Here is a 72,089-nt window from a genome sequence, read left to right as displayed (position 1 = left end):
TATGTTGATTATAATGTTCAAGAATAGCTGTAAGTTGATGATCTTTGGTGCTATTATTGTTTTTATTTTTAAATCTTTTGATATGAGATCTATGGTTATTAATTCTGAGGTTGAGAGGGTTTTTTGTTTGACCTATATATGTGAGAGAACATTCTTTACAGGTGATTTGGTAGATGCAATTGTATGTCTTTCAAAGTGATTGTGTTTTACTTGCAGTAGAAGGAAGCGGAGTAGCATTAGCCTTACAGGTTTTTCAAAGCTGGTTGCTTCATTTAATTACTTTTATGTTATTTATCTGAGCCAGTAATTGAAAGTAAAGAGGGAGCTAGCCTGCTTTACAGTGTTTTTTGGGAGGAAGACTAACCTATCGTGAAAGTGGAACTGTTAATAGTTCCCGGCAACTTACAAGCTAAAGCTCAAAAACCTGAAAAACTGAATACATCAGAACTTACTGACACTTTTTTGCGCTAATAGCTGCGAAAAAGAAATAATTTATCAAGCAAAGCAGTAATAACAATTTTAGAAAAACCAATTTTGGTCTAGAAAACATCTTGCGCAATATGCTGCAAAATAAGTAAAATATAAAAATTGTAGAAAGCTCGCCTAAAAGTTACCAAGAGCTGCTGCTCCAAAACGTTTAAAACGTTTTCAAAAATTAATACACATGAAAAGCAAATCATTAGACATGTAAAACATAAAATTAAAAAACAGAAAAAGTTAAAAAGTAAGCGGAAAATGGTAAATTAGCCCAATTCGATTTCCAAACAGGCTTTTCAAGGGAAATTTTATTTATTTGAACGTCGAATCAAGCTAACCCCATTACGCGTTTCGCCGAAAGAGACAATTGAAACTTTTTCGCTAAAAAAATTTTTTTGACAAAGTGTCTTGGAAATTTTAATAGTCTCAATTCTCTGTTCCAATTTCCCGACGCGTCCGCTCAGAATGACACATTAAGGTGTTAAAATATGTTAATCAAAATCAAAAATTCCTAAATCTAGTCTAAAATTAAAATCAAAACGAAAATAAATAGCGATGAGCTATTAGTCCTAAAAATACAAAAACTTACGGGCTGGGCCTGCAAGCTAAAAGATTAACAATTTAATTTTAAAATAATAGATTTTAGAAAACTGTAAGAAAACATGTAATTAATATAAAATAAAAAATAATTAAGAAAAGAACAAACTCAGTGGGTCTTGCTAAGACCAAGAAAAAGTTTTAACAAAAGAAACAAAAAACTGACCTTTGGCGATGCAAAGCTGTCCCTCTGAAAAACTTGTTGAAAAATGGCTGCTAGCGTCTTATTTTGGATGACGTACGTAGGGGGGAGCAAAGTGCTGTGGGCGTTTAGCCAATGCGAAGTGATTTTCGTTATCTGCAACTCGTCTCCTATTATCGAAGGGGGCCGGAAACCTCGGAAACCGTGTAAAGATCTCAAAAAATGGCGCTTGGCTTGAAGTAGGATGGAAAAAATTTTTTCGAAGTGAAAATGGCAAATTCAGCTAAAACTATATAAACTTGGCCATTAAAGCATGAGAAAAAGGAAAAAACAGTCATTTTTTAAAAAAGTCGTAATTCTTCAAGCTAGCGGGCGATCAAGCTACTATGAAAAATTAAAAAAGCCCGATTTGTTAATAAAAGCAGTAAAATTGGCCATTATAGAAATTTAAAAATTTAAAAATATGTACACAATAGTATTTAAGGTTAAAGTGCCAAAAATTTTTTGGAGGTAAGAGAATGAATAAACAAGAATTTCCTGTACATTTTTACAATAGATTCTCTGAATTAGCCATCCTTCTTAAACCGTCCGTAGCTTTAGGTATAAAAAATCATTATCTAACTCAAAAAATCTATAAATAGGTAAGGCTAATGCCAGCTTTGGTAAAGGAATTTTTAATTATTTTATGTGGTATTTGGTTACTTTTTAAAATGGTTACGAAGTATAGTATTTCTTCTTGTAAGTGTTCCGCAGTATTGCAAATTCTTTTCATTCTAAGTAGCTATGAATAAATTGTGTTAATTATGACTCTTTTGGAAATATTTGAATTCCAGTTAGTGAGTTTAAGTGTGGAAAAATTAAATTCTCTTCTTTTATCGTAAACTTTAATAAAATGGAAATCTATAATATGTAAATCAAGGTAGACTACATTATGCTGTTCTCTATTTATTTTATTAAGTTTTAAGCAAGCAGGGTAGATATTAGCGATCTCTATTTTGTTGTAGTTATTAAATGCTATGATATCATCGATATATCTATAGATGTGCTGGAAAAAGAGACTTTCTTCCGTACTGAGTGAACTTACATAAGTCAGTTCTTTAGTGAACAGGAATAATTCACAAACTGAAGTTGAAAAATTCCCGCCCATAGGTATTCCCTGAACTTGTTTATATATGTAATTGTCAAATTGAATAAAATTATTGAAGAGTACGCTGGTTAGGAATAGCTGCCATTTTTCGTTGCTGAGAATGGTAGAAATTTGTGGAAATAAATCTGGAAGAGCAAGTAAACTTGTAAAAATTTCTTCGAGTGGTAGAGAAGTATAAAGGTTTTCAAAGTCGTAGCATTGGATATGTTCTATTTGAAGTGAATTCAGAGTTTTAAGAACTAGTTCATTACTAGAGATCATCCAGTTGCAATGCAAACCCTTAAAATCATAGTTATTGATTAGTTCACGAATCATACGAAGTTTTTGCGCAAAGAGATAATCTATTTCTTTGAGATAACTTTTTGTACTATTAGCTATGAACCTGAATTTAATTGGAGACTTATGAAATTTCGGTAAGGCATAGAGATTTGCAAACCTGTTGTTATATTTCTGGGGTTGTATTTTAAGTCTTTTATGTAGTGCTTTAAATTTATTTAGAAGAATCTGAGTACTGGAAGTTATTTTTTGGTAAGTGCAAGTGTTATTTAACTCTTTATGCAGAAGGTTGTAGTAGAAGTGTTGTCAAATAATACTAAAATTGTTGCTTGCTTTGTCAATCTTTGTGATGATAAAGTTATTGCAATTTTTGAATGAGATCCTCCAGGCGTTTTTTATTGTGTAAAGATTTGAAATTAGGCGTCTTGAACAGCAAACATTGAAATTATATTATAAGTGCAGCTTTCCATTCAAGAAAAGTTGTAGTGGGTAAATTGGATCTTGTACTAGCAATAATAATAAATTTATCAAGATCATTATTGAATTGTTTGAGACAGACGTGTCTATTAAGACTGAAAGTGGGACGAAATTTGGTGCCAAGTTGCATAAGGTTACGTAATTCAATATTTTCTACAATATTAAGATCTCCTGCGACAATATGTTGGTGGAAAGGATCGACATATTTTTTGTAGATAGGCATATGGCAGTTACATGTGCTATGATCTTTTATAACGTGGTGGTTAATAACTAGTTGACCCAAGGTTTTTTCAAATTTAAAACAGGGTTTAATCTGGAGTGGTTGGTTAGGAAGCAAGTGCTGATATTTTTTAAAAATGCTAGGAATTTTGAACTTATCGTAAGATGGGTGTTTGAACTGAATAGTACAAAAAAGTTTTTTGTGAAAAAAATTACTGTTTTTTAGTTTAAAATTGCAGAAGTCTAAAATAAGATCCTTGACTATTTTGAAGCAATGAGACGGTTGATTTACTGTTTTAATCAGATTCCACAAGGTAGTATTCTTAAAGGTATGAAGAAGTTTAATGGCATTTTTTGCGAAGTCTTGATGTCCAAGGTAGGAATTAAGATTGTGAATAATTAATTTCAGATCTTGTGACGAAAAAAAATTTTTGTTTTTAGCATCACCTCCTCTAGTTCCTCTGTAAGTAGTAGTGCTAAAAAATCTGAATTGTCCATATATAGAGATCTCGTGCTGCCTATTAGTGGTATTACTGAGATATGCATTGAGTCCGTAAGGATAAAGTGACTTATTTTGAAGTATGTAAATCGATTCCTTAAACAGTCGAAGTTTGGTGTTTGGAACAATATCAAGCACGTTAATTTCTATGTGATCAAAATTATGTTGATTATAATGTTCAAGAATAGCTGTAAGTTGATGATCTTTGGTGCTATTATTGTTTTTATTTTTAAATCTTTTGATATGAGATCTATGGTTATTAATTCTGAGGTTGAGAGGGTTTTTTGTTTGACCTATATATGTGAGAGAACATTCTTTACAGGTGATTTGGTAGATGCAATTGTATGTCTTTCAAAGTGATTGTGTTTTACTTGCAGTAGAAGGAAGCGGAGTAGCATTAGCCTTACAGGTTTTTCAAAGCTGGTTGCTTCATTTAATTACTTTTATGTTATTTATCTGAGCCAGTAATTGAAAGTAAAGAGGGAGCTAGCCTGCTTTACAGTGTTTTTTGGGAGGAAGACTAACCTATCGTGAAAGTGGAACTGTTAATAGTTCCCGGCAACTTACAAGCTAAAGCTCAAAAACCTGAAAAACTGAATACATCAGAACTTACTGACACTTTTTTGCGCTAATAGCTGCGAAAAAGAAATAATTTATCAAGCAAAGCAGTAATAACAATTTTAGAAAAACCAATTTTGGTCTAGAAAACATCTTGCGCAATATGCTGCAAAATAAGTAAAATATAAAAATTGTAGAAAGCTCGCCTAAAAGTTACCAAGAGCTGCTGCTCCAAAACGTTTAAAACGTTTTCAAAAATTAATACACATGAAAAGCAAATCATTAGACATGTAAAACATAAAATTAAAAAACAGAAAAAGTTAAAAAGTAAGCGGAAAATGGTAAATTAGCCCAATTCGATTTCCAAACAGGCTTTTCAAGGGAAATTTTATTTATTTGAACGTCGAATCAAGCTAACCCCATTACGCGTTTCGCCGAAAGAGACAATTGAAACTTTTTCGCTAAAAAAATTTTTTTGACAAAGTGTCTTGGAAATTTTAATAGTCTCAATTCTCTGTTCCAATTTCCCGACGCGTCCGCTCAGAATGACACATTAAGGTGTTAAAATATGTTAATCAAAATCAAAAATTCCTAAATCTAGTCTAAAATTAAAATCAAAACGAAAATAAATAGCGATGAGCTATTAGTCCTAAAAATACAAAAACTTACGGGCTGGGCCTGCAAGCTAAAAGATTAACAATTTAATTTTAAAATAATAGATTTTAGAAAACTGTAAGAAAACATGTAATTAATATAAAATAAAAAATAATTAAGAAAAGAACAAACTCAGTGGGTCTTGCTAAGACCAAGAAAAAGTTTTAACAAAAGAAACAAAAAACTGACCTTTGGCGATGCAAAGCTGTCCCTCTGAAAAACTTGTTGAAAAATGGCTGCTAGCGTCTTATTTTGGATGACGTACGTAGGGGGGAGCAAAGTGCTGTGGGCGTTTAGCCAATGCGAAGTGATTTTCGTTATCTGCAACTCGTCTCCTATTATCGAAGGGGGCCGGAAACCTCGGAAACCGTGTAAAGATCTCAAAAAATGGCGCTTGGCTTGTAGTAGGATGGAAAAAATTTTTTCGAAGTGAAAATGGCAAATTCAGCTAAAACTATAAAAACTTGGCCATTAAAGCATGAGAAAAAGGAAAAAACAGTCATTTGTTAAAAAAGTCGTAATTCTTCAAGCTAGCGGGCGATCAAGCTACTATGAAAAATTAAAAAAGCCCGATTTGTTAATAAAAGCAGTAAAATTGGCCATTATAGAAATTTAAAAATTTAAAAATATGTACACAATAGTATTTAAGGTTAAAGTGCCAAAAATTTTTTGGAGGAAAGAGAATGAATAAACAAGAATTTCCTGTACATTTTTACAATAGATTCTCTGAATTAGCCATCCTTCTTAAACCGTCCGTAGCTTTAGGTATAAAAAATCATTATCTAACTCAAAAAATCTATAAATAGGTAAGGCTAATGCCAGCTTTGGTAAAGGAATTTTTAATTATTTTATGTGGTATTTGGTTACTTTTTAAAATGGTTACGAAGTATAGTATTTCTTTACGTAAGTGTTCCGCAGTATTGCAAATTCTTTTCATTCTAAGTAGCTGTGAATAAATTGTGTTAATTATGACTCTTTTGGAAATATTTGAATTCCAGTTAGTGAGTTTAAGTGTGGAAAAATTAAATTCTCTTCTTTTATCGTAAAATTTAATAAAATGGAAATCTATAATATGTAAATCAAGGTAGACTACATTATGCTGTTCTCTATTTATTTTATTAAGTTTTAAGCAAGCAGGGTAGATATTAGCGATCTCTATTTTGTTGTAGTTATTAAATGCTATGATATCATCGATATATCTATAGATGTGCTGGAAAAAGAGACTTTCTTCCGTACTGAGTGAACTTACATAAGTCAGTTCTTTAGTGAACAGGAATAATTCACAAACTGAAGTTGAAAAATTCCCGCCCATAGGTATTCCCTGAACTTGTTTATATATGTAATTGTCAAATTGAATAAAATTATTGAAGAGTACGCTGGTTAGGAATAGCTGCCATTTTTCGTTGCTGAGAATGGTAGAAATTTGTGGAAATAAATCTGGCAGAGCAAGTAAACTTGTAAAAATTTCTTCGAGTGGTAGAGAAGTATAAAGGTTTTCAAAGTCGTAGCATTGGATATGTTCTATTTGAAGTGAATTCAGAGTTTTAAGAACTAGTTCATTACTAGAGATCATCCAGTTGCAATGCAAACCCTTAAAATCATAGTTATTGATTAGTTCACGAATCATACGAAGTTTTTGCGCAAAGAGATAATCTATTTCTTTGAGATAACTTTTTGTACTATTAGCTATGAACCTGAATTTAATTGGAGACTTATGAAATTTCGGTAAGGCATAGAGATTTGCAAACCTGTTGTTATATTTATGGGGTTGTATTTTAAGTCTTTTATGTAGTGCTTTAAATTTATTTAGAAGAATCTGAGTACTGGAAGTTATTTTTTGGTAAGTGCAAGTGTTATTTAACTCTTTATGCAGAAGGTTGTAGTAGAAGTGTTGTCAAATAATACTAAAATTGTTGCTTGCTTTGTCAATCTTTGTGATGATAAAGTTATTGCAATTTTTGAATGAGATCCTCCAGGCGTTTTTTATTGTGTAAAGATTTGAAATTAGGCGTCTTGAACAGCAAACATTGAAATTCTTTTATAAGTGCAGCTTTCCATTCAAGAAAAGTTGTAGTGGGTAAATTGGATCTTGTACTAGCAATAATAATAAATTTATCAAGATCATTATTGAATTGTTTGAGGCAGACGTGTCTATTAAGACTGAAAGTGGGACGAAATTTGGTGCCAAGTTGCATAAGGTTACGTAATTCAATATTTTCTACAATATTAAGATCTCCTGCGACAATATGTTGGTGGAAAGGATCGACATATTTTTTGTAGATAGGCATATGGCAGTTACATGTGCTATGATCTTTTATAACGTGGTGGTTAATAACTAGTTGACCCAAGGTTTTTTCAAATTTAGAACAGGGTTTAATCTGGAGTGGTTGGTTAGGAAGCAAGTGCTGATATTTTTTAAAAATGCTAGGAATTTTGAACTTATCGTAAGAGGGGTGTTTGAACTGAATAGTACAAAAAAGTTTTTTGTGAAAAAAATTACTGTTTTTTAGTTTAAAATTGCAGAAGTCTAAAATAAGATCCTTGACTATTTTGAAGCAATGAGACGGTTGATTTACTGTTTTAATCAGATTCCACAAGGTAGTATTCTTAAAGGTATGAAGAAGTTTAATGGCATTTTTTGCGAAGTCTTGATGTCCAAGGTAGGAATTAAGATTGTGAATAATTAATTTCAGATCTTGTGACGAAAAAAAATTTTTGTTTTTAGCATCACCTCCTCTAGTTCCTCTGTAAGTAGTAGTGCTAAAAAATCTGAATTGTCCATATATAGAGATCTCGTGCTGCCTATTAGTGGTATTACTGAGATATGCATTGAGTCCGTAAGGATAAAGTGACTTATTTTGAAGTATGTAAATCGATTCCTTAAACAGTCGAAGTTTGGTGTTTGGAACAATATCAAGCACGTTAATTTCTATGTGATCAAAATTATGTTGATTATAATGTTCAAGAATAGCTGTAAGTTGATGATCTTTGGTGCTATTATTGTTTTTATTTTTAAATCTTTTGATATGAGATCTATGGTTATTAATTCTGAGGTTGAGAGGGTTTTTTGTTTGACCTATATATGTGAGAGAACATTCTTTACAGGTGATTTGGTAGATGCAATTGTATGTCTTTCAAAGTGATTGTGTTTTACTTGCAGTAGAAGGAAGCGGAGTAGCATTAGCCTTACAGGTTTTTCAAAGCTGGTTGCTTCATTTAATTATTTTTATGTTATTTATCTGAGCCAGTAATTGAAAGTAAAGAGGGAGCTAGCCTGCTTTACAGTGTTTTTTGGGAGGAAGACTAACCTATCGTGAAAGTGGAACTGTTAACAGTTCCCGGCAACTTACAAGCTAAAGCTCAAAAACCTGAAAAACTGAATACATCAGAACTTACTGACACTTTTTTGCGCTAATAGCTGCGAAAAAGAAATAATTTATCAAGCAAAGCAGTAATAACAATTTTAGAAAAACCAATTTTGGTCTAGAAAACATCTTGCGCAATATGCTGCAAAATAAGTAAAATATAAAAATTGTAGAAAGCTCGCCTAAAAGTTACCAAGAGCTGCTGCTCCAAAACGTTTAAAACGTTTTCAAAAATTAATACACATGAAAAGCAAATCATTAGACATGTAAAACATAAAATTAAAAAACAGAAAAAGTTAAAAAGTAAGCGGAAAATGGTAAATTAGCCCAATTCGATTTCCAAACAGGCTTTTCAAGGGAAATTTTATTTATTTGAACGTCGAATCAAGCTAACCCCATTACGCGTTTCGCCGAAAGAGACAATTGAAACTTTTTCGCTAAAAAAATTTTTTTGACAAAGTGTCTTGGAAATTTTAATAGTCTCAATTCTCTGTTCCAATTTCCCGACGCGTCCGCTCAGAATGACACATTAAGGTGTTAAAATATGTTAATCAAAATCAAAAATTCCTAAATCTAGTCTAAAATTAAAATCAAAACGAAAATAAATAGCGATGAGCTATTAGTCCTAAAAATACAAAAACTTACGGGCTGGGCCTGCAAGCTAAAAGATTAACAATTTAATTTTAAAATAATAGATTTTAGAAAACTGTAAGAAAACATGTAATTAATATAAAATAAAAAATAATTAAGAAAAGAACAAACTCAGTGGGTCTTGCTAAGACCAAGAAAAAGTTTTAACAAAAGAAACAAAAAACTGACCTTTGGCGATGCAAAGCTGTCCCTCTGAAAAACTTGTTGAAAAATGGCTGCTAGCGTCTTATTTTGGATGACGTACGTAGGGGGGAGCAAAGTGCTGTGGGCGTTTAGCCAATGCGAAGTGATTTTCGTTATCTGCAACTCGTCTCCTATTATCGAAGGGGGCCGGAAACCTCGGAAACCGTGTAAAGATCTCAAAAAATGGCGCTTGGCTTGTAGTAGGATGGAAAAAATTTTTTCGAAGTGAAAATGGCAAATTCAGCTAAAACTATAAAAACTTGGCCATTAAAGCATGAGAAAAAGGAAAAAACAGTCATTTGTTAAAAAAGTCGTAATTCTTCAAGCTAGCGGGCGATCAAGCTACTATGAAAAATTAAAAAAGCCCGATTTGTTAATAAAAGCAGTAAAATTGGCCATTATAGAAATTTAAAAATTTAAAAATATGTACACAATAGTATTTAAGGTTAAAGTGCCAAAAATTTTTTGGAGGAAAGAGAATGAATAAACAAGAATTTCCTGTACATTTTTACAATAGATTCTCTGAATTAGCCATCCTTCTTAAACCGTCCGTAGCTTTAGGTATAAAAAATCATTATCTAACTCAAAAAATCTATAAATAGGTAAGGCTAATGCCAGCTTTGGTAAAGGAATTTTTAATTATTTTATGTGGTATTTGGTTACTTTTTAAAATGGTTACGAAGTATAGTATTTCTTTACGTAAGTGCTCCGCAGTATTGCAAATTCTTTTCATTCTAAGTAGCTGTGAATAAATTGTGTTAATTATGACTCTTTTGGAAATATTTGAATTCCAGTTAGTGAGTTTAAGTGTGGAAAAATTAAATTCTCTTCTTTTATCGTAAAATTTAATAAAATGGAAATCTATAATATGTAAATCAAGGTAGACTACATTATGCTGTTCTCTATTTATTTTATTAAGTTTTAAGCAAGCAGGGTAGATATTAGCGATCTCTATTTTGTTGTAGTTATTAAATGCTATGATATCATCGATATATCTATAGATGTGCTGGAAAAAGAGACTTTCTTCCGTACTGAGTGAACTTACATAAGTCAGTTCTTTAGTGAACAGGAATAATTCACAAACTGAAGTTGAAAAATTCCCGCCCATAGGTATTCCCTGAACTTGTTTATATATGTAATTGTCAAATTGAATAAAATTATTGAAGAGTACGCTGGTTAGGAATAGCTGCCATTTTTCGTTGCTGAGAATGGTAGAAATTTGTGGAAATAAATCTGGAAGAGCAAGTAAACTTGTAAAAATTTCTTCGAGTGGTAGAGAAGTATAAAGGTTTTCAAAGTCGTAGCATTGGATATGTTCTATTTGAAGTGAATTCAGAGTTTTAAGAACTAGTTCATTACTAGAGATCATCCAGTTGCAATGCAAACCCTTAAAATCATAGTTATTGATTAGTTCACGAATCATACGAAGTTTTTGCGCAAAGAGATAATCTATTTCTTTGAGATAACTTTTTGTACTATTAGCTATGAACCTGAATTTAATTGGAGACTTATGAAATTTCGGTAAGGCATAGAGATTTGCAAACCTGTTGTTATATTTATGGGGTTGTATTTTAAGTCTTTTATGTAGTGCTTTAAATTTATTTAGAAGAATCTGAGTACTGGAAGTTATTTTTTGGTAAGTGCAAGTGTTATTTAACTCTTTATGCAGAAGGTTGTAGTAGAAGTGTTGTCAAATAATACTAAAATTGTTGCTTGCTTTGTCAATCTTTGTGATGATAAAGTTATTGCAATTTTTGAATGAGATCCTCCAGGCGTTTTTTATTGTGTAAAGATTTGAAATTAGGCGTCTTGAACAGCAAACATTGAAATTCTTTTATAAGTGCAGCTTTCCATTCAAGAAAAGTTGTAGTGGGTAAATTGGATCTTGTACTAGCAATAATAATAAATTTATCAAGATCATTATTGAATTGTTTGAGGCAGACGTGTCTATTAAGACTGAAAGTGGGACGAAATTTGGTGCCAAGTTGCATAAGGTTACGTAATTCAATATTTTCTACAATATTAAGATCTCCTGCGACAATATGTTGGTGGAAAGGATCGACATATTTTTTGTAGATAGGCATATGGCAGTTACATGTGCTATGATCTTTTATAACGTGGTGGTTAATAACTAGTTGACCCAAGGTTTTTTCAAATTTAGAACAGGGTTTAATCTGGAGTGGTTGGTTAGGAAGCAAGTGCTGATATTTTTTAAAAATGCTAGGAATTTTGAACTTATCGTAAGATGGGTGTTTGAACTGAATAGTACAAAAAAGTTTTTTGTGAAAAAAATTACTGTTTTTTAGTTTAAAATTGCAGAAGTCTAAAATAAGATCCTTGACTATTTTGAAGCAATGAGACGGTTGATTTACTGTTTTAATCAGATTCCACAAGGTAGTATTCTTAAAGGTATGAAGAAGTTTAATGGCATTTTTTGCGAAGTCTTGATGTCCAAGGTAGGAATTAAGATTGTGAATAATTAATTTCAGATCTTGTGACGAAAAAAAAAATTTTGTTTTTAGCATCACCTCCTCTAGTTCCTCTGTAAGTAGTAGTGCTAAAAAATCTGAATTGTCCATATATAGAGATCTCGTGCTGCCTATTAGTGGTATTACTGAGATATGCATTGAGTCCGTAAGGATAAAGTGACTTATTTTGAAGTATGTAAATCGATTCCTTAAACAGTCGAAGTTTGGTGTTTGGAACAATATCAAGCACGTTAATTTCTATGTGATCAAAATTATGTTGATTATAATGTTCAAGAATAGCTGTAAGTTGATGATCTTTGGTGCTATTATTGTTTTTATTTTTAAATCTTTTGATATGAGATCTATGGTTATTAATTCTGAGGTTGAGAGGGTTTTTTGTTTGACCTATATATGTGAGAGAACATTCTTTACAGGTGATTTGGTAGATGCAATTGTATGTCTTTCAAAGTGATTGTGTTTTACTTGCAGTAGAAGGAAGCGGAGTAGCATTACCCTTACAGGTTTTTCAAAGCTGGTTGCTTCATTTAATTATTTTTATGTTATTTATCTGAGCCAGTAATTGAAAGTAAAGAGGGAGCTAGCCTGCTTTACAGTGTTTTTTGGGAGGAAGACTAACCTATCGTGAAAGTGGAACTGTTAACAGTTCCCGGCAACTTACAAACTAAAGCTCAAAAACCTGAAAAACTGAATACATCAGAACTTACTGACACTTTTTTGCGCTAATAGCTGCGAAAAAGAAATAATTTATCAAGCAAAGCAGTAATAACAATTTTAGAAAAACCAATTTTGGTCTAGAAAACATCTTGCGCAATATGCTGCAAAATAAGTAAAATATAAAAATTGTAGAAAGCTCGCCTAAAAGTTACCAAGAGCTGCTGCTCCAAAACGTTTAAAACGTTTTCAAAAATTAATACACATGAAAAGCAAATCATTAGACATGTAAAACATAAAATTAAAAAACAGAAAAAGTTCAAAAGTAAGCGGAAAATGGTAAATTAGCCCAATTCGACTTCCAAACAGGCTTTTCAAGGGAAATTTCATTTATTTGAACGTCGAATCAAGCTAACCCCATTACGCGTTTCGCCGAAACAGACAATTGAAACTTTTTCGCTAAAAAAATTTTTTTGACAAAGTGTCTTGGAAATTTTAATAGTCTCAATTCTCTGTTCCAATTTCCCGACGCGTCCGCTCAGAATGACACATTAAGGTGTTAAAATATGTTAATCAAAATCAAAAATTCCTAAATCTAGTCTAAAATTAAAATCAAAACGAAAATAAATAGCGATGAGCTATTAGTCCTAAAAATACAAAAACTTACTGCCTGGGCCTGCAAGCTAAAAGATAAACAATTTAATTTTAAAATAATAGATTTTAGAAAACTGTAAGAAAACATGTAATTAATATAAAATAAAAAATAATTAAGAAAAGAACAAACTCAGTGGGTCTTGCTAAGACCAAGAAAAAGTTTTAACAAAAGAAACAAAAAACTGACCTTTGGCGATGCAAAGCTGTCCCTCTGAAAAACTTGTTGAAAAATGGCTGCTAGCGTCTTATTTTGGATGACGTACGTAGGGGGGAGCAAAGTGCTGTGGGCGTTTAGCCAATGCGAAGTGATTTTCGTTATCTGCAACTCGTCTCCTATTATCGAAGGGGGCCGGAAACCTCGGAAACCGTGTAAAGATCTCAAAAAATGGCGCTTGGCTTGTAGTAGGATGGAAAAAATTTTTTCGAAGTGAAAATGGCAAATTCAGCTAAAACTATAAAAACTTGGCCATTAAAGCATGAGAAAAAGGAAAAAATAGTCATTTGTTAACAAAGTCGTAATTCTTCAAGCTAGCGGGCGATCAAGCTACTATGAAAAATTAAAAAAGCCCGATTTGTTAATAAAAGCAGTAAAATTGGCCATTATAGAAATTTAAAAATTTAAAAATATGTACACAATAGTATTTAAGGTTAAAGTGCCAAAAATTTTTTGGAGGAAAGAGAATGAATAAACAAGAATTTCCTGTACATTTTTACAATAGATTCTCTGAATTAGCCATCCTTCTTAAACCGTCCGTAGCTTTAGGTATAAAAAATCATTATCTAACTCAAAAAATCTATAAATAGGTAAGGCTAATGCCAGCTTTGGTAAAGGAATTTTTAATTATTTTATGTGGTATTTGGTTACTTTTTAAAATGGTTACGAAGTATAGTATTTCTTCTTGTAAGTGTTCCGCAGTATTGCAAATTCTTTTCATTCTAAGTAGCTGTGAATAAATTGTGTTAATTATGACTCTTTTGGAAATATTTGAATTCCAGTTAGTGAGTTTAAGTGTGGAAAAATTAAATTCTCTTCTTTTATCGTAAACTTTAATAAAATGGAAATCTATAATATGTAAATCAAGGTAGACTACATTATGCTGTTCTCTATTTATTTTATTAAGTTTTAAGCAAGCAGGGTAGATATTAGCGATCTCTATTTTGTTGTAGTTATTAAATGCTATGATATCATCGATATATCTATAGATGTGCTGGAAAAAGAGACTTTCTTCCGTACTGAGTGAACTTACATAAGTCAGTTCTTTAGTGAACAGGAATAATTCACAAACTGAAGTTGAAAAATTCCCGCCCATAGGTATTCCCTGAACTTGTTTATATATGTAATTGTCAAATTGAATAAAATTATTGAAGAGTACGCTGGTTAGGAATAGCTGCCATTTTTCGTTGCTGAGAATGGTAGAAATTTGTGGAAATAAATCTGGAAGAGCAAGTAAACTTGTAAAAATTTCTTCGAGTGGTAGAGAAGTATAAAGGTTTTCAAAGTCGTAGCATTGGATATGTTCTATTTGAAGTGAATTCAGAGTTTTAAGAACTAGTTCATTACTAGAGATCATCCAGTTGCAATGCAAACCCTTAAAATCATAGTTATTGATTAGTTCACGAATCATACGAAGTTTTTGCGCAAAGAGATAATCTATTTCTTTGAGATAACTTTTTGTACTATTAGCTATGAACCTGAATTTAATTGGAGACTTATGAAATTTCGGTAAGGCATAGAGATTTGCAAACCTGTTGTTATATTTCTGGGGTTGTATTTTAAGTCTTTTATGTAGTGCTTTAAATTTATTTAGAAGAATCTGAGTACTGGAAGTTATTTTTTGGTAAGTGCAAGTGTTATTTAACTCTTTATGCAGAAGGTTGTAGTAGAAGTGTTGTCAAATAATACTAAAATTGTTGCTTGCTTTGTCAATCTTTGTGATGATAAAGTTATTGCAATTTTTGAATGAGATCCTCCAGGCGTTTTTTATTGTGTAAAGATTTGAAAGTAGGCGTCTTGAACAGCAAACATTGAAATTCTTTTATAAGTGCAGCTTTCCATTCAAGAAAAGTTGTAGTGGGTAAATTGGATCTTGTACTAGCAATAATAATAAATTTATCAAGTCATTATTGAATTGTTTGAGGCAGACGTGTCTATTAAGACTGAAAGTGGGACGAAATTTGGTGCCAAGTTGCATAAGGTTACGTAATTCAATATTTTCTACAATATTAAGATCTCCTGCGACAATATGTTGGTGGAAAGGATCGACATATTTTTTGTAGATAGGCATATGGCAGTTACATGTGCTATGATCTTTTATAACGTGGTGGTTAATAACTAGTTGACCCAAGGTTTTTTCAAATTTAAAACAGGGTTTAATCTGGAGTGGTTGGTTAGGAAGCAAGTGCTGATATTTTTTAAAAATGCTAGGAATTTTGAACTTATCGTAAGATGGGTGTTTGAACTGAATAGTACAAAAACGTTTTTTGTGAAAAAAATTACTGTTTTTTAGTTTAAAATTGCAGAAGTCTAAAATAAGATCCTTGACTATTTTGAAGCAATGAGACGGTTGATTTACTGTTTTAATCAGATTCCACAAGGTAGTATTCTTAAAGGTATGAAGAAGTTTAATGGCATTTTTTGCGAAGTCTTGATGTCCAAGGTAGGAATTAAGATTGTGAATAATTAATTTCAGATCTTGTGACGAAAAAAAATTTTTGTTTTTAGCATCACCTCCTCTAGTTCCTCTGTAAGTAGTAGTGCTAAAAAATCTGAATTGTCCATATATAGAGATCTCGTGCTGCCTATTAGTGGTATTACTGAGATATGCATTGAGTCCGTAAGGATAAAGTGACTTATTTTGAAGTATGTAAATCGATTCCTTAAACAGTCGAAGTTTGGTGTTTGGAACAATATCAAGCACGTTAATTTCTATGTGATCAAAATTATGTTGATTATAATGTTCAAGAATAGCTGTAAGTTGATGATCTTTGGTGCTATTATTGTTTTTATTTTTAAATCTTTTGATATGAGATCTATGGTTATTAATTCTGAGGTTGAGAGGGTTTTTTGTTTGACCTATATATGTGAGATAACATTCTTTACAGGTGATTTGGTAGATGCAATTGTATGTCTTTCAAAGTGATTGTGTTTTACTTGCAGTAGAAGGAAGCGGAGTAGCATTAGCCTTACAGGTTTTTCAAAGCTGGTTGCTTCATTTAATTATTTTTATGTTATTTATCTGAGCCAGTAATTGAAAGTAAAGAGGGAGCTAGCCTGCTTTACAGTGTTTTTTGGGAGGAAGACTAACCTATCGTGAAAGTGGAACTGTTAACAGTTCCCGGCAACTTACAAGCTAAAGCTCAAAAACCTGAAAAACTGAATACATCAGAACTTACTGACACTTTTTTGCGCTAATAGCTGCGAAAAAGAAATAATTTATCAAGCAAAGCAGTAATAACAATTTTAGAAAAACCAATTTTGGTCTAGAAAACATCTTGCGCAATATGCTGCAAAATAAGTAAAATATAAAAATTGTAGAAAGCTCGCCTAAAAGTTACCAAGAGCTGCTGCTCCAAAACGTTTAAAACGTTTTCAAAAATTAATACACATGAAAAGCAAATCATTAGACATGTAAAACATAAAATTAAAAAACAGAAAAAGTTAAAAAGTAAGCGGAAAATGGTAAATTAGCCCAATTCGACTTCCAAACAGGCTTTTCAAGGGAAATTTCATTTATTTGAACGTCGAATCAAGCTAACCCCATTACGCGTTTCGCCGAAACAGACAATTGAAACTTTTTCGCTAAAAAAATTTTTTTGACAAAGTGTCTTGGAAATTTTAATAGTCTCAATTCTCTGTTCCAATTTCCCGACGCGTCCGCTTAGAATGACACATTAAGGTGTTAAAATATGTTAATCAAAATCAAAAATTCCTAAATCTAGTCTAAAATTAAAATCAAAACGAAAATAAATAGCGATGAGCTATTAGTCCTAAAAATACAAAAACTTACGGGCTGGGCCTGCAAGCTAAAAGATTAACAATTTAATTTTAAAATAATAGATTTTAGAAAACTGTAAGAAAACATGTAATTAATATAAAATAAAAAATAATTAAGAAAAGAACAAACTCAGTGGGTCTTGCTAAAACCAAGAAAAAGTTTTAACAAAAGAAACAAAAAACTGACCTTTGGCGATGCAAAGCTTTCCCTCTGAAAATCTTGTTGAAAAATGGCTGCTAGCGTCTTATTTTGGATGACGTACGTAGGGGGGAGCAAAGTGCTGTGGGCGTTTAGCCAATGCGAAGTGATTTTCGTTATCTGCAACTCGTCTCCTCTTATCGAAGGGGGCCGGAAACCTCGGAAACCGTGTAAAGATCTCAAAAAATAGCGCTTGGCTTGTAGTAGGATGGAAAAAATTTTTTCGAAGTGAAAATGGCAAATTCAGCTAAAACTATAAAAACTTGACCATTAAAGCATGAGAAAAAGGAAAAAACAGTCATTTGTTAAAAAAGTCGTAATTCTTCAAGCTAGCGGGCGATCAAGCTACTATGAAAAATTAAAAGAGCCCGATTTGTTAATAAAAGCAGTAAAATTGGCCATTCTAGAAATTTAAAAATTTAAAAATATGTACACAATAGTATTTAAGATTAAAGTGCCAACAATTTTTTGGAGGAAAGAGAATGAATAAACAAGAATTTCCTGTACATTTTTACAATAGATTCTCTGAATTAGCCATCCTTCTTAAACCGTCCGTAGCTTTAGGTATAAAAAATCATTATCTAACTCAAAAAATCTATAAATAGGTAAGGCTAATGCCAGCTTTGGTAAGGGAATTTTCAATTATTTTATGTGGTATTTGGTTACCTTTTAAAATGGTTACGAAGTATAGTATTTCTTCTTGTAAGTGTTCCGCAGTATTGCAAATTCTTTTCATTCTAAGTAGCTATGAATAAATTGTGTTAATTATGACTCTTTTGGAAATATTTGAATTCCAGTTAGTGAGTTTAAGTGTGGAAAAATTAAATTCTCTTCTTTTATCGTAAATTTTAATAAAATGGAAATCTATAATATGTAAATCAAGGTAGACTACATTATGCTGTTCTTTATTGGTTTTATTAAGTTTTAAGCAAGCAGGGTAGATATTAGCGATCTCTATTTTGTTGTAGTTATTAAATGCTATGATATCATCGATATATCTATAGATGTGCTGGAAAAAGAGACTTTCTTCCGTACTGAGTGAACTTACATAAGTCAGTTCTTTAGTGAACAGGAATAATTCACAAACTGAAGTTGAAAAATTCCCGCCCATAGGTATTCCCTGAACTTGTTTATATATGTAATTGTCAAATTGAATAAAATTATTGAAGAGTACGCTGGTTAGGAATAGCTGCCATTTTTCGTTGCTGAGAATGGTAGAAATTTGTGGAAATAAATCTGGAAGAGCAAGTAAACTTGTAAAAATTTCTTCGAGTGGTAGAGAAGTATAAAGGTTTTCAAAGTCGTAGCATTGGATATGTTCTATTTGAAGTGAATTCAGAGTTTTAAGAACTAGTTCATTACTAGAGATCATCCATTTGCAATGAGACGTAAGACCTATTTGGTCTTAAAAATGTTTGCGCATAATGCTGCAAAAAGATATGAAATAATAGTAGGTAGAAACATTGCAGCGATCTTGCTAAAAAGTTACCAGGAGCTGTAGCTCCACGAAATAGTTCAACGCTGTATTACTAAAATATGAACTAAGAACTAGTAAACTATGAACTCCTGGTAACGTTTTAGCAAGATCGCTGCAATGCTTCTACCTACTATTATTTTATATATATATACATGTGTGTATATATATATATGCAACTTGGCACTAAATTTCGCCCTACTTTCAGTACTAATAAGCACTTTAGCCTTAAACAATTCAATAATGATCTTGATAAATTTATCATTTTAGGTAGTAATAGATCCAATTTACCTACTACTACTTTTCTTGAATGGAAGGGAGCCCACCAGCGGCCGAGCGGTAAAGTCGCTAAACACTGGTAGTTCGGTCTGAGGTTCGAATCCCGCGAACGGGCTGGCTGCATGGGTGTTTTCGTGGTTTTCCCCATGTGTAACGTGTATACGAGCCAGTTTCCCTTAGAAAGTCCTCCACGAAGGCATTCCCCCTTAGGCAGATAGCCCTAGTGTGCTTTGCCGTTATTAAATACACACACCAACACCTTGAATGGATGGCTGCACTAATTAAAGAATTTTAGCTTATCCTTTTCAAGTTACCCAATTTCAATTATTTACACAATAAAAAGCATCTAGAAATTCTTATTCAGAAACAGTAAGATAACTTTATCATCAAAAAGTTTGACAAAGCTAGCAATAATTTTAGTGTGATTTGAAAAATAGTTTTATTTGGACCTTTTGAATAATGAATTGAATAACACTTGCACCTACCAAAAGATTACTACCAACACTAAGATTCTTCTCAAATTTAATGCACTACATAAAAAACTTAAAATCCTTCCCCGGAAATATAATAACAGATTTGCAACTCTATACGCACTACCAAAATTTCATAAGACTGATCAAATTTAGGTTCATTGCCAATAGTACAAAAAGTTATCTTAAAGAAATAGATTATCTCTTTGAGCAAAAACTACGAATAGTAAGTGACTTCATTAATAATTATGATTTTAAAGATCTACATTGCAACTGGATGATTTCAAGTAACGAACAGGTTCTAAATACTTTAAATACACTTAAATAGAACATATCCAATGCTACGACTTTGAAAACCTTTATACTACTTTACCATTTGCAGAAATTCATAAAAGTTTACTTGCTTTTCCCGAATTATTTCCACAAATTTCTACAATATTTATCAGGTTCAATGTTTCTTCTAATCTTCTTCGGGAACATACAAGGACCTGACTAGGAACAGAGAGCTTACTAAAGCTATGTTCACTAATTGTAGTAAGTAGACAGGATACAGACGAAGGGTATGCAAACCCCTTTATTTTTCTTTATATACAATGACTTCCGTACTTCGGAATACAATGACCCTCCACTCGGAATCTAACGCAAAAGATATCAAAATAAAACTAAACTCTAATTTAACTTACCTAAATTTATATACACGTGGAATAATACACGTGGAAGATTGGCATTATAATAACAGGAAGCGTATGTAGCACAGAGACTGTGAACACTACAATACGTTTAATTTATCAAGAGGATTAAAACCTCTGCCCTGGAAGGCAAATAGCAACTGCGTAACTTCTAAGGTAAGCGGCCTGCTTCGAACTCACTGCTTCCTCTCCCTCTTGCTTGGCAAAAAGCCACAACTTAAGTACTTGGCGTTCGCCAGACAAACTTTGCATAAAAACCTTCACGCTTATAATTCTGGCCGGAAGTAGAAAATAAGAAGTGATAGTAAAGATTTAAAATAAAATAAACGTTAGTAAAACTTAAGATCCTTACATACTTCCCGCCAGAGTTAATTAGTTTGAAACTGAGGTCTAAAACGACCTTGTTGAAAACTTTTAGCTCTAGAATCTAACGCGAGGCCAACCTTTTACAAACACAACTTCCCTAGAAACTAGAAATTTAAAAGAAAGAAATTTGATACAATATCAGCTCCCAGGATATACAACAATCTTTTTTTCATCTGTACTGCATCTAACCAGGAGCTTTATTCAATTCTGGTTCCTTCCAGAGATCTGGAAGGAAAACTAGTTTAATGAAATGTTACACAATGACATTGCAAATAACATATAGAATATACTTCTCTTAACATTCTTATTTCATTCATGACTATTTTAATTATCTCTCCCCGTGCTCTCTGACATGTGTTGTAAAAGAACACCAAACACGAATGTGTTTCTGTCTACGTGTGCCACACTTCCTCCTATAATCAAAACACTAACGTGTTAAAATTCAACATAACGAGACCTCTTAACACACCCTACTTTCAACTCTAAACCCTGAGGTACTATTCTAAAAGTGGCTAACTCTAAAGTGTAGCGTCAGAGAGCCTAACTACATCATTCAACCTTTACCACATATTCGCCATGATTTAATCTTTACAGTCACACGAATAACAAATTTTTAACATTACTTTCACTTTTACCATATCACGGTATTTCTTAACATTTAAAATAACAGTTCACATGTATATAAGAACATATCAACATGCCGTTAATTTTACACATTTGAAAACATACATTAGTAGTACATTGTTAACTTCTGTTCTTTTCAAAGCAAGTGCCAATTCTTTCTACATTGAAATAATACTACATTTCAAAAAGTCTTTCAGACTAAAACTTCTTTCTTGCTAGAATGTTTTAAATAAAATTTATACAATAACTTTTTACAATATTTAAGTCTTTACACAACGCTATTATACATCAACTTTAGTTTTACGCGCGAGTAATTGAAAAACATAATAAGAAAATCGGTCACAACTCATTTCTCGCCCTTTTGGCGATAAAGGTAGACCTCGCATGAGGTAAAACTTCTTGAAATCTGCCACTTGCAGTAAGAATGAAAGATTAACTTAAGTTTGCAAAGTAACATAAAATTTTACTTATCTTTGTAATATTCGGACATCCTTTTCTGGGCCCAGTCTTTAAAGGTATAGCAGATAGTAGCTTGGTTTATCCTCCTTCTTGTACGGGCTCGCCCTTCAGTGCTTTCCTCTGGAAGCTTCCTTTTCTCACCAGTACGGCCACCCTTGAATACTTTCCTTTTCTCCTCTGCTTGTGGTCTTTGCCGTTTGATGGCAGCTGGTCTGGGCGGAACCGGGAAACTTCTGTCGTGATCCTGCTTGGACCTCGTTGTTGGCCGTTCAAATTTTTCTTGTACTTTTTCCTCCGCCGCTGATGGCCCTTCCGCAGTTCGGCGACTTTTGCTGCGGAGAGTTCTGTCGGATGAGTAGATCTTCCGTTTTAAAGCCGGGTTATAGTTGCCGTCATTTCTCCTGGTCCTCTTCACATACATCGTCCTTCTCCCTTCTTCATTCTGGGGGTGTTCGTGAACTCTGTTTTCTGGACGGTGGAACGGCTTCTTTTTCTTGCTACCTTCCATTTTTCCGCGGGGCAATTTTCTTTTCACTTGCTTCTGTCTCTCATTGGCTTGCCCTTGTACTTGTCGTTTTTTCACCTCTGGAACTTGTACCTGCGGTGTCTGCCGTGCCGGATCCTGCAAAAGATCTGAAAAGATTTGCATTTTATTACGATCGAAGTAGGGCTTGATTTGATCAATGTTTGCGGAACAGGTTTCACCGTTTCTGGCTTTTAACACTACAACAGCGTGAGTTATTTTTTCTATAACATATGGTCCTTCAAATCGTGGAAAAAATTTGGCAGTTTTATCTTCTGGTGCTGAAGAAAGTGAATGCTTAATTTTTAAAACTTCATCCCTTACTTTATAAGTTACTCCCCGTCGTTTCAAATCATAATATAATGTCTGTTTTCTTTGTGCTACTTCCGTATTCTTTTTTGCTTCTTTTATTAGTTTTTCTATATCACCCATTTTAAATTCTGGGGCTCTTTGTTGCACATAAAATAGTTTATCTAACGGTGTTATAATCTTTCTGCCTAGAAATAACTCAGCAGGAGTTTTGCCCGTTGTATCATGTTTTGCGGTCCTAAAGGCGAAGCAAATTCATTGACATAGTTATCCCAGCTTTTATGAAAATTTTTAACATAACTACGGATAATTTTCACTATATTTCTGTTGACCCGTTCCGCTATATTTGATTGCGGCCGATACGGGACCATTTTTAAATGACGTATGCCCAGTTTTTGGCACATGTCTTCAAATATATTATTTACAAATTGAGGACCATTATCCGATATAACTTTTAGGGGCGCCCCGTATTTTAAAATATATTTATTTAAAATAGAATCGGTAACCAATTTCGCGGAGGCTCGTTTTAAGGGAACAATTTCGGTCCATTTACTAAAATGATCAACCATAACAAGGAGATAGCGACTTTTATTTAACTAACTTTTTGGGAAAGGGCCCAATAAATCGATGCCAATTATTTCATTTGGAAATTCGGATTTAATACTATTTAGAAACCCGGCCGGGCGGAAATTAATATAATTAACGGCTTGACATGTTGGGCAGGACTGGACATACGCCCTTGTTAACTTTTGCAGTTCAGGAAAGTAGACTGCCTCGCGTACGCGTTGGATAGTTTTTCGAATACCAGCATGAGAAGCTAAAGGGCTGTCATGGAGCTCATGAAGGATATTTAATCTAAGACTAGCTGGGATAACAGGTCGAAATTCGTTGTTGGAATTCGTAGTTTTTGTGTAGAATAATAGACCATCTATTAGTTCGTAATGGGCCGCCCTATTTCTTATCGCCACAATATCCTGGTGGCTAAAATTTTCAGGATCCTTCAAATACTCATAAATACTTCCAAACTCAAGATCCTTACCCAGTTCTGTTATTACAGTTTCTCGGGAATTTATTGTACACGCTGTAAGCATTGCAACTTTTACGGTATTACCCTGTTCGTCTAATTTAATTCGTGATAGGGCATCTGCTACGATATTTTCCTTTCCGGGGGTATGCTTGATTACCAGATTATATTCTTGCAGCTTGAGTGCCCATCTTATTAACCTTGATAAATTTTTTCCTGAGTACAATCTAGTTACCGCCGCATGATCAGAGTATACCGTTATCGGCGCCTTTCCAAAATAGACTCGGAACTTTTGCACTGCTAACAGAACTGCAAGTGCCTCTCTCTCGGTCGCGGAATAGTTTCTTTGTGTTTGATTTAAAGTTCGGCTAAAAAATGCCACGGGCTGCTGATTTTGCGAAAGTACCGCTCCTACCGCATAATCCGAAGCATCCGCTGAAATTTCTAAATTTTTATCCTTTTCAGGAAATTTTAACACAGGGGCTTGCGTTAATGCTTGTTTTAATTTTTCGAAAGCACTATTGGCTTCGGCCGTCCACGAGAATCTTGCCTTTTTCCTTTTTAATTTTAACAATGGCTCAGCGATAGCCGCAAAATCTTTTATAAAGGACCTATAATATGAACAAAGTCCTAGAAAAGAAGAGAGCTTCTTTGCCGTGTTTGGAGTCGGATACTTTTGTACAGCGATTATTTTTGATTCATCTGTCTCGATCCCTTTTTGCGATATTTTGTAACCTAAATATTTTAATTCAGGGGCTGCAAATTTGCACTTTTCGACATTAACTTTTAGACCGGCCTCATTTAATAAAGAAAACACCTGTCTTAAATCCTGTACATGTTGGTCTAGATTATCACTAGTAATAATGATATCGTCTAAATAGATAAATGTGGACTTTCCAAGAACAGGTCTTAACACAATGTCCATGCATCGCTGAAATGTTGCTGGGGCCCCTGAAAGGCCAAACGGCATACGCAAAAATGCATAAGTGCCAGACTTGGTTATAAAAGCAGTCTTAGGCACGTCCTCAGGCCTCACCCCTATTTGAAAATAACCAGTCGTTAAGTCTAAAGTCGTCATAAATTTGGTTGATTTTATGTTCCTTAAAATTTCTTCTATGATCGGCAACGGATATACCGGATATTTCGTTATGGAATTTAATTTACGGTAATCAATAGCGAATCTCCACCTTTTTGGATGCTCCAAAGGATAATCATTATTTTTCTTACATAAAACCACCGGGCTAGCATAACTACTTGAGATGGGCGTTATGATCTTTTTGCGTAGCATATCGGTAATATGCCATTCTATAATTTTTTCCTTATTCTTATCATACCGGTATGGTTTTTGACGAACTGGCAATGCATCTCCGGTATCAATACTATGGTTAGTAACCTGAGTAAATCCTGGAATATCACTAAATAACGAAGCAAATTCACTTACCACTTGTCGGGTTCTATCTTGCTCGTCATTAGGCAGGTGGTCAAGATTTAACCTTGGCGGTTCAACCTTTTCTACACGCACTGGTTTCATTGTCAGCTTAAGGGACGCTTCATTGAAATCCAGTGTAGCTTGTGCGCCTGAAAGAAAGTCTATTCCTAAGATCAAATGTGCTTGCAAATTCTTTACTATAAAAAACATCACCTTTACTTGTTCGTCCTTGATACGGATATACAAAGGTACTTTACCTACGCACTTACATTGTTCTCCTTGCGCCGCTAATACTGTCGTATTATCCGCATTATATATGCGGTATTTGCGAAAATACTTTCTAAAAAAATCTTCTGCCACACAGGAACACTGCGCGCCTGTATCCAGGAGTGCGGTGGCTGGGATGTTATTCACCAACACTTCAATCTTCGGAAGAGTCAAATTTTTCACCATTACTGTATTTAACTTGTAGGAAGAGGGGTTTTCGTGGCCTTCGGATTTCCGCACCCTCTCGTCAGCAGAAATCCGTTTTAGTTTAAATTATTTTTCCTTTCCGTGCTTTCCTTATTTTTCCCCTGGCCTTGAGACTTTTTTCCTGGGTTGCTATTGAACTGTCGACGTTTGCCGGCTGTTTTTGAATGCTCGGGTTTCCTTGCCCACTGATTCGCTTTTTCTCCGTAGCCGTATGCTTGAGTTTGCTGTAGTCTTGGCGTACCAAATTGGTTTCGCTGTTGATATTGGCGTCTTCTTTCGACGTCCGCCGTTCTTCTACTTTCAAACTGGATTGCTAGCTCAAATAATTTTTCCAGTGTAGTCGGATTTCTCAATTCAATAAAGTCTTGCACTTGGGGTAGTAACCTCGGCAAAATCACTTGAATTATTTCAGGATCCGGACGGTTTCCATACAAGAGCTTGAAAACGTGATTTTTTCTTAAAATAAAGCTCGAGAGGTTTTCGATTCTTTGTTGATATATACTAAAAAGTTCCGTTTCTAATTTCGCACGATCCCTTACAACAGGGAAGGCTTTTAGTAGGGCAGTCTTGAAATTTTCATAAGTATAGGTGGGACTTCCTGCTTGACCCAAGAGACTTCTGCCGATACATTTGAACCAGTTAAGCGCTTGGCCCCTCAAAGCGCTGGTAGCTAAGGTAACGTTTTGAAACTCGTGCACGGGGTAGAGCATGAAGTGGTCATCCAATTTTTCCAAAAAACTGGTTACCGGTGAGTTTCCATTAAATGTTGCTTCTGGTTTCATCGAAGCGCGCATGGTCTGGACGATGTACCCAAATCCTTCCAGGGCGGCAGCTGGCATTTCTGGATTCTGAGCCGTTTCTTCAGGCAGCACAGGTTCTTCTTGAAACTCGGCCATGGTTATTCTTCTTCGTTGGGCGCCACTATCAGGTTCAATGTTTCTTCTAATCTTCTTCGGGAACATACAAGGACCTGACTAGGAACAGAGAGCTTACTAAAGCTATGTTCACTAATTGTAGTAAGTAGACAGGATACATACGAAGGGTATGCAAACCCCTTTATTTTTCTTTATATACAATGACTTCCGTACTTCGGAATACAATGACCCTCCACTCGGGGTCTAACGCAAAAGATATCAAAATAAAACTAAACTCTAATTTAACTTTAGAATAATACACGTGGAAGATTGGCCTTATAATAACAGGAAGCGTATGTAGCACAGAGACTGTGAACACTACAATACGTTTAATTTATCAAGAGGATTAAAACCTCTGGCCTGGAAGGCAAATAGCAACTGCGTAACTTCTAAGGTAAGCGGCCTGCTTCGAACACACTGCTTCCTCTCCCTCTTGCTTGGCAAAAAGCCACAACTTAAGTACTTGGCGTTCGCCAGACAAACTTTGCATAAAAACCTTCACGCTTATAATTCTGGCCGGAAGTAGAAAATAAGAAGTGATAGTAAAGATTTAAAATAAAATAAACGTTAGTAAAACTTAAGATCCTTACATATTAAATACTGAAAAATGGCAACTTTTTCTTTCATGCGTACTTTTCCATAATTTTGTTCAATTTAACAACAACATCTTTAAACAAATACAGGGAATTCCAATGGAAGGTAACTTTTGAAGTTCTGTCTGTGAATTATTCCTTTTTACAAAAGAATTAACTTTAATAAATTCACTCGGTAAGGAAGATCATAAATTTTACCAACACATCTTTCGATATATTGATGATGTAATAGCCTTCAACAACTTCAACAAGATAGAAAATGCTAATATCTACCCTTCATGCCTAAAACTTAATACTACAAATACCATGCAACATAATATAATCTACCTTGATTTGCATATTATAGATTACAATTTTTTAAAAGTCTATGACAAACGAAGAGAATTCAACTTTTCAACACTTAAATTAACTAACTGGAATTCCAATATTTCTAAAAGAGTCATCCTCAACACAATTTACTCACAGCTGCTTAGAATTAAAAGAATCTGCAATGCAGCAAAACACCTTCAAGGAGAAGTACTATACTTCGTGATAACTTTGAAAAATAACCTCATTTCTCAAAAAATAATTTAAAATACTCTAAAAAAGCTGGCATTATCCTTACCAATTTTTATATTGTTTGAGTTAGATAATGAAATATTATACTTAAAGCCCAATGGACGGTATAAAGTGGATGGCTGATTCTGAAGATATAATGTATAAATGCACAGGTAATTCTTGTCACAACGTCTTTTTTCCTCCTTAAACTACTACGACAAGACACCATTTTGAACTTTTTCCACATTTTTCAACGCCTTTCGCTCCCTTTTTGCTATGAGGTTGGTTGCCGCCAACGGACAGTCATTTGACATTGGCTATTGCCCAGTGACATTGTTTTCCCCCCTTTCTACCTCATCCAACAAGTTGGAGGGCAATGGAAGCGCTAGGGGGTTTGCAAGCCCTTATCGAGTTTCCTCGTCACCAAAGAAGACAGCTTTGTTTCAGGTCTATTTTTTATAATTTTTTATCTTAAAGTTTTTCTAGGTCTTAGCAAGACCCATGCTGCTTGTCGTCTTATTTATTATTTTTTTCCTTTTTGATTTAAATATAATTTACGGTTCCTTTGCAAAGTTTTAATTCTTAAAGCTCGCAGGTCCAACCCATAAGTTCTTGTATATTTTAACTAATAACATACCGCTATTTATTTTTTTCTTTCTGTACATCGGAATTGCCTTTCCATTTTTTACACCTTAATGTATCAATATATGCGGACGCGTTGGGAAATTGGAACATAGAATTGAGATTGAAGTTTTTGACATAGTTTATTTAATTCATTAAAAATTTGTCGCTCAAAGTTTCAATTGTCTGTTTCGGCGAAACGCGTAATGGAGTTGGCTTGGTTCGAAATTCATTTTAAAAAATTTCCCTTGAAAAGCCAAAATGAACTTCGAACTCGGCTAATTAACCATTTACCGCTTCTAAATTTCAATATTTTGTATATTTTACCTTGATCAATTGATTAGTATTTTACTGTGTTTTATAATCTACTTTTTTCGTTTAGCATATAGGCTACTATCTTTATTTTATCTCGTTCAATTGATTTGTTTTTTTACTGTGTTAAAAATTTCCTAATTTGTTTAGCATATAGCTTTTTTATTAATTTAACTTGTAAATATTCAAATATTTTTTCTCCTCTTTCACACATTTCATAGCAACTAAATATGCTTATGTTGGAGTTTTCACGAAGCCACAGTTTTTGGTAAAATTTTGGCTTTCGTACTAAAATTTATCTTCTAATTTCCTTAATTTTGCAGCACAATGCGCAAAATTTTGACCAAAATTGGTCTTTTTTCGTTTTTGCTTACAACCTTACTTATAATTATATATATATATAGATAGATAGATAGATAGATATGCATACACCTGTACACGGTGGTCGTAGAATACCTTTCCTGATATATGAACCCCTAGCGGCCTATCCCCTGAGCCAATCGAAATGAAATTTTGGTTATTGTTATATGAAGGTGTGTGCTGGAGACTGTAATGTATTAAAACAATACAGCTTTTATGGTTACAGTGAAAAAATTCCGAAATTTTCAAGGGACAACAGCCATTTTTTTTTCCTGTGCAAATTGATCAATGCATTGAAAATTCATAAATGGAATTGCAACGATGCACGTATGACGAAAATCACCAAATACCAAAATACCAGTCAATACCAAACTCATTTGAAACAAAGAGCAGCGTAATGGACAAACGATAACACAAGACAGGACAGGAAAAATCCTTTTATTGAAGTTACAAGTTTTCAACGTGATTAGCGTTTCATGATAAAGTCATCTCTCATACTTTTGCAGCTTCGTAGCCACCGCTATCCCTCGCCGCACTTCGATGGATTTCTGGTTCGCGAGTTATCTGAAATCTAAGGTGCAAATCCACGATATTTGATAGAGTTGAAAGATAGCATACAACGTGATGTTATAACATTCTTCCTGCGATGTTATTGTCATTGTTATCAACAATCTCCCGCGTGCAATGCGTTAACATCCGCGAAGGTAGGCACAATGAAAACTTGTAATTCCAATAAAAGGCTTCTTTTTCCTCTAATCTTTCATGTTGCCATTGGTCTTTTACAATGGTGGTCTTTGCAAATATTTTACGTCACAGTTTTCGTCATAAATGTATCGTTCCACCGCTATTTATCGTTTTTAATGCGCTGATCAATTTGCATAGTCAAAAAATAGATTTTTCCATTAACACATTTTGAAATGTCTTTACAGTCTCCGTAACCATGACTGTCACGTTAACTCTTCTGTTTTAAATTGCCACAGTACCGAACGTATATCTTCAAGTAAAGATATCTGAAATTTTATTTCGATTGGCTGAACCGAAATGCCGTTAATTATTCATTTCTCAGCAAATTTGCGTTATAACCAACTCAATACCAATAGTGTTATTGTTTTTTAAATGGAATGGGAATGAGAAAAAATATTCTTTCAATAATTTTACTAAAATATTAAGGAGAAATTTGTGAAGATATCAAAGGATAAATAGTGAAACATTTGCAAACATTTCTTAAAATGGGAACTGAAATAACACTTTCTTGAAAAAATTTGAGAGCTAAGAATTTTGTAAAATCATCAGAAAAGAGAAATTGCATTTAAAACTATTAGCATGAAGTAGGAATGCAAATATCTAGAACCTAATTAAGAAGTATTACATCATTTGTTTCTCGAACTTATACTAAACCATTCAAATGTCAAGCACTTTTTTTCTAAGCTACTACATGAAATCGAAATTTTCATTTAAGTGAACAGCTTTAATATAGTCAAATCATAAATATTTTACAGTAGGTAAACCAAAAACCTTCCTGCGTTACAAAACGAATGCTGTTAGATCTAGTTTTAGATAAATTGATGTAACATAACATTGTTCAAAATTAGGCGAAGCTATAGATAGTAGACTGCAGTGAATAATTTGCAGAAATACTGCACTTTACAAGAAACCAGGCATGGTGTTCTTCAAGGTACGAAAATAATCTGTAAGTAGACGAGAATTGCCTGTTATAATTATGATTTAAAAAGTAAATAAAGCAAGTATAATCACCTGCGAAATGATAAATTATTAAACATTATTTTAATAGATAATTATTTGTGCATCAAAAGTATTCTTTAATTTTTGGTGCTGTAAAATATCCCCAAACTTTTTTTAACAAATATATAACATTTGCTTGAATTCCTAAAATCTATTTTTTAGTGTTTGTGACTAATTTAAATTTTTATCAAAAACTGGCAATACTTTTTCAAGTCTTATCAAAAGTTGTTCAATTTTTGGATTAATCGATAGATGGTAATATCACTATTGAGACATTTTTTACTTTAGTTTATTTGCTTATATATCATATTTCCGATTGATTGACCAATATAATTTTTGTCGTTGGAAAACAAATAACCAGTGCCAGTCTTTTATGTGACTGACTAACGCTTTTGTCAGTTCGAGCATGAACTTCGTCTTAGCTTTATACTGACCTGTTTTTCTTATACATAACATACAGTTAAAAATGAGATAAAAATTTCCATTTTTTGGTCGTAACGGGTAAGCAGTAGTAGGAATAACGCATTGCTAGCACCATAACAAAAGAAGTTACCTTTTCGAAACTACAATCCATGAATCTGCTAACGACTGAAGTTTCATAATAAAATTCCTAACAATTCCATGTATTCAAACACAATCCATCTCATTTACTAGGCATATCTTGTGTGTACAAGAGAAGATCGCTTTTAATTTGGCAGCAATGGCCACGATGACTTCATTAAAGGATCAGTATCGTTCCCTTTTCGTGTAACGTTTAATCTCCGTCAATTAGAGTATTTCGCAAGCCTATCGGGGATTATAGATATGAGACAAGAGGAGAGACACGACATTCTCAGACACCGTGGACTTGCATATCCAATTCGCTTCTAATACCGATTTAATTTGTTGCAAATAATTCTCAATAAATTTTGAATGCATGGAATAGTCACGCTAATGATGTTGTACTGAGAACTTATCTTGCAATTATTCAGTTATTTCAGGTAAGCAGAATTTCTGTTATACGTTAACTTTAACGAAATAGCCAGGGGAGGAAATGAAAAACTTATTTCGATAGTTACACAAGGTTATTACTCAGTTTGAATTTACATTTTGCAAAATTTTGTCAGTTCATATGCTTTTAATTAGTAATACTGGAAAAAGAAATATTATATTCCCTCTTACTTTATAAACGTTTTGAACCACAATACATACCCGAAAAATTTAAACTGGAAGCTGATATTGGAGTTCTGATTGTCATTTCAATTTCCAATTACTAGTAATTAGTTCACATTCTAATAAAAAGTATCTGAATAGTTTTACAATGCCGTATTCCTAATCCGAAAATATTAATGAAATAAGTAGGACTGTTAACATGACAGCTACAGACAAAAGTCTTTAATCTGGACTCGTCGGGACTTCGGCGATTCCGGATTTTCGGTTTTTCCGGATTACAGATCATCAATTTAAATCTGGTAAGATGGCATGCAGAAATTATAAAATTAAAAATATGAAACCGTAATTTATGAAATAAAGACCAATTATGATCTAAAGGGTATCAAAATTTACAAAAAAAGAGCTTAATATTTATGTGTTTACTTTATTAAACATTTCTTTCAACGCCCGCATGCGTAAAGCATACATTATGCATAGTCGAAATTAGAAAATTGCAACCAGAAAACTATTTGATGTGTATTCGTGATATTTACAATGATGAGGAATTTGATTTAAATCATATCAAAGACGGAGTACCTCGAGATGAAATATTACATTCAGTAAGGAATTATAAGCCGAATAAAATAAAAACATCTGTCCTGAACGTAAGCATAGTAATGACAGATCAACTTCCAGTTCATTGCGCGCCGCGACGTCCCCCCCAGAGGAGCGTGAAATTGATAAACAGATTTCGGAATGGTTAGAGAAACAAAGGATATGCCTTTATCCATTTTTTTCAGGAATTCCACTTTTTGTTTGATGGACATCGAAACATGCTTTCGCTTTGTAGATCCTTTGGCAGCTCCATAATCGGAAGTTCTTTTTGACATAATCGAAAGTTCAAGCTTACTTTTATAAAATTGCTCTAACAGTCTCCAAAAGATAATAAGCCGGATCCAATTCGAAGATTAAGGCACAACACAATCTGCAACATTAACTGAAATAGATAATTTTAGCTTAGCTTATACCGTCCGTTATACATTAAACGCGCATGCGTAAAGGTATTATGTGCATGCGTAAACGCATTGTGCGTTTACACATGCGCAGAAGGTTTGTAGCTTTGAGGTCCGGATTATAGATCATTCCGGACTATGGACGTCCAGATTGAAGACTTTTGACTGTAATAGATTTTACAATATGCTTCTAGTCAATCACGGATTTAACTAAAAATTTTACTCTGTCAATCAGAAGAAAACAAATTAATTGATGTAAATATCATTGATTTATTAAAGTGAAGTAGGTCCAAATTTTTATGCTCTGAAAATCGTTAAGCAAAAATACATGTCTTGTTATGTTAATTAATTACTGCGCCTTAGAACATTTTTCTTAAAGAAGCAGGCAAATGTGGTTTTTATTGAATATCAATGACATTTTATTTTTAAAATTGACTTTATGAAAGGTGTAGTTCTAATATGAAAAAGATGGGAAAATCCCTTTTTGAAGTATTACTAAACACATTTTCGATGCAAAGATTAATGGAAATTCACCGTTTTCTGAGTTAAAAAAGCAAAATCATAAGAAAAAAAGACATAGAAAAAAGACAAAAGGGCATAGAAAAAAATATATATATTCGAATCAAAGGTAAATTTGGATCCAACATTATAAAATTTTAAGAGAAAATTTTTAAAACTTAATCAAATCTCCATAAGAGATTGTAGCCGGCATTGCCCCCGCTTTACATAGAGCTTTATTTAATGAGATGGTTAATTTTTTTTGGAAATCTCAGATAGGTAGCAATTTTCCTCATAATTTGTTTCAATGTGATTTGTGCAAGATTTTACCACCCTTTACTAATCTTTACGTATTCACATTAGGATTTGCACTGTCCAAATTTGCCGTTATTGAGAATATTTTCCTTTGAATCATTGGTTCTCAATGGGGTAGGTATCTCCTCCCGGGAGATGGTGGGATGTTTTAAACGGTAGGGGGCAATGAGCGATGAGCGAACTTAATTTTAAAAATCCAAAAAAATTCTTAAATCGATTTTCGGATTTACATTATTTGCACCAAAAATAAAACGAACTTAAGCGACGGCTTCCCTAATGCAATTCTTAGAATGGTAAGATGAATTTATATTCTTAGCGCGATGCCTTGAAATCGCCACCACGAGACTTCTCGGATCCCAAACAACACAACGCATGCGTGAACTCTCTTCACTCGCGATTAATCGCAACGTTGAGCGTCCTTTTTCGATATGAATATTTGATTTCACTCTCTTTATTGTATTGCTTTTGCTTCGTTTCGTTTCTTTTTTTCCCGCTCATCTTCGATTTGCTTTCATTGTTTATTTCGCCCTTCGGCTAGGTAAGCGCGCTTTTCTTTGTCGTGATCGTGAATTATTAAATTTGATAATTTGTTATTTTTCCCTCATCATATTTCTCTGCAGCCAACAATGTCGGTTAATGAAAAGAAGTGTCGTCTGTACAGTTCACGTAATCCAAGTTCAGATTTGTTCCTTCGCAATCGAATTCGCAATTACCCATGTGTTTGCTTTGCAACAAAGTTCTATCTAATAATGCAATGAAACCGGCTCGTTTGCAGAGGCATTTGCAAAAAAATTCCTTCTGTCAAAGTAAAGATTTGTCGTTTTTCACGAATATCAAAGACAAATATCTAAAGGCACCGTCTGTCTCAGGCTTACTAGAAACCTCATCAAAAAATGCGACGATGGTATGATGGCCTCTCATAATATATCAAAATAAGTTGCTAAATTGGGAAAACCTCACACCATCGGCAAAGAGTTGACACTTCCGGCTGTCAAGAAAGGTTTACAAACGGCTTTACGACATCCAGCCTCATCCAACGTTATTAAAATTATCCTGTTAAGCAATGATACAGCGCGACGACGAATTGATGATATGGGTGAAGGTGCCGAAGCTTTCTAATGCAAACTTTTGATACCCACCGAATTTCCTCTTCAAGTTGAAGAATCAGCCTTTCCAAGGTGCTAATGAGGCTTTACTATTTAGCGTATATCCAGTTTCGTGAAGAAACAAAAAAATATTCATGAGATACTTTTTGCAAGAAACTTGATTGCAGGTACTAAAGGTGAATCGACTTTTAATACAGTCAAAAATCGTTGCTCACTGTGTCATTCATAAATAGCATTTAGTTACTAAAATTACTTACAGAGACAGTTTGTATCAGACATTACAGTATGCCACCTCTGCTGTGAATAAAATTAGCAGTAAATGCCTTCAGTAACAGATTAATAGGACAACTGTGTAAGGACAACGATGAATAATCAGAGAGATGGCAGACAACTGCTACAATTTAAGATTGAGGCTCCTTACATGACCGATTTATCCGCAAAATTCAGTGGAACAACTCAATTTAATCACAACAGAACCCCCTATTTCTGCTTCCCTAGAAAACCTGCCTTCCTAAAACTTCGCAGAAGCAGAAATAAGCATAAGAGTGACTGTAACTTTATAAAAAACATTTAATTATCATATTGTTTTCTTTTAACTGCAATATGCAGTGAAATAGAATTAATAAGCACTAATGTAAATGAACATCGTATTTGCAAAATGGTGTGCCTACACTTATGAAAATTGTCTTTTTTAACCTAAAAACTGGTCTTCTCAAATGTTCGCGCCACCTTAGGAAGGTTTCTGTATAGGAATAGCGCTCGACATGGATTGTGAGCTACCTTACGAAGAGATCCAATTTGTGCATTATAACCTAGTTCCGGATAAAAAATCGAAAAATATAAGGAATTACAGAAAGATTTATTGCGCACAGAAAAGTTACTGTAGGATAGGTTAAAAATTAAATCTTCGAGAATAATTTATCAAGGAACCTGACGAATTTCCCATAGCTGAAACTTTGAAAACTCCTTGCAGGCAGCCATTTGGCCGTTATTCTAACACTTAGAGACGCTTACTTCTGCTCAGCCATCTTTTCATTTTTCACTGGTGGAAATATTTGATTTATTTTGCTTTAATTTTAAAATTAATTTAGTTAGTTTTACAGTTTAACATCATTTGCAGCACCTCTGACTTGGATACCCATACCATTGGTGCTTACCTGATCTAACACCAATCCCCTATTACTTATTCTATTACATAAGTTGTTTTGCGTCCATTTTCTATACATGAATTTGCATAGCTGCTAGAAAGTATTACGTATAATCGATGGCCACTTTTAAGGCATGATAGAACATACCTGACAAGAACTTGAATTCCGGATCAATACCTGGGGACATCAGCAAGAATGCATTTATCGATTATCTGTAAGGTATGCACAAAAGTTGGAGAAATGTTTTAAATATTAACACATACGTCTTGCAGCATTTGCTATTTGTTGCATTGTCCAATAATCTTTCAAACGCCCAAGGAAATTACGAATCGTCCTGCATAGAAAATCAAGTTCCACAATGGGCAAGAAAGTTGTACTCATACTACTGAAGTCTGAATGCTAAAACATTCTAGTGCTATAAAGTAATAACTATCTAATATATGTAATCATCGTTCTCTTTCTTTATGCTGTCCACTGGATAGAAAACATTACAGCAAATTTTAACAGAAAAGACTTCGCATTCTTTATTTCTTAGAATCTCAAAAACTGAAGATTTCATCTCTATTGATAAAGCGTACTTAAACGTAGAGTTAAATTAACTATAATAAACTGAGTTCAAATTGCAAATTTTCCTCCTTTTGTTTCTCTGTGTAAAAACGGCAATAGCATTAAAATCTATTGTTCTAAATTCAAACTTTGGACTTTAAAACTGAATGAGAAAATTTGATTCCAAGACCAGTCAATTGTTTGTAGAGATGATTAGCGCAACCCCCAAAATCACATTTATTTTAGTTTAATTGTACATTTCCTTATCTCCTTCTTATCTTTCTCTTAAATGGAATTTACTTAAAATGTCGAAGTTACAGACGTGAATCGAATAGTTGCCTTTTTGGTGCTGTGCCAAAGTTAGAAGAGCGAGGGGTGTTTTGAAGAAAAGATTAGAAGTATTGCATGAAAGATTTTGCAGCGCAATTGAAATAATTGTTAAACACTCATGTCGCCTTGTTCTCACAATCATTACATATTTTTCTTCTATTATCTTATTATTATGTAATATAATTCTATGTTTGTTACTAATGATTAGGGAACTTTGCATTCTCAAAATTTTAGAAATAAATTGTTTTAAGTTCAAACTGACTTATTTCTAAGGTCATGTGTGTTATGATACATATTTTGTTATTCACCCTGTGCAACTACGTAAGGGAGATTTGTAGTAACTTCAGTACTAATGACGTAATTGTACGTAAGCTTAAAAATATACAATTAGCAGTTAACTGATATTTAAGCAGACCTTTATTTACTAATATTCATTTTTGTTTTCGCGGTTAAAGAGGAAAAAATTCGTTCTTGATTTTTTATCAAGCGGTATTGTTCTAAACTATATCTCCTGAATAATTCCTATTGAGGTTGCACAATTATAAAACTATTATAACATCATGATTTAAATTTAATGATTATGGCTTGATTATGATGTCATGATTTAAATTTACAGCAATATAACAACTTTTCTTCAATATCAAAAAGCGATTAACGTGGCAGCAACATACCATGCCAGTTATCCTAGCCTGAAAAAAAAAAGTTTCCTATAGCAAACATTTATTTGAAATGCTGACATTAACGAAAACTTTTTGACGTAGAATGACGTCACATGCAATCGCGTGCTTTCTATAAAGTCAGAATATGATATTACATAATACAAGTAATAACATAGTTAATGCTTGACAATTCTATTTTTATTTCATATGTTGTAAAACTTTAAAAAAAATTATTAACAAACTCCAGAATTTGAAAGCGAGCAGTGGCAATACTTTCCGAAATAAAACATTTTTTATCTCCAGCGACTCTCAAGACTGTTGCTACTCGGAACAATGAATGCGGAAATTAATTCTTTCAGAATTGTTAATTAATATCTCGGTTGATTAAAGTCATACGAAGACGAGAATGGCTTCCCACGAATTTTTGGAATCCGGCGTTACCTCTCTCAGAACTGAACCCCTGGCTGTTCCGGAGGAGATGATGCCTCAAACAGACGTGCAGAGATTTTTAATAGTATAGATTACGATAAAGATTGTGATTACGGCTGCAATCGTATCTTGTTAAACACAGTTGTATCATCACAAATAATCCTGAAAATTTGTCTGCTCGAAGAACATAGATCATTCTATGCTTGATGTGATGGCCCTTGAATCCAAAAGATCTTTTGTGTGCCCCTGTTCCCTTAAGTTTTCGTTCACTTAAAGAAGATCGTGACAGACTAGCTGATATTCTGGCCATTTACAAACTTATCTGTATTATACTGTACAATTATACTTTTTCTTAAGCTCTTCATTAATTAAATATATTTAAATATGAGCACAGGAATGCTAAAGGCAAATAAATTCGATGGTTATATATCCTTAGAAAATATTTATAATATTTACTAGTCATATGTATTGAATTTTTAAAGTACGTATATTCAAGCAGCGCATTAGCAAACAGATTGATAGAATTATTTCTAAAATCGAAAAATTTTAAACACACGACGAGTACATTTGTGGCCTTATTATTTATCATAAGGCCCTTATAATGTATAAAGTTATAATGTATTAAATATTGTTATAACTAAAAAAAGTAGCATAATTTATTTCAGGAAAAGCAACGTAACTTCAGCGTAGAGTTTACTTAATACTTAATATCTGCAGAGATTTAAAAGGGCATTGGATCTAATATAAGATGATATCGGGTTCTTAAACGATCCACTATATATGTCTACTTACTATCGAAAATCCTTGAATGCCTACTTATCTTACAGCCTAATTAACATCCCTAATTCATCCTAGAACTTCTTAGCTAACATCTCATCTAAGATCTCACGTATCAAGTTAATTGCCATGACTAGAGATGTAATTACTGAAGCATATGATCAAAAATTCTTTATTTTCCATCAGGGGGAAACTAGTTTTAGACGATGCCTCTATGCATCATTAGTGAATTTGAATGAAAGTTTCAAGCCTTACACAAACTTCCTTTTACTGTGTAAACCAAAGCTCAGGTTTTTTTTTTTAGTATTAAATAATAAATTAAAAGTGACTTTTGTAATAATAAAATGGAAAATTTTAAAAACTGTTATCGAAATTGCAACAACAATGGTTAATTTTAAATAGTTACAATTCGCGTCTGGGAAGTGACAATGTAAAGACCACGTTTCCATGAAAAAACATTTATTAGTTCTAATTTCCATGGAACGTATGTATGGTACGGACTCGATTATTATTACTGGAGTCTTTTACGTTACAGATCTAGGAAATAGTATCTTCACTAGTTTAATATCATGCTTATTGAAACTTTTGAAGATCATCGATTTAATGCGTGATGGCAGAGGGTAAAGCCGTTTTATCAGTGATAAAATTGTTTTTTTTAATCATGACCTTTTTCTTAATGTAAACAACGAATGTAAGTAATTTTCCATAACGGCCTCACTGAAAAATTCATCTTTACATTGCGTAGTTTTAAAACTTTGTAGCTGTACATTTTCTATTTAAAGTTGATGTTCCAATATGACATAATATTAAATATTACTGTTTTAATATCAGATAATATTAAATAACCTTTCCTTTAGAATACTAAGACAGATTTCCATATTATCTGAAGCTGTGACGGAGACGTAAGGATTTATATCAATTAACCAGTGAATCGTCTTGAATTATTAAAATCCGAACCAAATTTTACTTAGGCGAATGCTATATTGTAATTACCATTTTTTTTAATTTGGCTGGAACTTTTGTTCTGCATTTTTTCACAAGTAGTGGGGATTTGATTTTCGGTTAGTATGATACGTTTGTGTAACCGTCAGGCCGCCACCATCGAGATAGATAAGGCCTGCGCGCTGAGTTACTACGACACTGCTAGGGGACCGGTCTTCGTGCAGTTTACCTTCCTTGCTAAACACCAGTTTTTCTAAAGCTATTCTATGAAATTGGTATCTCATACTATAAAAGCAGTCTAAAACAAAATTACAAGCGGCAATATAATGTTTTACAAAGCTTATACGAATATGAAATATTTTCATTTTCTTTTGTTGGTATTTATTTTCAAAACAAAATTATTTGAGAACAGTGTGGTGCTTTTAAAAGCAAATAATTTCTTCGAAGGAAAAATTAGTTTTAAAATTCAAGTAGCAAAAATTTTTATTTTGATTTTTCTGTACTGTCTTTGTGCCTCTCGTTGATTCTCACCACTGCATCAAATTTTTTGTTTCACCCATTACTTTAACAAAATGTTTGCCAGTGGGAACACATATTATCTCTCAATCTATAATTATTGCATATTTTTATTTATATCTATAATATTAATGTAGCAGGATTATAAAATATCAAACGAATGCAAGAGACTACTTAATATTTAGACTAACATTTAAATGCTTTATATCAGTCAGAAAAATTTTCTGAATGTAATAAATTACTAAATAGTCTACCTTTAAAATTATTTCTTACTTACATATTGTATGTTAATCTGTATTACAGTTAATGTTTTCCTCTTAATGCTACATAATTATTCGACAGAATCTGTAGTTTAATTGAGATAATGTTTATTACATAGCTCTGAAGACTATCAATATTAAATTCCAAATAAGACAGGAAAAAAGTTTTTTGCGTTACCTCTGTTCTGAAAATATCTTTTCTATTAATATCCACATGAAAAGAAAATATAAATCCTAACATCATGTTCAAAACTTTTTTTTTTTTTTTTATAATGTATGCAATTTTTTTTAACTTACCTTACATATCTTTTTGGTGGTGCCATGTACTCAAAGATTGTAATTCAAAAGATAATTAAAAAAATTGTTTTTAAAATTGCATTGAATTGAAATACAATAAAAACAAGTATGTCTACATATGAATTCAATTACTACTGCTTCTTCAATAACTGTACATTTTTAAAATTTCAGTTTGCAGTTTCGCAATTTAATTACCTTAATATGAGTCTTACATACATTATTTTAGAAATTTTTCTATCATTCTCAGAAAGATTTATATTGCATAACAAATTTTAAACAAACTGATTGCATGATAATAACATATATAAAAGTGAACAGAAGCTATATTAGCTAAACATATGCATTTAAGTTTCATCATGATAAAATGATATTTAATGATTTGCAAAAAGCATTGATATTTAAATTTAAGAACACAGTACTATGTCATGAATCAAATTTACTCAGCATTTGATATTCTACATGTTATGTAATGAAATAAGTGTTATGCTTTTAACCCCTTAGGACAGTTATTTCATATAAAATTAGTTTCCAATTAAAATAAATAATCATAAATTTTGCTGACAATTTTTATATTACTAGTCTTAGTAATTATTACAAGGGATGATGCTTCAGATGTCAAAAGTAAACATAAATTCATCCCTTAAATCATAATGAATAAAAAATTACAACTTATAAAAGCCAACAAAAAGTTTACAAAAAAATATGCAATAAAATAACTGATATTTTTTAAATGCAATGGAATGTTTTCTAAAATATAAATACCTTATTTTAGATATTTGCTTTCTGTAGTGTTTGTAGTTTTCTTTTTAAACAGGGTTTTCTATAGTTATAATTTTTTTTACAACAGTAATTCTTAAGTAAAATGTTTATGCACACCCACAAAATTTGTTTCACACAATACTCAGCAGTATGACCTAACTCACATATATCAATTGAATTAAATAATTCTAGCCTATTTATAATAGAAAATGCAAGAGTCAATGCAAAATTTCGTTGATTTTGAACTTTTAAAAATTCATTTTCGTATTTCTCAGAAAGAAGTTTTTGAACTACTATATAGCAATGCACAATAATATTCACAATGTCTGGGTGAGGATACTTTAAACATCCTCTATCCATACTTGAAATTAAGCGATATGAATCTTCGCATATCAGTTCTTTATCAATTGAAAACTGTGACAGACATGATGAACACTTCTGTTTTTTGCATATGGCATAAACACAATATCCTGCAAGGTATGTCAAAACTGGTATTACACTTTCGATGCCTAAAATATCTTCATTAGTTACATCAATATTCAAGTAATTAATTACTTCATCTTCCTTTTCATATGAAGACACAGCATTAAATTCATCAATAGTAATTTGACCAAAAGTTGCAGATCTCAATGAAAAAGTGTTTTGTAATCTGAGTTTGGACTCACATTCAAATATTTGCCTCACTGAGACATGATATTGCGATCCGGCTAAAAATCTATACTTTCCGAATCTCTCTTCAAAAGAATCAGTTTGTATTTTTCCACAGAGAAAATATTTCATTTTCAGCTCTTCGATACAATACTCCTTCATTTCCAACAAAGCATGAGTTGTGTGAGTAAGAGCATGATGAGTTTCTTTCGTAAAATTCCCTGTAGTGCATCCCATGCTTTTCCAAACATCCAGCCAATTCAAAAATTTACTTAAGAACTTCACGTTTTCATCGTCAGGCAAATTAGTTAATGGATTCATATTTTCATTTCTTAGTCGTATTCCTTTATGGGGACTTTTTACATTTATAATGCACCACCAAACATGAATTATTTTAATAAAATTTCCGGTTTCTTTGGCAAATTGCAGATTATTTTTTTCTTCTAGTTCTACTAGAGCATTCACTACATGTTCATTAAAAACTTGCAGTGCCAGTTTGACATTCTGCCTCTCTAAATTCGATGGGTTAAGAGATTTAAAAGTCAAAGAGCGATTAAATATAACTAAATTATTCTTTTCAGCTTCATATAGTTTTTTGAGAGTATAAAAAGATGCAGTTTTCATAATAACATTATTTTCAAATGTCTCAAAATCTGGGTATTGAAAACACTGATTTAAGTTTTTCTGATTCAACCAGTTATTTCGTATACATTTTAATATATGTACTGCATCAATTACATAAAATAAGGGTCTCTCTGTTTTTACTGGATGAGGATAAACGATACTCAGTTTTGGTGGATTTGAGAAATAACGCATAGATTTACGATTGAGTGAATTATTGTCACTTACTACACAAACCACGAAAAACCCTATATTCTCTAATCCTGTTACAATCTTTTTAAGTATAAAGTGCAATATATCCGCTGTTATGGTTTTCACAGGTAAAATATGCACAACATCTTTATACTGGGAGAGTAAGCTCTGGATCATACAAACATAAGCACTTGTTGCTGCATCCTTAGTGTTAAAAGAAGAGCCAACAATATTACCTCCTCTGAAATCTAAATATGGTTTAATATGAATTTCATCCATCATTACAGAAACAATTCTTTCATGAGGTTGAAGTTCCATAAATTTCTCTCTCGCATAATGAAGTTTACTTCAAATTGCTCTTTAAAGGGACTTGCATTAAATTCAGTACAAATTTTTCTAACTGTTGCTGGATGGGGAAGAATTAATATTTCCCGAATGTCGTAAAAACTTATACGCGTGTGGAGATATGGAATGCAATAAAGTTGAAAATATTAGCATTTCTGGTGAGTATCTCCGTTTAAATTTATTGACCGAGAAAAGTGAAACTTGTTCGGCCAAAAAATTAATAACAGTTTCTTCGACTTCATCATTCAGTTTAAGAAGGCGCAATAATTCCAAAATTGTATCCAAAATTGATTGAATTTCATTTTGAGCTACAGGTATTAACAGAGACTGTACACCATCTAGTATTTCTTGGAGATTTCTGATATCTCCAACTTTCACAGGAAAGTTACGTTCTTTGCATGATTTTATTGCAGCATTACCAATAAATGCTGAGACACTTAAATCATATTTAAGAACAACAGAGGCTTCAATAACTGGTGCTGCTTGAGTATTGATGTGAATAAATAATGTCTCATCTTCCTTTCTGATTATAGACCAAAATAACGGGATTTGCTGAGTCTCTAAGCACTTTAAAAAGTTTGCATATGTTGAAAACATGTATTTTGCTTCTTCTTCTGATTTCGTTTTCATGCTTTCCTGTAGAGCCAAATGCAGTTGCTGATTTTGTAATCGTATTTTCTTATCATACGGAGATTCTCGATTCTGTTTCTGATAGGATAAATATTCAGGGCAACCCGGAAATAAAGATGGTATTGCTTCTTTCGTTAATCGAGAACGTGAAAGAGGTGCACTTATTTTTTTTTCCAGAGGATGGATCATATGCACTTGTCTCCATCTCAATATCTTCATCTTTGAAATGAAGTTCGCAAATTTTTGAAGCTTTCGTTAATTTAAAATTACTCCGAGGTATAGCTTTAAGCCATTTCTTTTTTAAAATTTCATTAGATGGAAAACTATAGACTCTCACACGAGGACCATTATCATAATTTCCTTTGCATCCAGGAACAATACAACGGGAAGGCATAATGCTGATAACACAATTTCGCACGAAAATATGCAGAAACTAAAATGTATCACTAAGCAATCAACTTGAAAAAAGCAATGAATAATGCACAAATGTTAATAAAACTAACGAAATCTAAGCATCTAACAAGAGCGTGTGAGGTATGTCTAACAGTAATACGGTGACAAAGAATACGGAGAAAGTTTCGGGGAGTGTCATTGTGTGAGTTATTGCTGAGGGTCCCTTAACCGTGACGTCACAAGCCAGTTTCGACTGACTGACTGATAACTTATAGCCAGAATACCACTGAGATCAGTAGTTTATCTGGCTCAATCAAATTTATGCCGGATGGGCACAATAACATAGAACTATCTTCACATAATGTCCGCAGTAAGGAGGAGAAAGACGGATAAAGAATAGGAAGACCAGCAACGCAAGAGATCACAAGCAAGTAACCGGCCCGGTAAAGGCGTGACTAAGTGGGAGTCATAAAATGAGTGTAGAATGTGAATAAAACTAGAGAATTTAAGAAATACACAGTACAATAAATGAGTAAAATACAAAATTAAGAATGCTAATAAACACATTGGGTACATCATTTACAGGTAGGCACTAGGTGGGAAAGTTCGGGTCCCTGATAAGGTGGGCCGCAAGTGGGCGCAGTTTGGCGTCCTCATTCAATATTTCGTAGGTAAAGATATCAAAATTTCTCATATGGTCACAGTTCAAAGCTTTCGTGAAGAATTTCCTGTTGATCTTATTCAGGTGCTCTTCTAGAGTGTCCAGTTTTAAGTCACAGTGTAGTGTAGCATTGCTCACAAAAAAGTGAGCATGGGTGATAAGCCTTAGGACTTTGTTTTGCATGATTTGAAGTCTTTTTATATCCTCCTTGGTAGCCGTGCACCAGGCCGGCGACGCATAAGTCATCAATGGCCTAATTGCCGTGATATAAACTAGCCTCTTTTTCCTGAGGTCTAAGCTAGAATAATTACCCAATATAGGGAGGGATGAGACTATTTACAACAGTGAAAATTTTTCTTCTGACCTCTGTTATATGATCTCCCCATTTTAATCTTTCATTTAGCATTACTCCTAAATATTTCGCCTTACTAACTCTAGGAATCTCTTCAGAGAATAAGAAGAGCTTACTGTTAATAGTCAACTGTGTATTTTTCCTTCTTATCAATAATAATTGCGATTTGCTGGCATTAATAGCAATTCTCCAAGTCTTACACCACTTTTCTACCACTGGTAGAAGCTTCTGTAATTTCTTGATTGCATGGTGTGCGTTTGCGGACTTTACGGCTAATGCCGTATCGTCCGCATAGCACCCAAGAAAGTAATTTCTGCCAATGTGAGCCCTAGGAAAGTCATGAACATAAAATAAATACAGGACGGGCCCTAAAATGGATCCCTGTGGGACGCCTGCATTCATGGTGCGTAAACTGGAGATGTCCTTTCCAATAGCCACAGTGAATTTCCTATTAGTGATGAAAGACATAATTAGCTGAATCAGCTCTCTATCCATAGGGAGATTTATAAGTTTATAAATAAGCCCCTCATGCCAGACGCGGTCGAATGCCTTCGCCACGCCTAGCATGAGTAAGGCGACATTTTGTTTCTTGTGAAGCGCATCCCCACAAAACTCGACGAGCCGAACCAGCTGCTTCGTTGTTGAAAGCTTTCTCCGGAAACCAAATTGTTCCGGAGGCAGTAATTCAATATAGTTTTTCAATCTGCTGTAGATTAATCTCTCAAAGACCTTTCCTAGTCCCGGAAGCAAGCTAATGGGCCTGTACCCATCTGGCTTAGTGTTATCCTTGCCGAGCTTAGGCAATAAAATAACTTTTGCGATTTTCCATTTTGTGGGAAAATAGCATTGACTAAGACACGCATTGATAATACTCGTGAATTTGTCACAACATTGCAGGGCAGATTTCTAAGTGCGTGATTATTAATACCGTCTATGCCAGGGGCCTTTTTGACTTTAAGCTTCTTTGTGATTTCTTTGATCTCACTGGGGGTAGCAGTGGCCATGTACCTCTTAGCAGTGTGGGCATTAAGCCAATCCCTAACAAAGTAGCATGCCTCATTGACAAAATTAATGTCCATGGGCGTCATGTTAGGTCTGAACTGCTCTTCTAAATGGTCCGCAAGGACCGTCGATTTGTCTTTATTGTTGAGAGCAACAGAGTTTTCAGTATAAATCGGCTTATTGCATGTACGCTGCCTTTTCAAGTTACGCATGAACGTCCAGAGACTGCCATCATTCGGACTAAGATTCTGAATTTTTTCTTCCCATACATCTCTCTTATGCTCATCTATTTTCTTTTTAATTAATTTATTTAATTTGTTCATATCTCTTTTAACGTGAGGGCTCCATGTAAGGTGCCACGCTTTCCTCATCCTATTCCGGTCCTTAATCATCTCTCTAATTTCCTGTGGCAGAATGCCAGCGTTATTATTTCTTCTCACGTGTCTAGAGGCATTTTCAATAGCATTATTGATTGAATCAGTGAGGGTATCAACTGCATCATCTATATCTTTCCGCGAGTTCAGAGTATCAAAGACGGGCGGATTCTGACTGAGAAACTTCTGGAACTTATTCCAGTCAGTCGTGCGGATCATTTCATTTTCTGCCTCTTTAGTAGTGCCTAGGTAAGCAATGACCGGTATATGGTCAGAGCTCAATTCGTGCTTTACTTCAGTATAAATAGGGATTGAAGTATTTGTCAGAAAAATATCAAGAAGGTCTGCATTTCTTGGGTTCTGTGGTCTATACGTATACTCCTCAGTAACATGCAAGGCAACTGGGTGATTATTTATAAATTCATAGAGGACCTTACCATTTTGGTTAGTTTTACGGCACCCCCACTCGGAGTGCTTTGCATTGAGATCACCCGTTAGGATATACTTATTAGTGTCAGAGAGAAGTTTGGAAAGAACACTTTCCGTCAGTAGTTTCCTGGGCGGATTATAAAATGAAATGAAATTCAAATTACCATATTGCGGTAAGTACACTGAGACTGCGACCATCTCATGTCCGTCGTTTCTGTCTTGGCTAATCAAACAGGACTGTAGCGAGTTTCGCACATAAATTGCGGCCCCCCACCACGGTGACTCAAACGATCGCACCTATATGTGCGGTAATTAGGCAAATTTATACGCACGCATGGCGTGGCAAAAGTCTCTGTTACAAGGGCAATATCAATATTGTGATTGTTAAGGAAGTTTAAAAATTCCGTCAACTTGTTCTGAATGGCATGAGCATTCCAGAATGCTAATTTTATGGGATCTCCTTGTGTGGTGTACCTATCCATTAAGATCTTGATTTATGGTAGTTTTGTCCTTATGAGTAGGTGCATTTTGTCCTATTTGCTGTGTTAAAAGAAAGCCGGAGCTCTTAATGACCGATACAAGCTCGGCCAGGTGTGCAAAAACAGTTTTTGCTTCCTTGATCATGTCTGCATACAAACCAGTAGACAGGGCTTGTGCAAATGATTTATTTTCTATAACCCTACTAGTATAGACTTTTGGCTTATCTTGTTTCTTTTTAGGGAACATCTCACAACCCCTAAAGTTCGAGGAGTGAGATTGTTTACAGTTCGCACAACATGGTGGCAAGTCAGAGTTTTTATTAGGGCATTCAAAGGACAAATGTCCCTCTCCGCATCTCACGCACTTGGGTGCATAGTTACAGCCAGTTTGCGTATGATGAAATCCTTGGCACCTATAGCATTGTAGCGTGCCCGATCTACCTTTATAATTTTCGACTTTAATTCCTAGGTCACATAAGTGAGTTTCGTTGTGTATATCTTTGGATTTGGGTTTCTTAGGCAGAGTAACTAAAAATAGCGGAAGTTTAATAACCTCCCCTTTTCTTCTGCGCGTAAGTTGTTTAACTGATTCAACTTTGTATCCTAAATCCTCTAACTCCTCTTGTATTTCTACCGTATCTGTATATCTTAAAAGACCTCTTATCACAACTTTTATGTCTTTATCCTCAGGAAGCGTGAAAGAGTGATGTTCCACTTTCGTGTCTTTTAAATAAGTAACAGTCTGCCTGTAATGTTCAGGGTTTCTGATGAAAATTTTAATCCCTTTATTATTCTTATTAGAGTTAAACTCAATGTTTCTCTGTTTAAGTGCCCTAGCTATGTTTTTCCAAGTAGGGTAATCTACTTTAATAGTTATGGGTGGTATCCGTGACTTTTTCACAAATTCCGTTTCTATGTTTTCATCTGAGCTTGTATTTTGTTTAGACGTACTAGCGTCCGTGTCCATACTATTGTTATCCTCACCATTAGTGGCATTTTCACTAAGTCTCTCCTCCATGGTGTTCATTTGAGTTGCGCCAGCCTGGGGAATATGAGCGTCAGTTCGCCCAGTCGGGCACGTGACCTCATCTGGATAACTGAGTGGTCGCGCTGCGTTTTCGGTTCCAGACCTACTCGCTGCAACCTGTTTCTCAGTTCCTTCACGAGATGGCGCCACATTATTGTGGCTGCTGACCGCAAACTCAGAGCTCAGTGTTTGTGTAATTTTACTACCTATGTCCTGACTAGGCGAGATTTTTAAGCTTTTGGGAGCCTTCGGTTTGGGATTTCGTTTCAAGCTAACATCACCTTCATGTCTGGTACTGTGCGTGTACTGTTCGACAGTAAGTGCGGAGTCATCATCAGCTATGTTCGCAAGAACATCAAATTTGTTTTGCACCTCAGGAGGGTTCGATTCAGTATCGCTCAGAGTACGTTTCGTACTTTTGGTAACAGCAGTCCAATGCATATCGTGTTGTGAGATATCAGCATGATGGGAATCAATATCATTAGACGCTAACCGGTTAGAACTGACTTGCGCTATGCCTAGTTCAGAGCCACGTGCAGAGTTCAGACTTGCACGTACTTTATCCGATAGGTTAGGGAGAAGCTTTAATAGAAAATCCAGATCAATTCTTTCATCCTCAGTCAAAGGTAAATCCTTCTCTTTGGAAGTTAATTCCGCATATCGAGCGAAAATTAGTTTGACCAGTGACATGTTGATCAAGTCCTTAAACCAGTTCAGTCATCAGGGAAAAATAGATGCAAAGAATCAGTAAAATCGCACTAAGGCCTTTTTACTACTCTTTGGTCACTTAGTACCGGTGAGCAACCTTTTATGTGCTAACAACTGATCGCAGAAGAAAAATCAAATCGATTTGGTAAAACCGAGAGCCGTGCTAAGACAACCTTCACGTGCGACTGACAAACTGAGTATGCCAGTTTCGATTCAGAACGCAGGCCTTATCTATCTCGATGGTGGCGGTCAGGCCGACATGTCAATAAAAAGATTTATTTTAAACCTTTATCTGAGTTAGCGTTTCTCATCTTAGAAAGAACAATGGGATACTAAGTCGTCCATCTGTCTTTACGGTACTAGAATCTAGTTTTTGGAATAAATATTACCTTATTTTTTTGGCAATGAGATTTTTATAATCCTCTTTTGTCCAGTTATTCTAAAATGCTGAGTTATTTAAGTAAAAAATATCTTATTATTCAAACATATTTAATATTTTTTAATATTCCATTTATATTCCATATTTTTTAAAGTTTTCACCACCGACATTCGACAACCCGTTTTACAAATAGATTAAGTATTACTTAGACTTTATTAACGAAACTGTACATATTTCATATACAACCACACCTGTACATACTTCTAAATTATTCTCATTATATTTCATCTCGGACACAAATTTAGACGTGTTCATTCCAGCCTAACCTATTTGATCGTAATATCTTCCTGTATCAGTATTCACACATGATTTGCTTCTGACGTATTCTCGGTATGGATGATTAACGTATTTTGCAAGTGCTCATAGCTCCGGGCTTCTCTTCTCAGCAAACAGCGATCGTGTGGACCGGAAACTGTGAAAATGCTCCGTCTCTGGGCACTGAAACGCATTAATATTTTATCGCATGACCACAGCGACACACAATCATTTTATCAAATATTAATTCTCTGCTACGCATTGGCGGAGAAATAGAGACATCAACTTAGGATTTATTAACGCGCTCGCTGTTGTAGCGGAAGCAATGCATGGGAATAGGAAGGTTAACATTTGACAATATCTCAGTTATACAAAATTTTCTTTGACAGAGCGATGACGCTCTTGCATGCTTTCAGAATGATTGATGGTACCTTTAGGAGTAGCAAGTAATAACATGTGACGTAACCAAAAGGGAAAATCGCATCACAATATCTTTTGACGAAGATTTAAATTCAAATTTTAAATTGGCTAAATACTAGTGATTTTACACAGAGCTATAATAATTAGATACATGAAAAGAACTATAATAATTAAAAGTATAATTTAATTAAGTATTGATAATGTTTAGTAATAATCAAAAGGGTTCAGAAGTATAAAGCTTAACGGAGCTAAAGACAAACTTTAAAAATGGTTTTGGTACGTTTGTACACTTAAATACAAACTACTTGCCAAATATAGAAAAAGGTATGCCGAAAGTTCTCAAAATTTGCGATGTCTAATTTCAAATTTGTGAAATCAAGATGTCAATTTGTTGACATCAAACTATGACGCGTAATTGCGATCAAGCTGTTTACACTTTACATATGCTATTACTATCTATGAGTTACCTGAATATATCTGCTTAGCACTGTAACACTTTGCATTTATTTCTGCAACTTTGCAAGCTGCCAAAATAAAAATACATTTTAACTTGCTGACAATCGGATTGCCAAACCTCCATTCAGTCTGAAAAAGGAATGTTGAAGAATTAATCTTTTTAACCAGAAATTCTATATTTTTTTATGGATATAAGCACATGCAGTGTGGTCCGGATATTCTTTCAAAGCCTGAAATCTAGTAATTAAATCAAGCAAGCCTTATGCAGGATTACAATGAAAAATAGAGTTACAGAAATTAAAATATTCAATCGAAACTTCAGTTGCCAGAGGAATAAAAGAAATAATCTGTATGACTATATTAAATAAAAAGGGACTTACTAGTATTAAAATGGGTCAAACAATATTAAAAGAGATATGATAGATTTTCTTCAAAAGAGGAATCTGGAAACCAAAGAGTAAGTCAAAAGCAATTGGCCTAGAAAATAGAATAACAGAGAAAAGGGAAAATGCGTGCTTTCTGTCTGAAAAAAACTTGTCAAAAATTAGTGTATGTTACAGTACCCCATTGGTGGGCCATTGTATGTATTTTTGCGTATATATTTACTTGAATGCATATTTTAACTTGTAAACACATTTGTAAATGAAAATTTTAGCTTTGCTTTTCTAGTCTCCGTTCTTTCTTTTAAAATATAGATTTGACTAAGTATCTCTCACTTCAGAGGAGGGTTGATTGATTTCACTCTCTCGCCTCAAACTTATTTAACTCAACATCTACACAAATATAGGTTACGAATTTAGAAATATAAGCCATTCCATTTTCAACCCATATGTTAATCAGAAAATTTCGCTAGTTTTCTTTCAACCAAAAATATATTCGATTGAAAATCTATACCTCATAAAAATTACATCAAGGCTTCAATCGCTACCTCTCGAACCTCAAACAGATCGTCATACATAAAAATACCATCATGCAACGGAAACAGATACGAGGATGCCTAAAATATTGTGTACCGGTCTAGACTCATAGAATTCGACCTTAAATAGCATATTAACTACTACTTGGCCTAATTACACGCAAGTAATAGCTTACGCAAATGATGTCACCCTCATAGCCAGGGGAAAATTTAGAAACGATTTGAAGATACAAGGAACCCGGACCTCTCAACAGTTCTATAATCTCTGCATTGCTTTGAAACTGATCGTCTTAGAAGGCAAATCCGAGGCCGTTATAGTTCCGAGAAAGGGAGTCAAGAGCAACATTAGTCCAGGAATTATAATCAATAACCTCTGTGCTCAGTTGATACAAAGGAGGGAAGTAAAACATCTGCTCAGCGTCCAGCACCCATTTGCGCTAAACATCACAAATGTATTTTTCACAACAACAACTGCATTGGTTAATGTCTCGGCATGTCTAATACCATTGTATTATTCGTGTGGAGCAAGAAGCAGTAATTCAATCAGTATCTGATCTTCACACTGCTACTAGCATCTTTGATGAGTGGCATTATGCAAACAATTCTGAAATGTCTACAATGACGCTACATGTTTACTTAGCATGTTCACTTAAGAAGCAAGGCATTACATCTGCGCCATCATAACATCCTCAGCAACAACACTTCGGTCTGACACATGCAAGACAAAGTAGACAGAGCACTTGTTCTTCAGCATGGAGAAAAAACTTTGCATTTATGGAAGCAGTGACTAAACGATAATAATGCTGTGTTTTAGGCAGAAGAAATAGCTGCTTTCAGAGTTTTCCAGTACATCACTCATTGAAACTGACAGAACATCACCATCCATACAGATATCATGTCGGTGCTTCTGTTGATTGTCAACTATCATCACACATTTTTATAATTACGCAAATCCAGAGAGATTTACGGAGGCATCAATATCGTAACCTTACGCTCTCCTGAGTGAGAGAGCCTACTGGGGTGAGAGGTAAAGAAATTGCTAGCAGATTAGCCAAGGAAGCAACATCAGGAAGTATTCATTATCCCTAACTAGCACTTTGGCGACGCTCATAGTTGAACAAGTAACTAAAACGCAAGGCACAAATTAAATAGCAGAGAGCGATGAATGTGAACAAGGCCGCCGCAATACTACTACTTCACACATGTAGACAACAAAAGCAACATCGCTTCCCGCCAATGAACACAATTTATTACAAAACATGGTCCCTTTGCGAAATATTTTAATAGACACGGCGTAATAACATGTGTACTCCAGTCAATTATCTTACTATCTGCCCACTTACCAGAGAACACCACCTTTAAAATCCCAAGTAGCAATATACAAGCTTTCTGCAATTTTATGGTAAAACAGGGCCACCATTAGCATAGAGGTAAAGCGGCTGAGCCGTGGTAGTTCAACACAACTGAGATTTTGATTCGTGCAGTTAAAGACATTCTGCTTTTAATCTTAACATGCAAATTATAGTATTAGGCCTACTTTCCCAAAAGCGAAAAATCGACTTTCACTCTCAAACATTATGAAACAGAAAAGTGGTTGTGCTTAACTTGTTGAAATGCCTACAACAACTCAAATAAACAAGAATACAATGCCTATTTACAAAATGTGGGTACACGTTAAATGTGTGATAGAAAACAATTTATTCTTTATTTCTAAATAATGTCTTTTTTATTGTTACTATTTGCTCCGAACAAATGAATAGTTTTGATAAAATATTTCTTGTGTTAAAATCAACAAATTTTCCGAATGTTTATTTTGTACATATAATGAATGAATAGCTATACTTTAAAATACAAGAGTTATAATCAAGGTAACTTAAATACAAATAAGCATACGAATATTACTTTAAAATACAAGTATATGTTTATTTAAATAAATAAACATATACTTTAAAATACAAGAGTTATAATCAAGGTAACTTAAATACAAATAAGCATACGAATATTTTTCTAAAAATTGTTACAACTTGCTCCTAACTATTTTTATTACTTCAAGTAAAATTCTTGGGTGAAGTTTCGTCATTAGCATATCAAAACTCTTCAAGATATATACAGACAACTCTCCAAGATGCACAGATATTACTTTAATTTTATTTTTCTGTTTTACTGGTGTACCACTGGTGACGGTTAAACTAAACATTTTGCGACAGAAGTCTGCCAATGTACTGGACTGGCTTTCACTAAACACAAATTCTACTCTAAATTTCTTTCAATTGCATTACCTAAATATTGATAATAGATGCTTCAAGTTCTTCGGCAACTACTAATAACTACCTGAAATTTGAACTTTTCGGCTAAGTTTAGCTTAATTTTTTTTACTTTAATGCGATTTATATTTATTTGTCAGTTGTTGTCACTTCGGCAACAACTGATGCTTATCCCAATTCTCATATATGATTACCAACTGTTCCTCTAATTTTATATTGAATTATCTGACAGCATAATATGCAGGAATTCTTGAATGTATGCAATGTCACTTAAATAAGACAAGCTGTTAAATTTCTTTCGCACTTATATCAGCATTTAATTTAATTATAAGATAAATTAAGATATTTTCCCTATTACGTCACCTAGCCTTATCCAAATCTAGTGATAAGGCTTCATTTGTCTCACTCTTAGTTTTCATATTTAGCGTAGTGGATACATTTTACCTTTAATTAAACATTCGTTTTCATTTTTAACTTCTTTATGCGAAGTATAGTAATCGCCAAAAATTTCAGATATCATATTTGAACAAAAATATCCGTTCTGACCGCTATCCGGATGCAATTTAACGATGTTTTTGAAAGACAAACGTACGTAAGGACAGAACAAAGGACTCTTTTTATCCCCAAAACATTACAAAGTTGATTTCAAATGAATTCTGAAGAAATTTTTTCTTGGCGTCTGTACGTACGCACATATGGGTACGTATGTGCGTACGTATGTATGTATCTCGCCTAACTCTAAAACGAGTATCCTCAGAACGTTGAAATTTTGTATATAGGACTGAATCGGCGCTGAATCGTCTGCGAAAAACTGTTTCTTTCTCATTTGTTTAATTTCATTTATACATGATTTTAGATTTATTATAGTATTTGAATAGAAATGAGACGCAACGCTGTTAAATGAACCTAGCGCCGAAGTGTCGGTATGGTAAATAAATATGTGAACTTTTCAGAGTGCATTTATTCTATTGTGATTTATGCGCTACTGACGAAGTAGATTTCATTCCAACTTCGTTAACTGTTTAATTCAATATATCTATATAAAAGCAGGAAAATTACGTATAATTTAATATTCCTTTAAAGGAAGTCATTTGTTGTACTTATAAGATTTTTTGTTTATGTGATCACGGCAAAGCTTCGAGGGCTATCTGTCTAAGGGAAGGGATGCCTTCTTGGAGGACGTTCTAAGGGCAACTGGCTCGTTCAGCCCATTCGCAATTTCATACTTAGGTGAGAGAAATAAACTTATATAATATTTAATTTTGCTCTTCTCAACATTAAATATGTTTTTGTTGTTCATCCATCTAATTTGATTTACATCAGATCCATGAATTCTTCAGAGGCAGTCGGTAGAGAGTAGTTTCTGTTATTTACCGAGGCCATGAATTTTTAATTTGAAAAACATGACATTTATTTGCCAGTCTGTTTTCCAGCTTTAATCGAGAACACCGTGGAGAATGAATCCAAGATCTCATATTCTTTACCAGATACCATACTTTCTCGAGAGAAATTTTGCTCGAGAAATTCTCAAGTACCTCCATGTAACAAAGATACACATTTGCAGACATTCAACTGTCTGGTATTCGATCTTGAGCTCAGCAATACAACAATCGATTTCGCTAAGTACGGCAACGAACATTGGGGTATCATAAAAGGGAAAGTAGCAACCAATGCTGATCGCATATTTCTATATATTGCGAGATATTTATATAAGGTCGCCGTCTATATTGGAGTACTATTGAGACTGTTGTTAATCGTTACGTTAGTAACACTATTCATGTTGTTATATTGCTGATAGTTAAACCAATTCAGAATTGGAACCACTCCGAAGGAGAAATTTGAATTTAAAAAACAAACAAAAGCAGCATTAGGATTCTAGTTATAGCCTATTCACTATATGTTCTGAGATGAGCAGGTGAACTACTGTGTGCATTTCCAATTGCAAGCCACAAAATTTAGTCTTAAAAACTTTGCTAAGCCAAAAGTATGTATCAAGTAGAGCTTCATGACATAAATTCAGCATTAACAATGGCATAAGATAGAATTGCATACATAATATTGTGCACAGATATCACATCGAACATTATGGCTGTATCTGGGAACATCTTGAAGTAATTTAAAAATGTAATAACACAACTTAAGAAATCAAAATGTACTCGAACGTGTTAAAAACTACATTACGTTAGTGAAAATTAGATCGCTGACCACCTGGCAAAATTAGCCATAATCTAATTGGAAGAACCCTGACATTTGTTTTTTCAAGTTATAAAATAACCGCTAATTATCAAATAAGGTAATATGGTCTGAATCTCTGAAATTACTGATCACGTTGCAATATCCATCTATCTTAACAGGTTTAAAAGAAGAGCAACACATATGTGCACACATGGAATGTATACCCATCAATTGTATAGTGAGTTATCATATAATTGAAGGGTCACTCTTGTTAAAAACGTACATATATATATATGTTTAAATCTTGCGTCTTGGAGTCAAAATTTATAAAGAAATGAAAGTTTCCAACACAAAGCTCTCTCCGTTGCAAAATACGTTTTAAATAATTCCTTGAACTTGATTACTACTAGCAAATTTATATGCTCGTTTTTATGCGCCCAGAAAGCATGATGTATGTATAAATGCTAACTTTTTTATTATATATTGTTTCCATCTCTATCTCTTTATTAGTTTTTTTACTTCCTTGTATGAAATAAAGGAGGTATCATATTTCAACGAAAATATCAATTTTGACCTCCCTTGAACTTGTTTGCATTTTCCTTTCTCTCCATACAAATATATATATATATATATATATATATATATATATATATATATATTGTTACGAAATGTACAGGCGTTGTGAGATGGCTTCCCCGCAAAGCAGTTTTAGGGTTGCTATAAAATGGCAAGAGAAGACAGGGTTGCCACATCTGGCGAAAAATCGCCCATTTGGCGACAAAATTGGCGATATACCATGGACGGATGGAGAACCTTCTGGAAAGAATTCTTACCGGTTTAGCCCAGAATTTTCTCGAACACAAGCCGAAAGCTATATAAACCCTGCTGGTCCGCAATCAGTTAGTGTCTCAGTGTGTGTGCTTCGTCTAGCGAGCTGATAGTCAGTCATTGAGCGAGTGTCTCGAAGTCTAGCGCCGAGTTGGTCGTCGAGTGCATCGAGAGAGTCTTTTAGTGCATCGGGAATTAGTGCATCGTGGAGTTTTGTCTTAGACTGTGCTGAGTTGAGAGCTATGCTCTTGTGTATCGTCGTGTGCATCGCGTGGAGAGTCTCGAGAGTACGTGGTGTTCCGAGAACGACTGAACCGAAGAGTTGGAAGCTGTATTCGGGTGCCTTGCAGTAAAGCTGTCTCCACCGTTATTGCCTGACAGTGCTAAAGCTGTGTCGCTGAACGTGTCAGCGTGTTTATAACACTTCGACGACTGTAAAAGCGTTTTAGAGCTGTCCTGATTTTATATTGGTAAATAAAGTGTGTTTCGATACTTCATCAAGTGTCGTCGTTATTCACTCCAAATCCACAGGAACACCGTACGAACGTAACAACTGGTGTCAGAAAAGAAAAACGCAACAATATTATAAATCTGTAGATGCTAAAAAAACATCTTTTTTAATGTGATAGGATTGAAAATTAATTGAAAATGTCACCTGAAATATAACCTGTCATTACAAATAGCAAACAAATAAGTTTTCGTTATATAATATTCTGAGATTTAAAATACAAAATCATGCACCTGAAAAAAATAAACGAACACAATTTAAAAATCCCCAAACTTACTCTACTGTTCAAATCAAAGCTGCCACCTAAAGCTATGAATTTAGCATTTTTAATATAGGAGATTATTCTTCAAATATTATAAGATTGTATTGTTTGGATTTTATCAATTGTTAACTTTCTAATTATTATAAAGATGAATAATATGGTAAAAGGTGAAGGAAATATAAACTTTAGATTAATTTCACTCGTATAAAACTAAAGTACTGAACATACTTTTTCAAAATGTGATTGCTTTGATCACGTAATTTATACAAACACGTAGGTTTGAAGTTTCATATTACCATTTTCTTCGAAGATGTTTCCTCTTTTCTTCATTGCCTTACCCTTTAGACTGTGTGAAATATATTAGGGTGGAGTTTATTCTTTTAAACGCATGGGCTGCGGATCTACTTAAGTATACAACTTTGAAATGAAAATGCAAATTAAGGGAAAAACTAATTAACAATTTCCCGTGCTTTGAAAGTGCCTAAGATGACTCGGTAAGCGAGCGTAGCATGTGATGCTGTAACTTTCCTAATTGTAGGAAATCAGGCAGTGTTGCTATTTATGAGAACCCAGCCATGAAAGCTATTTGAGAGAAGTATCTTAGCAGTAACAAACAAACTGCTTTACCGAAAGCAAGAAGACCACAAGAATTTGCTTCTGCTTCTGCCACGTCCAATTTCAAAATAAATGTACATAAATTTCACAAACTGAGTTGCAGACTACATGTAAAATCGCTTATAGAACGCTGCTGTCAAAAGTTGACTATACTGAAACTCTTGGCTGGTCCCCTTGTGTGGAAACGCCAGAACAGCACTAAATGTTAATTATAAGACATTCGTATTACCTTTGATCCTATATTGTTGTGAAACACTTATAACGACAGGTGAGCACGTTCTCAAGAAATTGGAGATTTTTGAAAACCAATCAATGAGACTTAGTACTGAAGGAGTTAAATCTACTCCTATTGAAGCTATGCTACTGCTAACAGAAAATTTGTCTGTACGAACTATTATTGAAGAGACAGCGATATTATTGAAGAGAGAACTATTATTGAAGAGAGAGAGAAGAGAGATTATTGAAGAGAGATCTTATATGAAAAGGTATTCGCTTTGGAGATCCTTTCTGGACTACTTATATGTTCAAAACCAGAAATGTCAAGATCCCGCTTGGCATCCTACAAAATGTTCGTAAAATTAGGGAGGAATTTTGGTGTAATTGATTGAATACAAGAAACGAGGTAGCCAACCAACCACCTTTCTTTGTTCAAATCGACAGAATCCTTAACAATTTACCTTATAAGGTATTTCTTCCGCCTTCTTAGCGCGCCTTCATGATGTAGTGGTCTGCACTCTGGACGCGTATTCCGGATGTCTGTGGTTCGATTCCCGGCGAAGGCGTTGCTCATTTTTCAAGTCTCTTTCTTCTAAATAACCTAATAACTCTACAAACTTATATACAATTTTATGCTATCCGGTATAGCAACATAAAAATACTGAATTTTCCCATGAAATACTAACAGAATCATAGATAGCAATGACAACATTTACGGGCATTTCGCGTCAAATTATATTACTATGGGTGCGATATTTTGGGATTTCTCTCAAATCTGTAACGCTCTGAAGGATTTCTCAGACTCTTGCTCTAATCCTTTATCCTTTGACTTCCTTGCCTTGGCGGAACTATTGAAGAAACCTAAATACCATGGAATCACTTTCATTAATTAAATGCATCAGTTCAGTTTATATAAAACTCTCTGTATATCCTATTATTTGGAGAAAGGAAACGTTTGTGGTTGAACTACGACTGTGAAACACAAATATAAGAAATTTTAGACAGTAAAAGAACTTGCTTTATTCGTAAAGAACTTGTGATATTCTTTTTTGTGTAACAGAGGATTTGAGAGGTCCTTTTAGTTGCACTGGAGCTATCCATACATATTTCACTTATTTACAATAACTTTTATCTTTTGCAAATATAATCAAGTGTCAAATTTTTTCCTTCATCTGATTTAACAGTTTTTGATACTGGAAGCATTTATGAGCATGATATATTTTACGGATGTGATAACAAAATATAAATACGTTTTTTCCTAACAATTCAATTAGTATATCTTTTATTTCAACATCAAATTTAGTAACGTGAGAACATAAGTGTCAGAATTTGAAAATTTTTATAACTAAGAATACATATGTAAGTTAAAAAATTTTAAAATGTGTAAATGTTGAACTTTATTTTTGCTACCAAGGAATTTTTATTTTAATTTAATTTAATTTTTAAAAAGTAATACAAAAGACGCCTTACTTTGCATACGTCTTATTAAATTTAAATACAAAAGCATTTAAATTTAATAAGGCGAAAACTCTAATTTTCGAACTCAGGAATTATATTTTACCAATAACATGAAAATAATTTTCAATAAAAATTAAACAAGTAAAATAAAAATGTTTCATAAATTAACCATAAAAATGAAGACATAAAGAAATACAAAAAATTGTAAAAATGTAAGAAATTTCCCTGAATAAAACTGCTCAGTTCTCCGTAAAATGTGGCTTTTAAATGGTGCAAATTTCCAATTCAAAATTCATCAATAGCGTCTGTATACATCAGTATTCCTCTTCATCGTTAATTTGAAGTAAAAAAAAATATAACCATAGCTAATGCAAAACAGAATGTTATACAAAATGCATTTTCCAACTTAATCAATAGGAAATAATTTTCGATAATGACATAAAAGTTTCATGGTTCTATATTTAGTGTTTACTTTGTACAGACATTAGGTATTTTTGGAAGCAGGCAAGATGAAAAATTAGCAGCGTCTTTGCCTGGAATCGAACCACGGACCTCTGGAATACCGGCCCAGCCTGCAGAACCACTAAACGACGAAGGCACGCTAGGAAAGTGTGAGAAATACCTTATAACTTTAAATAAGATCGTTAGATTCTAATTCTTTCTCAAAATTCATTAGTGATTAACGATTTTTATAGCTGTTCTCTATCATTTAAACTTTGAAGGAATAATGTAAATTCTAAAATGAGTCCCAATAATTCGATGCTATAAAGCAAAGAATATCACGTGATTTTCTTGTTAATCTTTTGACTGCATATGAACATCCGTTTACGCTCAATTAGTGCATAAAACTAACAAGATGTTCCGAACGCATTAGTCCTTAAGACTTTAAGAAAAATATTAGAATCCATTGTCTCGAACTCATTATTTCCTGGGACACTAACGTACCTTTAACAGTCATCAATTCCATATGAGCATATTTCAGTTCCATATTTTGGCAGTCTTTAATTTTTAAGTTCAGAACAGAGTCAAGCTCATATAGAAAACTTCCTTAATTATATCAAATTAACATATAACTGCACTTTTAAGGATATCCAATAAATATATTTTATTTATTATCTATTACAAAATTAATAGTTAGCTTTTGTGATAAAAATATTGATGTACTTTGTTTTAAACGATGTTATCCGGAACGCATAAATATAATTATTTTGATTTCCAATCATATTAACTTTTTTCATAATTCTGAAACAAACTCAGTGCAGAGCTCGCCAATATTAAGCCCACAGAAGTTGCTACAGGAACAGTGTATGTGAATTCATCAGTCCACATACACTGTTTCTGGCCACCGGCCACATTTATGTCTGGTTTGATTTGGTTTATGTGCTTATGCCAAGCACCTGGAAGCACCTTCACAACAACGTGAAGAAAATACATACATACATACAGATTTTTCATTATTTAATAATAGTCACAAAATTGGGTCTGCCTTAATGCCTGCGATCCATCTTCTCTCAAACAATGCTTTTTCTTTCGCTTGCATGTCAACGACTTTTCAACTCAAAGAATAAAAGCCATAAGTACGAGTATTAATTCTTTAAACTTAACTATAGTAATGATCAACTATATCTGAGTAACTATGAATATCAGTACATCTGAAAAGCAAATATATCTTATATAGTTGTTAGTGACTCTGATTATCGTACAGAGGGTCAATCGGACCCATCGAATCCTCAAGGCTATTGCTAACAACAGACGCAATCTTGTCACGATGGATTTCGTGGACTATTGATATCAGACGAGCGAGATTAGTCACAAAAAATATCATCTTATATTTTTGTTCTCATTATCCATTTATAATTGTAATTTCTTGTAAATGTAACATATTTAGTTAGATCTAAATACATTACTTGCCAATCGCTACGAAACAACTGATTTATGCAAAGTTTCATTCCCCACAGCCACATAACAGCAGACATTAATTAGTGTGGAGAGCTTTGCAAGGCCAAGCTTGTTATCTGTATAAAAGGCACTGTACTGGCGCGCTTTCCTTATTCTTTAGTGAAAAGTATTAAAATTTGAAAGAAAAATAACGCTGTCGGTTTCTGGAAATAGGCCCGTAATATTTTTATTTTGATGACATGTGTTGACTGCAGAATATCTCTAAGATTTCATTTGAGCACGAAAGATTGTGGTCGAACATTTGGATATCTTCAGGCAGGGTCTTACTCAATTTGCCGCAGCAAAAGGCGTGTCGAAGAAAACTATTTTGCTGTTAGTCTGTGGAAGGTAGAAATACTATACGAAAGCGAATTGGAGACCGTAGACGGGCCACCGTATCTCATGAGGACACATATGTCTCCATAGGGTGCTAAAGGAACAGAAATGTAACTAATGGACAAATAGCCGTTGACTTTACCAACGACACCGGCACTTGCATAATTGTGAAAACAGTATCTTCATGACTGAAAATGTTGTCTTATAAGCGCCGGACTATGTTGTGACTTTTCTGTGGACTGTGTTCAAGATAAAACATTTTTGAAGGACGTAGATTAACACCACATGATGTTGCACCCGTATTTTTCTATGTCACGTTCAACTTTTTCAGGTGCAATTAGTTCAATCTTTGTTCATGGATGACGATTTTCATAGTACAGCTGAAATATGCACGCACATGCCTGTCTGTGTAGTGCAGCTGAAATGGTCGATACAGTAAGGGAAGATCCTGAGTGTATGAAATGGCTTGAATATTCCTCGCATCTAAATCCTACAGAACAGGCACGCAAACCTGGGAACCACTGGTCAGGTAGTTAAAAATTAGATTCCTCGTCGAACCTTACAGGTTCATTAACTGCTCTGAGAAGCAAACGTGATAGAATTCCGCACGCTTTCGTTAGTAGTTTAATGGAAAGCATGCGTCACGAATGTCAAATATGAACCTGTGTCACAGGAAATGGCAATCGTTACTGATGGACTTTTATCTGTCGCTATTTTGAACAGAACGAGAATATTTCTTAACAGTTGAAAATAACAATAAGAAACATCTTCTACTCTTTTGCTTATTTTGCTTTGCTATATAGCGATAGCTTTATCATTTTGTATGATAATGATACTTAAAGTTCTCTGTTAAGAGTTCCAGGTCATATTTCTTTAAACGATGTGTAACGTTAATTATGATGAAAACTCACTTTTTCCTCTAGCAGTTGTTAAGCAGTGTGTTACATTTTCTAGCAACCATAGAGAGAATAATGTAAAAATGCAAAGAATATATGTGCATTCATAAAATAATATAACAAATTTTTTATCTTTTATAAATATTACATATATTTGCTAATAAAATTGCTATAAGAATGAAATTTTTACATATATCATTCAAGAAGGCACAGTAAATAAGGATAAACATAGTAAATAAGCTATGAAACACAGTTACTAAATATTTAGTAGCTATAGATCACATGATTTGATTTTTATGTTTCGCAACTATCGTTGTGGCAGTCTTGATTATTTATGTTAAATGTATCTTTTGCTTCAATCAAAAGTATTATTTATAAAACTTCATGGTGAATTAATACCGTGCTGAAAGCTTTTAATACACAAAACCTTTCTCATCCAAATTATGAATCGATATTCCTTTGATAATTTCTTATCCCCAGGTAGAGAGAAGAAACATAATTTTCCTTGATTTGTGGCTTTGGAGGAAAATTTTGAGGAGGTACAAAAAATAGCCAGGAGACAATATTGCTTGCACAATTGTGTGGGGATTTCATTGTGTTTGCTCAAGGGATGAAGGAGCATTCTACCAATCAGATATGTCAGCTAGCATCAGAAAAAGATGGTTTGGATCTTAATTGCCATTAAAAGCCTGAGGATATGTTTCGTTTCACGATAGATTTGGGAAGATAAATATGAAACCTCCACGTTTCTTTGTCAGCTTGTCAGTTTACCCATATTTTGACTCTTATAATTAGCACTCGAAAAGTAGAATAACTGATGTGGAAAGGATAATTTTTATTCAATTCTTAAACGGCATATTTGTAAAATTATTTTGTTTTACTCAGTGATGTCTGTCGAATGTTAAAGAATTTAATTTTCGTATTAATTACATGTACATCATAATATTTTAAGTAAATATCAATTTACTTCTGGTGCAAATCAAGTAGGTATTTCAATTAATCAATGCTTTTGATCTACTTCTCATTTCATTAATACAGGCAGTGGAGAATCCTCAGCTGGTGACCCTCTATTGGTGATCAATAAATTATTAAGCATGAATTTAACTCCACTTTAGACTCAAAGATGTATAAATGGGGTTAAACTAATTATAATAACATAGTCATCTTAAATAATCAGCTATGTATAAAATGAGCAAAATCTGTGTCCTAAAATTATTAAACTTAACATATGAAAGCGGAATCTTCTTCGTTATTTTCAGCAATAACAAATATGCAATGTATTAAAAACGAAAGATGAAACCTTTAAAAGGTCTAATTAGACATCGCTAATAATTATGAATAATACTTAATAAATTGAATATTAAGATTATATCTGAAATTACCGAAATTAGATTATCACCGAAACTTAGATTATCACTGAAAATCTGTTACTGGAACATACATGATCGATGCAGTCATTCTTTTCAGATGACCTACTAATATCTATTTCAATAACTGAAGAAAATTAAACTCTTCCATCAATGTTTAAAATATCTGTATTATGATTAAAATATAAAATAATTAATTAAATATAGAAGGCAGAGCACACTGTGGTTCATATTTTGATAGCAGAATGGTACAACGTTCCGCGTAAGATCGAGAGAGACTGAATACCAAAGGAAACAAAATACCTATTAATATCCAACGAAAATATCAAATAAAAGCTGAGGTTAAATGTCTGTCTAAAGATTTAAATTTTTAATTCTGATTGCTGAAATTAAGTATTGGTTATGAACGTCACGTGCATGCTCAAATCTATCATGTTTGTTGTAAGAGCTAGTAAACACCAGGAAAATCTTCTAAAAATCACAGTATTTTTTCATCAATTATAATTTCATTCAGAAAGCGAAAATGAGGTGCTCATTGACATCATTCATTATGATTATATCCCTACTACTATAAATAACTATAATTCTTCGTATTCCTTGACTTCAAAAATATATATTTTTTATATAATAATTCTATTATAAGGTCATTTTCTCTCTCCTTCCAGCATGCTTTCGTGGGTAACACGGTTAATTTTTGAGAGGTCCAGATTCGAATCCTGGCAAGAGCACTGCATTTTGTTTCCATCTCCTGCTTCAAAATAACCTAAAGCCTCTGCAGTTTGCACCCGAACTAAAAGGTAGCAGACGATAATTCGTCACGCCCAAGATTTGGTGATTGGGTCCCCTAACCCGCGATCGCTCTTTAGAAGAAGGTAGTATAGAAATATTTTCTCCCTCCTTTATGCATGCCTTCGTGGTGCAATAGAAACATAATCGGTATTCGACAGGTCCAGAATTCAAGTCCCGGCGAGGGCAGTGCACATTTTTCACGTCTTCTACTTCAAAAGAAACCTTATTCTCGACTATGTAAACTAACATATGACAATAGTTCGAATAGAAAATTTGTATCATCGGTTTTGAGAATTCACGAGCTTTTATGAGACTTCTCTAGCATGGAAATTTCCACGAGTGGAACACAAATCCATGAATTTCAAATTTGTCTCATAATTTTCTATTATAATTCTAAGATTATTTTTCAGATTGGAATCATTTTTGTTCTGCTTCACCAGAATTCCTTAATTAGAATGTGCGGAAAGAGAGAATGAATATTCTAAAGCAATTCTAATCCAGAGTATGAAGAAGAATTTTAAAATACCTTTCAAGATTTTAATAGAAAACCGAAAGAAGGGTTGCTAGATTACTCGAATCGGAAAATAACCTCTTACTCAAGAGTATAGGCTGCAATAGTGGCTGAGTAGTCAATACCGTTAAATTGTGACAGTTCGACACGAAGCTGAACCACGTGAATGGGCTGATTGCATGACTAGTTTCAGAATTTTCCACGTGCGTAACATAAACACAAGCTAGTTTCCCTTAGAAATCCCTCCACGAAGCTATATCTCCTCGAGCAGATAAATCCTGTAATTACGTCATTTCATTACTGTTGTACAAAATTAATGATCAGAATTTGCGTAGTTTCTTAATGTAAATCACAATTGAAAAGCATGTAATATAATCTTATTTATTTACGCTAGTCACTTTTATTAATATAAAACATATGGCAGACCTTTCTCCTTGAATAATTTCTCGACCAGAAAACTGTTAGATTATAACTCGCTCTTAAAATTTTTATATTTATTATTACCTTCTACCTTATGGCTTAGTAAATTTCGCAATATTTTTCCTCGGTAAATTTCCTTTCCTCTTTATAATCTATAGTAAATGCGTAATTTTCCAGAAGTTTATAAATTGTGGGTCTTTTAAAGCTTCCTATAAATTTAATATTTGCCTTCTTGGAAAAAGCAGCAGTAAACGAATAATTAAAGTGGCCAAAGAGGAAACTCTTTTTCTAAAACCTATTCTTAAGTTTCGAAAATTCATAGGAAAGCAAGAAAAAATAAAATGATATCTTTTGAAGAGTAAAATAAAAAAAAATGTGCACTACTTAGCACTGAAGTTTACACACATTGCACTGAGTTTTTGTTATACAAAATTTTAGCATTGTTATAACTTTTGGATTGCTGCCCACATTTCTTATATTTTCACCTTTGTAATAAATGCTATGATGCCCTTTTATTATGAGCATTTTTTAAAAATTATTTCGTTGACCGTTTATCAACAACGTCAACTAACTGAGGAAATCCATCATATTGGTTACCACACGATTTGACCAGATTTCCATCTGTTTTGATTATTGTGCTTCACATTTTGAATCTGCTGACACAGTAACAGTAAAGATGAAAATATCAGTTGAAAAAATGGTTTTATATTGCCAAATTACAGCTTTCGAATTTTTATATTTCACAAATAAACCTTTATTGCAAATGTTATGGTACTAGAGTCACGGCACCAAAAATGTTATGTTGCTGAAGGTAAGGTACCTAAAAGGTTTCCTACTCTGTTGACAAAACACTTAAAATTTTCTAACAACAGTAATATACTAATATCAATAAGCCCTGTACATTTTGCGTTGTGTTTTCGGATTAACCCTGAAATCAATTTGAGAAAGAGACGGGTGAAAATCATGAGCACACGCACAAAAAAAAAAGAAATAAATAAACATTGACTGATCTAGAAAAGTGAGCCTATTTATTAAATTCTTCAAGAATTACTTAATCCATTAATTTGTAGGCAATTTATATTCAATCAGAACTGTAACATATTGATGATTACACAATGCAGAATTAACTTAGTAAGCAAATTATATTCAAGCTGAACTGTAAAATATTGCTTTCTACAAATACATACCCCTACAGAGTAATATTACTTTTATCTTAGACTCAATAATATCAAACTATTATTTCTATTACATTCAGGTAAACATAATCAGATAAAACTTTGGATAAATTAACAATACTCTCCCCGGGGAGAAAAAAAAGAATAATTAACAAGTTATACTTTCCAAAAAACATTTCACACACAATAATCAATACCAATGTAATTCAGGTTATTGCACATAGTAAACTTTCTATTTTCAAAAAGAATGATTTAACCGGGTAATATATTAATTAAAATCAGGCTATTACATCCTACAAGCAATTTAGTCCCTAAGAGGAGCAAAGAAGCTCAAATAATGACACCTTTACCAATCAATCTCCACCATGAAAGAAATTTACAAGTTCAATTAAATAATTTAATGAAGAATATATTTCCTTAACCAATCTAACTAAATTACATTCACTGTTTCAATAAAATAATTTAAATAAGGATATATTTCCTTAGCCAATCTCATAATTTACTTTATGGATAGACAAAATGATTTCATTAGAATTAGGTTAATTTACTCAACTACAATATTTTAATTCAACTAATTAAGTTATTTCAATCACTATTAACTATTTTAGTTATTAGAATTACCATAAGAATTTAATATTAGAATTTTTTTTTTACATCAGACCAACAAATAAAAGAAAACAAATAAAAAGACTTATCTGAGGAATCACAGGCTGCAAGTGAATAGGAGGAGGAGAAATACCCTCATATTTAAAAAAATTATCAAGATGCCAGATGCCAAGGAGGACGGCTGCCGAGCGTGGTGGAAAATGAGAAGAGTTCATATGTAGATGAATTTTCAATGGAGTTCAGAAGTTTCTAATTGATTTAGGATGCACTAAGGAGGTTCTCAGTTCCTCTGATAGTTGATTTACAACCCAATATTGAAGTTAGTCGTTGTTCCAGTTAAGTGATGCATTATGTAGTAGCGACCCCGGAGCTAGCAGTGACGGAATTTCTTGCAGGGCGGAAAATAATTCTTAAAGGCGTGGAAGAAACATCGAGACAGATGAAGACTCTATTCGTGGAGAACGCATTTCTTGCAAAGCGGAAAATCATTCTTAAAGGCGTGGAAGAAACATCGAGACAGATGAAGACTCTATTCGTGGAGGAGAGACTGAAATTTTCTTCTTAACGGCACCATTACTAGGCATCACCTTTCGTTGCATTTTTCTATTTTAATTATCTTTTGAGTAACTTACATATTCAAACACAAAAACTGATGAGACTATAATTTAGTCGAGGTCATGATGCATATAACTAAGTCCCTCGTTCAAAACTCCAGGGCAAGAAGCCCGTAGATCCAAAGGCGGAAAAATGCATTTTCCAAAATAAAATTCAGCTGCCAGCGAGTACAGCGTCAGATGGTAAGTCAAAAGTGCAAAAAGTGACCTTGTCCTTCAAAACTCCCCGTTAAAAGGGAGGACGCCGGACTGCCTAGTTGGCATAACCCACTCTTCGCCGAAAGTTAAAATAGTTGCAACAACATCATACCCTCATGTTATCAAACTCGCCAAATCCATTAATTTGAAACCTCAACGGAAAATCTATATCGCCAAACACTCGCCAAATAAACACCACCTGTGACAGGGGGAAATTAGGAATTTCAACAACCCTGGAAGGGTCCCGACGAAAGAACGCTGAAAACTCGCAAAAAGTGACTTTTCAACCGGAAGGAAGGCATTTCATCCCCCTTTAACTAAATCACAAGCAAACGAAGAAAAATCTACTAATTAAAGCTCATAACTGAAATGCAATTAAAGTTAGAAAAACGAAAGTTATGCCAAATTAAAGAGCTAATTTTTCTGCAACTAATGATATTAAATACTAAGAAATCAAATTAATTTTTGACATGAAAAACTGAGTTTATTACGTGGAAAAAAATACTTATCCATTGTTTGCGTGTACAAGATTGAAGACGCAGTTCGCGTAAACTCGGAAAGCCAAAATATATTACACTAGAATTAATAGGCCCAAAAAGAATATAACCAAACTTGTGTAGCTCAAATTTTGAATAATTACAAATTAAAATTTTGATTTTTATGAATCACTTAATTAAATTAAATTCGCTACACAACATTCCCTCCTATGATCGGGAAAAAAATTTTTTTGGCTAAGCCAAAAAAATTTTCGGACCCAAAGACAATGGAAAAGGTTTACATAAGTTTCTAAATACGAAGAGAAAAAAAAAGAGTACATAATGGTACCACATGTTAATCACAAAGAAGGATACATATACCTATTTATAATTAATCCTACCATAAGTCATGGTTAGCAAATATAAATCCTACCAAAACAATGGTTAGCAAATCCAAATTTTACCATAAATGTATGGTTAGCAAATCCAATCCTACTATAATTGTATGGTTAGCAAATCCAATCCTACCATAATTGTATGGTTAGCAAATCCAATCCTACCATAATTGTATGGTTAGCAAAGATCCCTTAGTGAACCGAGTAAGAGGGTCAAGAAGTGTCCCTGGCACACAACAAGCATACATCAAAACAAAATAAAAATGTTGTCAAACAACACGTGACACGCCCTAAAATAAAATGTGAAAAGTAAAATGTAAAATCACGAAACCCCCTCAAAGGCAAATCAAGTAAAAACACCACTGAGTATACGAGTGTTTAAAGCAAAACAATTCAAGAGCTACTGGCGCTTGACACAAAATGTAAACAAACTAGTTCTTGCAATCACCCATTGAAGTGACAATATCAACTCAAAAGTACGCTTAAGGAAAAAGTGTACCGTATAAATCCTAAGTTTCCCTAACACACAGAATTTCACTTCCCTAAGAACTGACACCCCACCAATACGAGAGGGCAAACGAGTAAACACCGCGACTGTACAGCGCAGACTAAACTACTAATAAATCCTTGGCATAAGAAAACTAAAACGAGTTGCACTAAGAAGAACAGAAGACAATCACCACGAAGTGTTGGCTGGAAAACTATCTAGTCAAAAATTCTAACCGAAACAAATCCCGACTACCATGGCTAAGGGATTTCAAGAGAGAGGAAAAAAAATTTTTTTGAACTTAAGAAAAAGCAGAAAAGCGGGGACCAGGCCAGTCTATTGCACTATTACTAGCCGCTCTGGCTGCTCGTTTTGACACTTTCTTTGGCATTTTAAACTGCGATCAGCAATTGCCAGCACATAAAGTAGGGATGTATCCCAATGTGTGATTAACACGCGTGCCTTTTAACCTTATGTTGCAAACATACAGTTGCAAAAGTGTGAAACAGTAATCCTCAAAATCAATATGTAAAAATGCAATACAAAATTTTGCACAAAAGAAAATACTTAACTAAACAGGTACTGCGTGAAAATGTTTGTGTTGGATACAATAGTTTTAAAGTCCAAATGTGTATCAGTAGTACATATCTGGTATGCAACCTCAAACAATAAGTATCAAATAAGCACAGTAATACGACCACGGTATAGGCCTGTCACTGTAACTAACTAACGAGTATGGTTTCAGTAAAAAGCCTAGACATGTGGAAGAAAACTTTCACATAAATATGCAATAGTACACATGACAATCACCAGTCTCAAGTCAAAATTAAGTTCCACTATAAGCACAAGCCAAAAGTGATGCAAAAATAAACAGCACAACAAAAATTGTTAAGTGCTAAAATTTCGTTCGAAGGTTCACGGCACCAAAAATGTTATGTTGCTGAAGGTAAGGTACCTAAAAAGTTTCCTACTCTGTTGACAAAACACTTAAAATTTTCTAACAACAGTAATATACTAATATCAATAAGCCCTGTACATTTTGCGTTGTGTTTTCGGATTAACCCTGAAATCAATTTGAGAAAGAGACGGGTGAAAATCATGAGCACAGGCACAAAAAAAAAAAAAAAAGAAAGAAAGAAAGAAACATTGACTGATCTAGAAAAGTGAGCCTATTTATTAAATTCTTCAAGAATTACTTAATCCATTAATTTGTAGGCAATTTATATTCAATCAGAACTGTAACATATTGATGATTACACAATGCAGAATTAACTTAGTAAGCAAATTATATTCAAGCTGAACTGTAAAATATTGCTTTCTACAAATACATACCCCTACAGAGTAATATTACTTTTATCTTAGACTCAATAATATCAAACTATTATTTCTATTACATTCAGGTAAACATAATCAGATAAAACTTTGGATAAATTAACAATACTCTCCCCGGGGAGAAAAAAAAGAATAATTAACAAGTTATACTTTCCAAAAAACATTTCACACACAATAATCAATACCAATGTAATTCAGGTTATTGCACATAGTAAACTTTCTATTTTCAAAAAGAATGATTTAACCGGGTAATATATTAATTAAAATCAGGCTATTACATCCTACAAGCAATTTAGTCCCTAAGAGGAGCAAAGAAGCTCAAATAATGACACCTTTACCAATCAATCTCCACCATGAAAGAAATTCACAAGTTCAATTAAATAATTTAATGAAGAATATATTTCCTTAACCAATCTAACTAAGTTACATTCACTGTTTCAATAAAATAATTTAAATAAGGATATATTTCCTTAGCCAATCTCATAATTTACTTTATGGACAGACAAAATGATTTCATTAGAATTAGGTTAATTTACTCAACTACAATATTTTAATTCAACTAATTAAGTTATTTCAATCACTATTAACTATTTTAGTTATTAGAATTACCATAAGAATTTAATATTAGAATTTTTTTTTTTTTTTTTTTTACATCAGACCAACAAATAAAAGAAAACAAATAAAAAGACTTATCTGAGGAATCACAGGCTGCAAGTGA

Source organism: Stegodyphus dumicola, chromosome 3 (genome assembly GCF_044657685.1).
Source record: "Stegodyphus dumicola isolate Sdum_Otavi_A_Nest chromosome 3, ASM4465768v1".
NCBI lineage: Eukaryota > Metazoa > Arthropoda > Arachnida > Araneae > Eresidae > Stegodyphus > Stegodyphus dumicola.
The sequence above is the reverse complement of the archived record's forward strand: the minus strand, read 5'-3'. Positions refer to the sequence as shown.